The sequence below is a fragment of the Dama dama genome, chromosome X (genome assembly GCF_033118175.1).
Source record: "Dama dama isolate Ldn47 chromosome X, ASM3311817v1, whole genome shotgun sequence".
Lineage (NCBI taxonomy): Eukaryota > Metazoa > Chordata > Mammalia > Artiodactyla > Cervidae > Dama > Dama dama.
In genome coordinates, this window is record NC_083714.1 from 83,965,974 (window position 1) to 84,038,062 (window position 72,089).

The following is a 72,089-nucleotide window of genomic DNA, read 5'->3' on the forward strand; positions in this document are numbered from 1 at the left end:
CACTCAGATACAGCTCAAGTTTGCATTTCTTCCCCTGCTGTGGTGGTTCCAAATCTAGTGCAAGGCTCTGGTGTGGAATGGGCAAGACCGGGGCAATTGTTACATGGGGGCTGGGGATTGTGTCTGCAGGAATTAAAATGCCCTCAGAGACCTGGGTTACTTCTGTGGCAGTCTTCTCCTAGGACCTGTCTGCTCCAGATGAGGTGCCAAGTTCTGGTGTGGAGTGGATGAGGACAGATCACTTGCTTAGCTAGGAAACAGACTGCAATATGATGGTTGTAGTGGCTCCCGAGGTGCTATCTGTGTAACTGCAAATAATGGACACTGCTCCTTTACCTGGACCACAGCCAAGGCCTTTTGTATCCCTAGATCCCAAGACCTTTCTGCTTCAGATCCAGCACCAAGTTCTAGTGTGGAGTGGGTGGGGCTGGAGGACTTAATAGGCTGTGAGATCACCACGGCACACTGGTCACCATGATTCTGGAGGTACCACCACAGGAAGTACTGACAATGGCCTCTGAGGTCTCACATGGGCCACACATCAGGCCCCCAGGCCATCTCTGCCTTGCTAGTCTTTTCCTAGGGCCCAGATGGCACAGATCCAGCACCAAGCTGTGCTGTGGAATAAGTGGGCCAGGGTGTTCACTTGACTTGGATTGGGGAGTGTGGCATCTGGTAATGCAGGCTCTCTCCACTCTGTTTGTTGGTAAGTCAGCACCCATGCAGTCTTCATGAGTGAAGTTTAGGCTTCTCCAGCCCTTTCAACTGTCCCAGCAGCCAAGGAAAATTATCTCTTCTCTGTAGTACCCCAGGACCAAGGCACCAAGTGTGTTTTTCTTTCTTTCTTTTGTTTTTTGCTGCCCTGATTGGGTGAGTTCCTGTGCCCTTTGTTTGAATTTACTGATCTTTTATTCTTCTTTATCTACTCTTCAGTCAAATCTCTGTAGCATTTTACTTTTCAGTAAAATATTTGCATTTTTTTCAACTCTGCAACTTTTACTTAGTACTTTCTTATACTTTCTATCTCTTTGTTGACATTCTTACTGTGCTCATCCATTCTTCTCCTGATTTTAGTAAGCATCTTCATGATCATCACTTTTAACACTTTAATATATTAATTCCTATTTTTATTTAATTAAGGTTTCTTTTTTCCCCTGAGTTATCTTATTCTTTCACTTGGAACATATTTCATTATTCCTTCACTTTCCCTGACTTTCCTTGTTGATTTCTATATACAGGTTCAAACAGCCAACTCTCCCAGTCTTGAATTATTCAAATTGTGTAGTATATAAAACTTATCATTCAACCCTATGCTCCATGGCAAATAGATGGGGGAAAATGTGAATATAGTGACACATTTCATTTTCTTGGACTCTAAGACCACTGCAGATGGTGACCACAGTCGTGAAATTAAAAGATGCTTGATCCTTGGAAGAAAAGCTATGACAAACTTAGACAATGTATTAAAAATCAGAGACATAGCTTTGTCAACAAAGGTTTGTACAGTCAAGGCTATGGTGTTTCCAGTGGTCATATACAGATGTGAGAGTTGGACCATAAACAAGGTTGAGTGCCAAAGATATGATGTTTTTAAACTGTGGTGTTGGAGAAGACTCCTCAGAGTCCCTTGCACAGCAAGGAGATCAAACCAATCAATCCTAAAGGAAATAAACCTGAATATTTATTCATTGGAAGGACTGATTCTGAAGCTGAAATTCCTAAACTTTGGCCAACTGATGTGAAGAGTCAACTATTTTGGAAAGACCTTTGTGCTGGGGGAAAATGAGGGCAAGGGGAGAAAGGGGCAACAGAAGATGTGATGATTGGATGGGATCATGAGTTTGAGCAAACTCTTGGAAACAGTGAAGGACAGGGAAGCCTGGCATGCCTCAGTTCATGGAGTTACAAAGAGTCAGAATCAACTTAGCAGTCGAACAACAAGTTGAAGGTGTGCCAAGACCTTTGGGACAGTCAGTATCCCTAAGTTGGGGATCTCAGTCAGTACAAAATTTATGCTGATTGGAAGCCAGACCCTCATGTGCAGCTTTAAAAGAGTTCAAATACATATTTTCTGTGGAAATGCAAACATAAGCCTCATTGGTCACCAAAGCCAGGTGATCTGGAGGTATCACTTGGGAGGGAGTCACAAGAATTAGTCTGCAGATAATTGTATAAACTCAATTTTAGGAGAATACCTGTGAGTTGTAGTGAGGTTGTAGTGAAATAGGAAGAGGACACAAACATGGCCCCTGACCTACATGCTCTGACAGGTCTTCAGTCAGTCAGTCAGTCAGTCAGTCAGTTCAGTTGCTTAGTCATGTCGAACTCTTTGTGACCCCATGGACTGTAGCACACTAGGGATCCCAGTCCATCGCCAACTCCCGGACATTGGTCAAACTCATGTCCATTGAGTAAGTGATTCCATCCAACTATCTCATCCATTGTTGTCCCCTTCTCCTCCTGTCTTCAATCTTTCCCAACATCAGGGTCTTTTCCAATTAGTCAGTTCCTCCCATCAGGTGGCCAAAGTATTGGAGCTCCAGCATCCGTCCTTCCAATGAATATTCAGGACTGATTTCCCTTGGGATTGACTGGTTTAATCTCCTGGCAGTCAAAGGAACTCTCAAGAGTCTTCTCCAACACCACAATTCAAAAGCATCAATTTTTTGGTGTTCAACTTCCTTTATGGGTCAACTCTCACATCCATACCTGACTACTGGAAAAACCATACCCTTGACTAGACAAACCTCTGTTGGCAAAGTATTGTCTCTGCTTTTTTATATACTATCTAGGTGGGTCATAGCTTTTCTTCCAAGGAGCAAGTGTCTCTTAATTTCATGGCTGCAGCCACCATCTACAGTGATTTTGGAGCACAAGAAAATAAAATCTATCACTGCTTCCATTGTTTCCTCATCTATTTGCAATGAAGGGATGGGACCGGATGCCATGATCCTAGTTGTTTTAATGCTAAGTTTAAGCCAGCTTTTTCACTCTCCTCTTTCACTCTCATCAAGAGGCTCTTTACATGTATGACAAAAACCACTACAATATTGTAAAGTAATTAGCCTCCAGCTAATAACAATAAATGGGGAAAAAAGGGGGAAAAAAAAGAAGAGACTCTTTAGTTCCTCTTCACTTTCTGCCATAAGGGTGGTGTCATCTGCATATCTAAGGTTATTGATTGCAGGCAATCTTGATTCCAGCTTGTGCTTCTTCCAGCCCAGAATTTCGCATGATGTACTCTCCATATAGGTTAAATAAGCAGGGTGACAATATACAGCCTTGACATACTCCTTTCCCAATTTTGAACAGTCTGTTTTTCCATGTCTAGTCCTAACTGTTTCTTCTTGACCTGCATACAGATTTCTCAGGAGGCAGGCAAGGTGGTCTGGTATTCCCAACAATTTAAGAGTTGCCCAAAGTTTGTTGTGATCCACACAGTCAAAGGCTTGACATAGTCAATAAAACATAAGTAGATGTTTTGCTGGAACTCTTTTGCTTTTTCAATGATCCACTGAATGTCAGAAATTTGATCTCTGGTTCCCATGCTTTTTCTAAATCTAGCTTGAACATCTGGAAGTTCACAGTTCATGTACTGTAGAAGCCTGGCTTGGAGAATTTTGAGCATTATTTTGCTAGTATGTGAGAGGAGTGCAATTGTGCCATAGTTTGAAAATTCTTTGACATTACCTTTTTTGGTGATTGGAATGAAAACTGACCCCATCCAGTCCTGTGGCCACAGCTGAGTTATCCAAATTTGTTGGCATATTGAGTGCAGCACTTTAACAACATCTTCTTTTAGGACTTGAAATAACTCAACTGGAATTCCATAACCTCCACTAGCTTTTTTTTCTAGTGATGTTTCTTAACACCCACTTGACTTCGGACTCCAGGATGTCTGGCTCTTGCTGAGTGATCACACCATTGTGGATATCTGGGTCATGAAGGTCTTTTTTGTATGGTTCTTCTGTGTATTCTTGCCACCTCTTCTTAGTATTTTCTGCTTTTGTTAGGTCCATACCATCTCTCCTTTATTGTGCCCATCTTTGCATGAAACGTTCCCTTTGTATATCTAATTCTCTTTAAGAGATCACTAGTCTTCCCCATTCTATTGTTTGCCTCTATTTCTTTGCATTGATCACTGAGGAAGACTTTCTTATCGCTCCTTGCTATTCTTTGGAACTCTGCATTCAAATGGGGATATCTTCCCTTTTCTCCTTTGCCTTTAGCTTCTCTTCTTTTCTCAGCTATTTGTAAGGCCTCCTCAGACAACCATTTTTGCCTTTTTGCATTTCTTTTTCTTGGGGATGGTCTTGATCACTGCCTCCTATACAATGTCACGAACCTCCGTCCATTGTTCTTTAGACACTCTGTCTATCAGATCTAATCCCTTGAATCTATTTGTCACTTTCAAAGTATAATCATAAGATATTCTATTTAGGCCATATCTGAATGGTCTAGTGGTTTTTGCTACTTTCTTCAATGTAAGTCTGAATTTGGCAATATGGAGTTAGTTCATGATCTGAGCCACAGTCAGCTCCCAGTCTTGTTTTTCCTGACTGTATAGAGCTTCTCCATCCTTGGCTGAAAAGAATATAATCAATCTGATTTTGGTATTTACTATCTGGTGATGTCTATGTGTACAGTACTCTCTTGTGTTGTTGGAAGAGGTTTTTTGCTATGACCAGTGTGTTCTCTTGGGAAACTTGACCTGCTTCTTTTTGTACTCTAAGGCCAAACTTGCCTGTTACTTCAGGTATCTCTTGACTTCCTACTTTTGCATTCTAGTGCCCAATAATGAAAAAGACAACTGTTTTTGGTGTTAATTCCAGAATTTCTTGTATACTGTCATAGAACCATTCAGCTTCAGCTTCTTCAGCATTAGTGATTGGGCCATAGACTTGAATTACTCTAATATTGAATGGTTTTCCTTGGCAATGAACAAACATCATTCTGACATTTTTGAGATCACACCCAAGTACTGCATTTTGGACTCTTTTGTTGAATATGAGGGCTACTCTGTTTCTTCTAAGGGATTCTTGCCCACAGTAGTAGGTAGAATAGTCAGCTGAATTAATTTCACCCATTTTGGTCAATTTTAGTTCACTGGAGAAGACTCTTGAGAGTCCCTTGGACTGCAAGGAGATTCAACCACTCCATCCTAAAGGAAATCAGTCCTGAATATTCATTGGAAGGACTGATGTTGAAGCTGAAAGTCCAATACTTTGGCCTCCTGATGCCAAGAGCTGACTCATTTGAAAATACCTTGATGCTGGGAAAGATTTAAGGTGGGAGGAGAAGGGGACAACAGAGGATGAGATGGTTGGATGGCATCACCGACTCAATGGACATGAGTTTGAGTAAACTCCGGGAGTTGGTGATGAACAAGGTGGCCTGGCGTGCTGCAGTCCATGGGGTTGCAAAAAGTGGGACACGACTGACCGACTGAACTGAACTGATCTGAACTGATTCCTAAATTGTTGATGTTCACTCTTGCTATCTCCTGTTTGACCACTTCCAATTTACATTGATTCATGAACCTAACATGCCAGGTTTGTATGCAAAATTGTTCTTTACAACATTAGACTTTACTTCCATAATCAGTCACATCCACAACTGGGCACTGTTTTCACTTTGGCTCTCTCTTCATTCTGTCTGTAGTTATTTCTCCACCCTTCTCCACTAGCACATTAGGCACCTACTGACCTGGGAAGTTCATCTTTCAGTGTCATAACTATTTGCCTTTTCATACTACTCATGGGGTTCTCAAGGCAAGAATACAGTAGTGGTCTTCAGTTACCCCTAAATGTGTACCGACCCTGAATCCTGCTCCTAAAACAGAATCTATAAGATAAGCAAGTAGGCATTTTTATATTGTTTTTTAATTATTTATTTTATATTGAAGGATAATTGCTTTATAAATTTTGTTGTTTTCTGTCAAACCTCAACATGAATCAGCCATAGGTATACATATGTCCCCTCCTTTTAAGCCTCTCTCCCCACCCCACACATCTAGGTTGATACAGAACCCCTGTGTTAGTTTCCTGCACCATACAGCAAATTCCTGTTGGCTATCTATTTTACATATGGTAATGTAAGTTTCCATGTTACTCTTTCCATACATCTCACCCTCTCCTCTCCTCTCACCATTTTCATAAGTCTATTCTCTGTGTCTGTTTCTCCATTGCTGCCCTGTAAGTAAATTCTTCAGTATATTTTTCTAGATTCCATATATATGCATTAGAATACAACATGTATCTTTCTCCTTTGACTTACTTCACTCTGTATAATAGGTTCTAGGTTCACCCACCTCATTAGAACTGACTCAAGTGCTTTCATTTGTATGGCTGAGAAATATTCCTTTGTGTATATGTACCAAAATTTCTTTATCCATTCATCTGTCAGTGGATGTCTAGGTTGATTCCATATTCTAGCTATTGTAAATAGTGCTGCAATGAACATTGAAATACATGTGTCTTTTTCAATTTTGGTTTGCTTATGGTATATACTTAGGAGCATGATTGCTGGTGGTTTTATTTCAAGCTTTTTTAAGGAATGTCCATACCATCTTTCATAGTGGCTGTATCAATTTATATTCCCACCAACATTGCAAGAGCATTCCCTTTTCTCCACACCTTCGCTAGCATTTACTGTTTGTAGACTTTTTGATGATGACCATTTTGACCGGTGTGAGGTGATACTGCATTGTAGTTTTGATTTTCATTTCTCCAGTAAGGAGCGGTGTTGAGCATCTTTTCATGTGTTTGTTAGCCACTGGCTTCTTTGGAGAAATGTCTGTTTAGTCCTTTTTCCCGCTTTTTGATTGGAATGTTTGTTTTTCTGGCATTGAGCTATATGAGCTGATTGTAAATTTCGAAAATTAATCCTTTGTCAGTTGTTTCATTTGCTATTATTTTCTCCAATTCTGAGGGTTGTCTTTTCACCTTGCTTACAGTTTCTTTTGCTGGGCAAAAGCTTTTAAGTTTTATCAGGTCCCACTTGTTTATTTTTGTTTTTATTTATGTTACTCTAGGAGGTGGGTCATAGAGGATCTTGCTTTGATTTATGTCAGAGAGTGTTCTGCCTATGTTTTCCTCTAAGAGTTTCCTACTTTCTGGTCTTACATTTAGGTCTCTAATCCATTTTGAGTTTATCTTTGTATATAATTTTAGGAAGATTTCATTATTTTACACATAGCTGTCTGGTTTTCTCAGCATGATTTATTGAAGAGGCTGTCTTTGCCCCCATTGTATATCCTTGCCTCCTTTGTCAAAAATGAGGTGCATGGGTTTATTTCTGGGCTTTCTATCTTGTTCCATTGGTCTATATTTCTGATTTTGTGCCAGTACCATACTGTCTTGATGACTGTAGCTTTGTAGTATAATATGAAGTCAGGAAAGTGGATTCCACCAGCTCCATTCTTCTTTATCAAGACTGTTTTGGCTATTCAGTTTCTTTTGTGTTTTCATATAAATGGTTAGTATTTTTGTTCTAATTCTGTGAAAAACACCATTGGTAATTTGAAAGGGATCACATTGAATCTGTAGACTGTATTTGGTAGTATAGTCATTTTCACAATATTGATTCTTCCTACCCAGAAACATGGAATATCTCTCCATCTGTTTATGTCATCTGTGATTTCTCTCATTAGTGTCTTATAATTTTCTGTGTACAGTTCTTTTGTCTCCTTAGGTAGGTTTATTCCTAGATATTTAATTATTTTTGTAGCAATGGTGAATGGGATTGATTCCTTAATTCCTCTTTCTGATTTGTCATTGTTAGTATATAGAAATGCAAGTGATTTCTGTGTACTGATTTTGTACCCTGCAACTTTGCTAAACTCACTGATTAGCTCTAGTAATTTTCTGATCCTATCTTTAGGGTTTTCTATATACAGTATCATGTCATCTGCAAACATTGATAGCTTTATTTCTTCTTTTCTAATCTGGATTCCTTTTATTTATTTTTATTTTCTGATTGCTGTAGCTAGGACATCCAAAACTATGTTGAATAATAGTGGTGAAAGTGGACACCCTTGTCTTGTTCCTGATCTTAGGGGTACTTTCCCCCTAACAGTTTATAAGGAATCACAGCCTTAAAAATTCTAGAACAAATAATTGTTTTCAAGTTGTCTATTTCTCTCTCACTGCAATAGGGATTCACATGTCAGAAAAGCCCAAAGATTCCACTTTAATGGTGGAAAAATGAAATTTAATTTGTCCACTAATCCACATATCTGTTGCTTGTAGCACAAACTTTTGTCAGAGATCTGAAAGGAAAGAATATGAAGTGTGTCTATTTTCTCCACAAAGATAGCAGGAGGTGTAGTTTCAAGTGGGTTTCTTTCAAAATCATCTCCTTAGGGTGAGGCTGTCTATGTAATAATTCTGATAATGCTACCATTAACTCCAAGCATATCAGGCAACCCTCTTTGGTTTGTGCCCCTTTTTTTTCACTTTTTTTTTTGAAGTTGCAAAAAAATTTTTTTCACTTATTTTTATTAGTTGGAGGCTAATTACTTTACAATATTTTAGTGGTTTTTGCCATACATTGACATGAATCAACCATGGATTTATATGTGTTCCCCATCCCGATCCCCTCTCCTGCCTCCCTCCCCATCCCATCCTTCTGGGTCTTCCCAGTGCACCAGCCCTGAGCACTTGTCTCATGCATCCAACTTGGGCTGGTGATCTGTTTCACCCTTGATAGTATACTTGTTTCAATGCTATTCTCTCAGAACATCCCACCCTCGCCTTCTCCCACAGAGTCCCAAAGTCTGTTCTGTACATCTGTGTCTCTTTTTCTATTTTGCATATTGGGTTATCATTACCATCTTTTTAAATTCCATATATATGCGTCAGTATACTGTATTGCTCTTTATCTTTCTGGGTTACTTCACTCTGTATAATGGGCTCCAGTTTTGAATGTTTATTAATTAAGCACAAGAAAAAACTGTTCAACTGCTTTATAATTACAGAATTTTCTTCTTTCCTAGAAAACATGTTTTTCTCTTTTAATGATTGTCTTTTCAGTTGTCCCTATTTCCTCTTCCATAGACATTCTACACAAATGAATGTCTGAGGACTATCACTTCCCTTCTTCCCCTGCACACCAAGTGTCCATGCTTTTCAAATTGCTGGAATAAAAAAAAATGAGAATGATGGATTGAGGTTCATAAATGCCAGCATGAGAATCTGAGGATTGCTTGTATTTAAATCCTGCATATTAACACTGAAATAATATTCATAATCCATAAAAATGAAGGTAAGAGGATTGCAAGAAGGAGGACATATATTTTTCACCACTCATTGATGATGTGATAATATTTTATGTTTCCAATGCAACTCTATGAGTTCTACTCACAGAGAAGTTTCTTATAAACACAAATTTGTTCAGAGTGATGTATAACAATGCCTCAGTTCAGTTCAGTTCAGTTCAGTCACTCTGTCATGTGTGACTCTTTGCAACCCTATGAATCATAGCACGCCAGGCCTCCCTGTCCATCACCAACTCCCGGAATTTACTCAAACTCATGTCCATCGATTCTGTGATGCCATCCAGCTATCTCATCTTCTGTTGTTCCCTTCTCCTCCTGCCTCCAACCCCTCCCAGCATCAGGGCCTTTTCCAATGAGTCAACTCTTCGCATGAGGTGGCCAAAGTATTGGAGTTTCAGCTTCAACATCAGTCCTTCCAATGAACACCCAGGACTGATCTCCTTCAGGATGGACTGGTTGGGACTGGCAGTCCAAGGGACTCTCAAGAGTCTTCTTCAACACCACAGTTCAAAAGCATCACTTCTTTGGAGCTCAGCTTTCTTCACAGTCCAACTCTCACATCCATACATGACCACTGGAAAAACCATACCCTTGACTAAAGATGGACCTTTGTTGACAAAGCAATGTCTCTGTTTATTAATATGCTATCTAGGTTGGTCATAACTTTCCTTCCAAGGAGTAAGCGTCTTTTAATTTCATGGCTGCAATCACCATCTGCAGTGATTTTGGAGCCCAAAAAAATAAAGTCTGACACTGTTTCCACAGTCTCCCCATCTATTTCCTGTGAAGTGATGGGACCAGATGCCATGATCTTCATTTTCTGAATGTTGAGCTTTAAGCCAGCTTTTTCACTCTCTTCTTTTACTTTCATCAAGAGGGTTTTTAGTTCCTCTTCACTTTCTGCTGTAAGGGTGGGATCATGTGCATATCTGAGGTTATTGATATTTCTCCCAGCAAGCTTGATTCCAGCTTGTGCTTCCTCCAGCCCACTGTTTCTCATGATGTACTCTGCTTATGAGTTAAATAAGCAGGGTGACAATATAGAGCCTTGATGTACTCCTTTTCCTATTTGGAACCAGTCTGTTGTTCCATGTCCAGTTCTAACTGTTGCTTCCTGGCCTGCATACACGTTTCTCAAGAGGCAGGTCAGGTGGTCTGGTATGCCCATCTCTTTCAGACTTTTCCACAGTTTATTGTGATTCACACAGTCAAAGGCTTTGGCATAGTCAATAAAGCAAAAATAGATGTTTTTCTGGAAATCTCTTGCTTTTTCGATGATCGAGCAGATGTTGACAATTTGATCTCTGGTTCCTCTGCCTTTTCTAAAACCAGCTTGAACATCTGGAAGTTCATGGTTCACGTATTGCTGAAGCCTGGCTTGGAGAATTTTAAGCATTACTTTACTGGCGTGTGAGATGAGTGCACTTGTGTGGTTGTTTGAGTATTCTTTGGGATTGCCTTTATTTGGGATTGGAATGAAAACTGACCTTTTCCAGTCCTGTGGCCACTGTTTAGTTTTACAAATTTGCTGGCATTTTGAGTGCAACACTTTCACAGCATCATCTTTTCAGGATTTGAAATAGGTCAACTGTAATTCCATCACCTCCACTAGCTTTGTTCGTAGAGATGCTTCCTAAGGCCCACTTGACTTTGCATTCCAGGATGTGTGGCTCTAGATGAGTGATCACACCATCGTGGTTATCTGGGTCCTGAAGATCTTTCTTGCACCGTTCTTCTGTGTATTCTTGCCACCTCTTCTTAATATCTTGTGCTTCTATTAGATCCATACCATTTCTGTCCTTTATCAAACCCATCTTTGCATGAAATGTTCCCTTGGTATGTCTAATTTTCTTGAAGAGATCTCTAGTATTTCCCATTCTTTTGTTTTTCTCTATTTCTTTGCACTGATTGCTGAGGAAGGCTTTCTTATCTCTCCTTGTTATTCTTTGGAACTCTGTATTCAAATGAGAATACCTTTCCTTTTCTCCTTTTTCACTTCTCTTGTTTTCACAGCTATTTGTAAGGCCGCCTCAGACAACGATTTTGCTTTTTTGCATTTATTTTCCATGTGGATGGTCTTGATCCCTATCTCCTGTACAATGTCATGAACCTCTGTCCATAGTTCATGAGACCCTCTGTCTGTCAGATATAGTCCCTTAAATCTATTTCTCATTTCCACTGTATAGTCATAAAGGATTTGATTTAAGTCATACCTGAATGGTCTAGTGGTTTTCCCTACTTTCTTCAATTTAAGTCTGAATTTGGCAATAAGGGGTTCATGATCTGAGCCACAGTTAGATCCCAGTTTTGTTTTTGCTGACTATAGAGCTTCTGCATCTTTAGCTGCAAAGAATAGAATCAATCTGATATCAGTGTTGACCATCTGGTGATGTCCATGTGTAAAGTCTTCTCTTGTGTTGTTTGAAGAGGGTGTTTGCTATGACCAGTGCATTCTCTTGGCAAAACTCTATTAACCTTTGCCCTGCTTCATTCTGTACTCCAAGGCCAAATTTCCCTGTTACTCCAGGTGTTTCTTGACTTCCTACTTTTTCATTCCAGTATTCTTTCCTTGAGAACCCCATGAACAGTATGAAAAAGCAAAATGATAGGATACTGAAAGAGGAACTCCCCAGGTCAGTAAGTGCCCCATATGCTACTGGAGATCAGTGGAGAAATAACTGCAGATGGAATGAAGGGAAAGAGCCAAAGCAAAAACAATACCCAGTTGTGGATGTGGCTGGTGATAGAAGCAAGGTCCATTGCTATAAAGAGCAATATTGCATAGGGACCTGGAATGTTAGGTCCATGAATCAAGGCATGTTGGAAGTGGTCTAACAGAAGATGGCAAGAGTGAATGTCGACATTCTAGGAATCAGCGAACTAAAATGGACTGGAATGGGTGAATTTAACTCAGATGACCATTATATCTACTACTGTGGGCAGGAATCCCTTAGAAGAAATTGAGTAGCTACGATGGCCAACAAAGGAGTCCAAATGCAGTACTTGGATTCAGTCTCAAAAATGACAGAATGATCTCTGTTCGTTTCCAAGACAAACCATTCAATATCACAGTAATCCAAGCCTATGCCCCAACCAGTAACACTGAAGAAGCTGAAGTTGAACGGTTTTTGAAGACCTACAAGACCTTTTAGAACTAACACCCAAAAAAAGATGTCCTTTTCATTATAGGGGACTGGAATGCAAAAGTAGAAAGTCAACAAACACCTGGAGTAACAGGCAAATTTGACCTTGAACAGTGGAATGGAGCACGGCAACGGCTAATAGAGTTTTGCCAAGAGAACACACTGGTCATAGCAATGTTTAGGAACGGGCAAGCTAAAAAAAATAAATAAATAATTTTACAGAATGTTCATCTTCTTTTTTTCATCTATACATGGAGTTGATATTACCCACATTCAGTTCAGTTCAGTCGCTCAGTCGTGTCCAACTCTTTGCAATCCCATGAACCACGGCATGCCAGGCCGCCCTGTCCATCACCAACTCCTAGAGTCCACCCAAACCCATGTCCATCGAGTTGGTGATGCCATCCAACCATCTCATTCTCTGTCGTCCCCTTCTCCACCTGCCCTCAATCTTTCCCAGCATCAGGGTCTTTTCAAATGAGTCAGCTTTTTGCATCAGGTGGTCAGAGTACTGGAGTTTCAGCTTCAACATCAGTCCTTCCAATGAACACCCAGGACTGATCTCCTTCAGGATGGACTGGTTGGATCTCTTTGCAGTCCAAGGGCCTCTCAAGAGTCTTCTCCAACACCACAGCTCAAAAGCATCATTTCTTTGGTGCTCACCTTTCTTTATAGTCCAACTCTCACATCCATACACTACCACTGGAAAAACCATAGCCATGACTAGACAGACTTTTGCTAAATAATTAGCTATTTGGGTGTCTTATGTCTAGTTTGGGACAGTATTAGATCAAGCTATGTATTATTTAATATCTTGCAACCTGAAGCCTGACACATCATCCCCACAATCTACAGACTTTTCAAATAATCTTCAGCAAATTATGTAGAAAAGGTCTTGGTTTTGTGTAGCTTAGCCCTAGTCTGTGTTTTCACCATCCAAACCAAGTTTAGTATTCAGTTAAGTTCAGTCACTCAGTCATGTCTGACTCTTTGTGACCCCATGGACTGCAGTATACCAGGCTTCCCTGTCCATCACCAATACCCAGAGCTTGCTCAAACTCAAGTCCATTGAATAGGTGATGCCATGCAACCATCTCATCTTCTGTTGTCCCCTTCTCCTCCTGCTTTCAATCTTTCCCACCATCAGAGTCTTTTCCAATGAGTCAGTTCTTCACATCAGGTGGCCAAAGTTTTGGAGTTTCAGCTTCAGCATCAGTCCTTCCAATGAATATTTAGGACTGATTTCCCCTAGGATTAACTGGTTTGATTTCCTTGCAGTCCAAGGGAATCTCAAGAGTCTTTTCCAATGCCACAGTTCAAAAGTATCAGTTCTTCAGTGCTCAAAATTTTTTATGATCCAACTCTCACATCCATACATGACTATGGAAAAACCATAGCTTTGACTTGATAGGCTTTTCTTGGCAAAGTAATGTCTCTGCTTTTTAATATACTGTCTAAGTTGGTCACAGGTTTTCTTCCAAGGAGCAAGCATCTTTTAATTTCATGGCTTCAGTCACCACCTGCAGTGATTTTGGAACCCCCCAAAATAAAGTCTCTCACTGTTTCCTTATTTCCCCCCTGTATTTGCCATGAAGTGATGGGACGAGATGCCGTGACCTTAGTTTTTTGAAAGTTGAGTTTTAAGCCAACTTTTTCAGTCTCCTCTTTGACTTTCATCAAGAGGCTATTTAGTTCTTCTTCACTTTCTGCCATAAGGTTGGTGTCATCTGCATATTTGAGGTTACTGATATTTCTCCCAGCAATCTTGATTCCAGCTTGTGCTTCTCCAGCCTGGAATTTCGCACCATGTACTCTGCTTATAAGTTAAATAGGCAGGGTGACAATATACAGCCCTGACGTGCTCCTTTCATAATTTGGAACCAGTCCATTCTTCCATGTGATGTTCTAACTGTTGCTTCTTGACCTGCATACAGATTTCTCAGGAGGCAGGTAAGGTGTTCTGGTATTCCCATCTCTAAGAATTTTCCATACTGTTGTGATCCACACAGTCAAAGGCTTTGGCATAGTCAATAAAGCAGTAGTAGATAGTTTAGCATTAGCTTAACAAATAACAACACAAACAGAGGCAATATCCTAAGCATATGTGGTGTATTCAGGACAAATTTTTCCTTAGCACTGTTTATCCCCAGTGAAGTCGCTTCATCTCTCTGAGGTTTCATTTATTTATTTGGATTGGAAACTTCCACAAGTTTATTAGAAAAGCCAGATGAGATGCTGTAGGTGAAAATACCTGAGAGAATGGCAACCCAGAATACAATAGGCATCCAATATATTTTCATTGAATGAACACATTCCCATGCCTTTTCTTCAGTAAGGATTTGTATCCTCAAATTTATTCACATGTTGCTTCAATGCTCACAAACTCTTGCCTGTGTACTCATCCCTTATAAAGACCTGATAAATTTTTGCTGTCATTTACAGGTAATATTCTTCATTTGAAAGAAATTTGCTTTTGCATTGTGTGAAGGATTCATGCATTTATTGTATCATTAACAGCATCACATTTACTAAAGAAAGGTTTAAGATAAAATATGCAATTTTCATTTGTTTAAAACATCTGTAAAATCTTGATCTAAATCTCTCAAGTAAGAAAGTGACTTGAATTTCAAAGAGGAAACAGGCAAATCACATTTTCCCTTCCTCTCCCACATTTCACACTCTGCCTCTATTGTCACACCCCTGTGAGCACAGATATTTCTGTTGTTCCCAAAGTTCAGTTAAAGAAACTGTCTCTCTAGTCCTTTTGGTCTTTGACAAAAACAATGAAACATAGTTAAACAAAGCAATAATCGAGAGTTGTTTTATTTTTAGCCAATCATTGATGAACCACTCTCCCTGCTCATTAGGCGGGAACGAGTCACAGAGCTGCCATGGCGAGATAGTTGGTCACGAAATTCTGAGGCCATGAAGTAATAGAGAATTGGATCCAAAAGGCAGCAGAGACTTGCAAGGCATAGACAAAAAGGATGGAAATACAGTGTGCTTTGGACAATGGGACAACTACTAATGATAGTTTCCTTTACCATGGTATAAAAAATAAAGTTAATATGATAGGGAGTGAAGCAGATGAAGAAGACTGCAGCACACATGTAAACCATCCTCAGTGCTTTCTGCTTTTCACTGATTCCTTGGAAAGCCATAGGTGGTTGTCTCAAGGATATAGTCATTTTCCAGGTACACCATGCAATGATGACTACTGGAATCACAAATCCTGCCAGTTCAGCAGCTGTAATCATCCCAACCAAAGCCACTGCATTCATTTTCTTGTAACCAAGATCAGCAAAGCAGGACTCAGTGTTGTTGGCTAAGTCTGTGCTTCTCATGATGGGAAATGGCAAACAGGCAGTACCCACGATGACCCATATGGCAGCACTGATGCCTACATCATACCTACGCTTCCAGTCTCTGGCCCTGAAGGGCTTGAGGAGAAAGAAGCACCTCTGAAGGCTGATGCATGTCAGGAAACAAATGCTGGCATACATGTTGAGATACTTCAGGTAGAAGCATAGCAGACAAGGGATCCTCTGGAAAGGCCAATGGTGGCTGATGTAATAATAAATCCGGAGGGGTAAGGACAACACGTGGGCAAGGTCAGCCACAGAGAGGTTTATCATGAAAATAATGGCTTTATTTTTCTTGCTGATAAAGCGGCACAGAACCCACAAGGCTGCACTGTTGGCCAGCAGACCAGGGATGAATATGAGGATGTAGGTGGTTGCATAGAGAGAGTAATGAAATGTCAAATGGGGGACACTGCAGTGATTCTCAGCATTGCTGGTACTGTTGTTTCCCATCTTGAATACTTCAGCAAGGTAAGCCGTGAAGTTATAATCCCTGCCCAAAACAGAAAAAAATAGTATTATGGTTAACCACTTTAGCTGACATCCAGATTTTCTTAAATTGAAGTTTAGTGGATTTACAACATACATACATACATACATACATGTTTAGGCATACAACAACGTGATTAGCTACATATTTTTTTTTCAGATTCTTTTCCATTAGAAGTTATTACAAGAGATTGAATATAGTTCCCTGTGCTACACAGTAGGTCGTTGTTGTGTATCTATTTTATATATAGAAGTGTATATCTCTTCATTTCAAATTTCTAATTTATCCCTCCCTCTTTTTCCTTTATGGTAACTGTTTTCTATGTCTGTGAGTTTATTTTGGTTTTGTAAATAAGTTCATTTGTATCATTGCTTTAGATTCTAATGTAAGTGATAACATATGACATTTGTTTTTATCTGTCTGACCTACTTCACTCAGTATGATAATCTCTAGGTCCATCCATGTTGCTACAAATGACATTATTTCATTCTCTTTATCGCTTAGTAATACTCCATTCATATATATATATATATATATATATGTATATATATATGCAATATCTTCATAATCCATTCAGTTGTAGATGGAACGTTAGGTTGCTTCCATGTCTTGACTTTTGTACATAGTGCTGCTATGAACATTGGGATACATGTAGCTTTTTGAATTAGAGTTTTTGCCCTTTCTGGCTACATGCCCAGAAGTGGGGTTGATGGATCATATGATAACTATTTCTCTTATCTTTTTCTTTTAAAGAAGGCTCAATATTGTTCTCCATAGTCACTACCAATTTATATTCCCATCTATGGTGTGGAAAGGTTCCTTTTCTCCACAGTCTCTCCAGTATTTATTATTTGTACACTTTCCTATGATGGTCATTTGATTGGTGTGAGGTGATACTTCATGGAGACAGAGAAGACCCAGAAGAGCCAAAACAATATTGAGATAGAAGAACGGAGTTGGAGGAATCATACTCCCTGACCTTAGACTGTGCTACGAAGTTACAGTAATCAAAATATTATGGTACTGGCACAGAAACAAACATATAGATCAATGGAACAGTATGAAAAGCCCAGAAATAAACCCACATACTTAAGGTCAATTAATCTAATGACAAATGAGGCAAGAATATACAATGGAGAAAAAATAGTCACTTTAATAAGTAGTGCTGGGAAAACTGGGCAGCTACATGTAAAAGAATGAAATTAGAACATTCTCTTACACCATATACAAAAACAAACTCAAAATAGATTAAAGATCTAAATGAAAAGACCAGATGCTATAAAACTCCTAGAGGAAAACATAGGCAGAATACTCTTTGGCATAAGTTACCATTTTTTTTTTTTTTTTTTTGCAATTCATCTGTTAGAGTAAGGAAACAAAAGCAAAAATAAACAAATGGGACCTAATTAAACTTGAAAGCTTTTGTACAGCAAAAGAAAACATAAACAGAACACAAAGACAACCTATGGGAGAGAAATTCTTTGCAAATTATGTGACTGACAAGGCCTTACTTTCCAAAATATATAAAAAGTTTGTACAGCTCAACAAAAAACAAAACAACCCAAGCAAAAAGTGGACAGAAGACCTAAGCAGACATACAAAGAAGACATACAGATGGCCAACAGGCATATGAAAAAAGGCTAAACATCAATAATCATTAAAGAAATGCAAATTAAAAATGAGTTATAACTAAATTTGTTTTTATACCTACAAAGCCATAGGATATTAAAATTAGAAGGGGCCTGTTTATAGGTGCTAAAGGAAGGTATACTATTGTTCCAAGGTCATTCAGTGAACCAGAGAACCACAGAATTGTCCTCAAACTGCCTTACCAGATTGTCTAAGCTGTGTCTTGCACACAAGGAAGTCCTGAAATACTCAGTCTTTTGTTCTAATAGCAGAAAAAAAGAATATGATATTTGAGTTTGTTTCTTTTGTGTCAAGATTTCTTTTGCTTCTGGTTGGTATGAACACTGTTCACTCATTCCCAATTGCAATGGCAGAAATTCAGTCTTATTGTTCTGATCTGCTTGCCTGTCTTTTGTCCACCACCTTTCCCATTGGGTTCTGACTTCCTAACTTGGCACCACAGCACTGGGAAAATAGATTTGCCTCTTTTAGCCTGCAGTACCAAATGGCAATCCACTCTGGTACTATTGCCTGGAAAATCCCATGAACAGGGGAGCCTGGTAGGCTACAGTCCATGGGGTCGCAAAGAGTCGGACACGACTGAGCGACTTCACTTTCACTTTCACCAGTATCCTAGCTGATTTCTGTGGCTTGGGAAAATTACTTCCTTATTATTTTATCACAATAGCTGGTGGGTTTCATGCATTCTCTGTCTCTCTCTCTTTCAGCTTAGGTTTCATTCCAAATTTACAAGAAACTTTTCAGTAATTAAAAAGAAAAAAACTAAGATCATGGCATCCAGTCCCATCACTTCATAGCAAATAGATGGGGAAAATGCAGAAATAGTGACAGATTTTATTTTTTTGGACTCCAAAATCACTGCAGATGATGACTGAAGCCAAAAAATTAAAAGACTCTTGCTCCATAGAAGAAAGGCTATGATCAAACTAGATAGCATATTAAAAAGCATAAACATCACTTTGCTGACAAAGGTCTGTATAGTGAAAACTATTATTTTTCCAGTAGTCATGTACAGATGTGAGAGTTTGACCATAAAGAAGGCTGAGAGCTGAAGAACTGATGCTTTTGAATTGTGCTGCTGGAGAAGACTCTTGAGAGTCCCTTGGACAGCAACGAGATCAAACTAGTCAATCCTAAAGGAAATTAATCCTGAATATTCATTAGAAGGACTGATGCTATAGCTGAAGCCCCAATACTTTGGTCATCTGATGCAAAGAACAAACTCATTGGAAAAGACCTTGATGCTGGGAAAGATTGAAGGCAGGAGGAGAAGGGAACAACAGAGGATAGGATGGTTAGATAACATCACAGACTCAATGGACTTGAATTTGAGCAAACTCCAGGAGATAGTGAAGGAGAGGGAAGTCTGTTGTGCTGCAGTCCATGGAGTCGCAAAGAGGTGGACATGGCTTAATGACTAAACAAGAAATGAATTTAGAAGCTGAACCAGGATAGTTCCCCTTATGTAATAGCGAAGGGGAGAAACCTATTCTCTATCTAAGGGGAATTCTGTACAACATCATCAACCCATTTGTACAACCCAATCTGTACAACCCATGTTGTACATGGGTGCAACATCATCCCATGGCAGATTATCCAAAATCATGGTGAATACTGATTAGGGTATTAGCAAAATAAGTCACTAAAACCTTTTGAAACAATTTAAGGTTTAATTTTCTTATTAAAGTAGTCTTTATAATGGGAAAAACATTTTTTTTTTTTACTTAATCTTATTAAGGTAGAATAAGCAAGGCCCAGAGGGGAGTTTATTAAGGTCACAAATATACCAAATGAAAGATCTAGGACTTCAAATGGGAGGACAAAGTGGTTAATCTTTATACACATCCTTCTGTTCATCATTTGTTTTCCTCCTTAAAGACAAATTTTACAAACATAGCTTCTATCCATAGTGCAGGAATGTTTATTGCCTTTAAAGCTAGAAGTGGAGAAAACAAAGTGCTGACGTTGTTCCTCAAGTGGAGTTTTGTTGTTGGTATGTTTTTATTTTGTTTCAAGTATGTTTACAAAACCAGAGTGACTTCTTTGAGATTCTCCTCATAAATAGCAGAATAACTTCCTATATCATTCTAAGTCTTACTCCAGGAAATAGAGAAATGATAAAAGAAAAGAACCCCAAGAGATTAATTCACAAATAAAAGAGTAAACTTTATCAGCTACCGATACTGTAAATAATACTTTCATCTTCCCTCCTCATATACTCCCTAGTCTACCTTTGATAGATCCTGAAGAGTCATGCAGTCATCTTTTTTATGTAAGTATGACTTAGAACAAAAGTAGAAGGATACTCACAGGTAAAAAGAAAGTAAATAATTACTATGATCTGATCAATAATATATGCCAGATCTGCAATGGAATTTTTCATATACATTATGTAATTTAATTCTCACAACCATCCTAAGATGAAGTTCCATTATTACTCTTATAGTGCAGATGAGCAAACTGAGGTTCAGAGCGATTTAGTAAATTGTCTTGGGTAGCAAATTTAAAAATGGGATTTTTTTATCAAGCCTGATTTGCTCCAAAGTCTGTACTATTTCCATTATAACTATTTGCCTCTCCCTGCTCAGGAGGGACTTTTTAATAACATGATAGCACAATGATTTGTGCTATCCAGAGAGCAAATTATGGCAGAATCTTTCTCATCTCATAGTAGGACCTCAGGATCTTATAACCTTAGGATTGCTCTAGTTATGCCATCAATATATAACTAAATATCTGTCATCACACATATCACAAACCCTTCCTTACCACCCACTTTGACTTCAGTATTGATCTTATTTCTACTATAATCTATTACTTATGCATAGGCTGTGAAAGAACAAGGCAGGCTACATAAGGTGCATTACAGTACTAAGAACTAAAAACAAACACCTACCCATTCACACCTCCACTTCTGCACTTTACAAACATGGATATTTGTTTCTGCTTCATTGGTACAGTAATTTTCACTTATTAAGGAGGCAGATTGTTTTTATACTTCTGTGTTAAATAACGGAGTCCTATTAGTCCAAAACAGCAAGCTAGAGGTCATGATTACAACTTATTTGTTTCTGTGGCTTCTTATGCTTCTGCAATTCAGTTTGTTTCAAGTTTAGAGATTTGTATGGCCTGCTTTGCAAAATGATTTTTCTTCTCCAGACTGAAGGGGAGGTAGAAAGGGTTTTTCCCCTAATATGTTTGGTGACAGTTAAATGTAAAATCCCCATGGTGATAGAAGACTGGGGGAATTTGTGTTGGGTAGGGTGAAAATATAAACTCTCTCAGATAGGGAACCTTTAGCTTCCTGTTAGCAATCTATGACGCTTCTGAAATTTTAGAAAGGAGAACAACTTAAGAAGCCACTAACAAAAATAGGTTGAATGGGAGGGCCAAGGTCAAAACATGTTTCTTCTCTCAGCGTCTGCCTCTGTTTCTATCTCTTTTGTGTCTCTCCCTTTGGCTTTATTATTGACTATTTCTGGTTTGTTTGTGCTCTCTGTGTTACCAATCTCTCTCCCCTTAAATCTAGATATATCTTTGGCTCCTGTCTCAGGAAAGATACAAAATTGGTGACTTACTCTTGAGTCTGAGCTCTCCTTCTCAGTCTGTTCCATGACCAGCCTCCTAGACATTACAGACAGAAACTGGGAATTCATCCAACTCCTATCACTAAATTTCACCCATATCTAAACAGAAACCAGGTGATTATCCCCCCCCCCTTAAAATCTCTCCAGTCTATCTCCAATCCATCTTCATTTCCACTATTGCCTTTCTAATCCTCATAGCAGCCCAATGATTACTGCCATATTACAAATGAGGAAACTGAGATAGAAAGGTTAAATAAATTGTGCCGAAGTCACAATACTCATGTAGTGTAGAGGTGGTATATTAGAATTGGAACCCATGCTTGTCTCCATATTCCCTTACCTTTGCCATGGCAGATGATACTGATGATCCTAGCTGCATGCAGGGCAGTAAAAGAGACACAGACATAAAGAACAGACTTTTGAACTCAGTAGGAGGAGAGGGTGGGATGATTTGAAAGAATAGCATTGAAACATGCATAATCATATGTAAAATAGATGACCAGTGTGAGTTTGATGCTTGAAGCAAGGCACCCAAAGCCAGAGTTCTGGGACGACATAGAGGGATAGGGTGGGGATGGAGGTGGGTGGGGGATTCAGGATGGGGGAGACACGTGTATCAGTTCAGTTTGGTTCAATCACTCAGTCATGTCCAACTCTTTGTGACCCCATGGACTGCAGCACACCAGGCTTCCCTGTCCATCACCAACTCCCAGAGCTTGCTCACACTCATGTCCATTGAGTTGGTGATGCCATCCCACCATCTCATCCTCTGTCATCCCCTTTTCCTCCTGCCTTCAATCTTTCCCAGAATCAGAGTATTTTCCAATGAGTCAGTTCTTCACATCAGGTGACCAAAGTATTGGAGTTTCAGCTTCAGCGTCAGTCTATCCAGTGAATATTCAGGACTGATTTCCTTTAGGATTGACTGGTTTGATCTCCTTGCAGTCCAAGGGACTTTCAACACATAGGACACATAGGACACATGTATACCTATGGCCGATTCATGTTGATATATGGCAAAAACCATCAAAATATTGTAAAGCAATTATCCCCCAATTAAAATAAATTAATTAAAAAACAACATTACAATCACTGAACTTCACTGCAATTTGCATCATGTTAACTTGCACCGCACACTCACAGAGACCTTAAACTTTTCTCCATTTCTCATGGCCCAATCTGGCACCCTCCCTCGTTTTGCTTCCTTCTCTATGCAGATGAGATTCAATGATCAAATTAACTATTCTTACCCAAGAATCCTCAACTTTCTTTGCTTAACATTCTTCTGCTGTACCAGCTTGAAAAAGTTATTGTTAATCCCCCAGTTGTGTCCGCCTGTTTGCAACCCCATGGACTGTAGCCTGCCAGCTCCTTTGTCCATGCAATTCTCCAGGCAAGAATAGTGAAGTGAATTGCCATTTCCTTCTCCAGGGGAACCTTCCTAACCCAGGGACCGAACCCCGGTCTCCCTCATTGCAAGCTGATTCTTTACTGTCTGAGCCACTAGGGAAGCCTGGCATGATCTTAATCCCAGATCAAGTCCACAAACCATTTTCTTTTTTATTATCCAAACTGATGAATGATCCTATTAAAAATACCAGAATCTATTTGAAGTGCTAAAACTAGAAATCATGAATTTCTAGTTTCATCACTTTAAGTAGAAGATTTTTTTTTTGCTCCAGCCTCTTTTTCCACATTAGTTTATTCCAGATTAGTTTATTCTCCTAAGAAATTAATCAAGGTGCACAAAAAGAGAGTGCTGGCTATTTAACACTTTCATAACTTTACTAAAGTTTCTTCTACTCTTCTCCTCTCCCATTCCCACATTTCTCAGCAGAGGGTCTTACCTCTTAAATCACAAGAAAATTGAGGCTATTGGATGAGAAGTAACTCAAACATTGTCCCCTCCTAATACACACAATCTTATCTACAACTGCATCCTTCCCAACACAGCTGTCTTTCCTGTTGTACAAGCTGAATTTTCATGCTCTTAATCCCTTTTAGCTTTCTCAGAATTTTCTTTCATTAATTGTTCCCTTTCACTCCCAGATCATCATGTTGTCCTTCACTCTCAGCTAGATATTTGTCATTAAATCTCTTCAATTCCCACAATAATATTTCTCTTGTCAACGCATCTTATTCTAGCTTTGTGTCATTTTCCTTCTCTTCTTAAATAAACATCTCACAGTATTTTTTGACACTGATTGCTTTCTTTTCCTCACTTTATATCCATCCTTTAATGCACTACGATGTGGCATGGTTATCTTTATAATCTCACTGAAACTGCTTTAGTAAAGGTGACAAGTGGCTATCATGTTGTTAAATCAAGCAGGGCTTTTCTGCTGTGTTAGACAGTCTGACCACTTCCATGTTTTTTTTTTTTTTTCCTTCATTTATTTTTATTACTTCCATGTTTTTGAAATGCTCTCTCCTGTTGGCTTCTAAGCTACAACTCTGTTTTGAGTCTCCTCTTAACTATCAGTCCATTCATACTGAGTTTTCTTTGTTTTCTTTCATCTCTGTACATCCTTTAAATGTTTGTTTTCCCTAGGCCTGCATATTCTCTCCTTATTCAATGTCTTCATGCTAAGTAACATCACCCACTTTCACGACTTCAATTACCACCCATATCCGGATAGCTCTTATGTCTCTGTGTCCAGGGCTGGCCTCTCCTCAGATATTAAATCTGTATGTCCAATTTTCAGCTGAGATTTCCCATTTCAGTGTTTTCTAGGCATCTCTAAATAAAAATTCCCAAAACTAAATTCATCATACTCCCTGACCTTTTACTTATCCACCACCATCTGTCCAATTACAAGAGCCAGGATACTTAAAATAATTCTAGACTGCTCTCTCATTCAATCAACCAAGTTTTCTCTTTCTCCACTCATTCTCTCTCCTCTCTCTCTGAATTATTAAACCATTATTTAATTGATCTACCTGCTTCTAGGACTGCTCTTTTAAAATGTATTCTAAGTCTGCTGGCAAAATGATATATCAAAATGGCAAAGCTGGATGAGCATGCTGTCACAGGGATTGCTTTAACAATGTACTTACTGCACCATATTGAGTGTTTTCATCTAATCTCTTTATTTATAAGTAAACTATGAGCATTTTGAAGGCAAAGGCTATGACTCTCTTTAAATTTCCAAAACCTAGTAGAATTATCAACACATAATCAGTTAGTAAATATTTTAAGTGGGTAAATATTCTGCCTTAGGACAACACATTTGTTGTTCGTTTGTTTATGAATCACTCTACACTGGGCTGTGAGCTTTGTGAAGTCAGAGGTTATGCCTTAAATTTTGTTTTCTCTTTCTCTCTAAACCCAAGGCAAGACTAAACATACAGCACAATTTTAAAAATTGATGTTAACTGGCCCATGCAGGGATTAATCTCCAAAAGTTAATCTCACTGATGTTGCGTAACCACACAGATAACCAACCCAGGCAAAATTATAAGCTGTGAAAATACCATCTCTTCAGAATATACTTGAGCTCCTAGCTGTATTACTGTGAACCACCCAGATAGATATGAGGATCAAATTCTCAGTGCCTCCAATATCATTCTTAAAAAAGTAACTGCCTCTTGGCTTCACCAGTGTCAGTGCTCTATCCAGAGTACATTCTGCCTACATCAAAGGCCAGGAGCTTCATAGAGGGATGCCTCTTTCCTTTAAAAAAAGTTCTGGTAACAGGAGCCAAACTCTAAAGGGAATAATCAGCATAGATTTCTAATCTAATAATCAAGGCAGGAGAATTAGCTACCTTCACTAAACTAACAAGATTCACTTCCAATGTGTGGCTGTAGGAAGATTTCTGATAATGAAGATAGCTATAAAGTTATAACTGAAACTTCATCAAACTCCTGTCTTCCTGGATCCCATCTCAGAAGTCAATATTTTACTCCTCTCTTGAGATCCTATCTCAACTCTCATCTTGTCCTTGTATGGGACAATCTATTCAGAACTTTTCCTTTGTACTTTTGCTGGACTTACAGGCTACACTATAAAAATGTAGTCTCTATGAGGGACGATTGTATCTTACACTTTCATATCTCTCATTTTGCTTAGTAAAGGGTTAAGCATGCAGTAGGAACTCAACTCATACACATTGGTTTATAAAGGTAAGAGTATGGAGAATAAGTACCTATTAGCAGAGTCTTAGTCAGTTTTACTTCTAATGTCTCTCCCATAAGCTACTCTCCCAAGGAATAGTCATAGTTTTTCTCCCTTTGTTACTGAAGAAAATATGGTCAAGGCAAGGATAATAAGGTTGGAATCTAACAAATCTGGATACCTAAAAGTTCCAAAGCCTGTAATCTCAACTTTTTATTTTAAAATCAGTAGGAATTTCATAAGGTTAAGTGAGAATTCTGTCATTAAACACTTGACTTTATGGAAATAACTAAATTTTGTTTTAGAACACAAAGTTAGGTCAGGCCTCTAAATATGAATCAGTGAGTCTGAATCCAAGAACATCATAGGTACTAATAATGTATATGTAAATGCAGCTTCACTTCCCAACCCACTAGCTCAGTGCTGTGCTTTTGCAAAGGCACAGTCAAAGTGAACTTATATTATGATGGCATCAGAATTTGTTCCAGACTCCTAAGTTTCAGTGAAATACTAAGTAAGAGAAGTTTCCACTTGCATCCTGCCACTAGCTAAGTGCTATTACTATTAATATATTACCTTTGACCTTTGAGAGAACCCTGAGTTAACTGTTATTATACCCATTTTTGGGCTTCCCTGCTGGCCCAGACATTAAAAAATCTGCCTGCAGTGCAGGAGACCTGGGCTTGAACCCTGGGTCTGGAAGATTTCCTGGAGAAGGGAATGGCAACCCACTCCAGTATTCTTGCCTGGAGAATTCCATAGACAGAGCAACCTGGATGGGCTACAGTACATGGGATTGCAAAGAGTCAGACACGACAGAGCAACTAACACTTTCATACCCCTTTATGGATCAGAAAGTGAAGACTCAAAAGTATTGCTTCTTCCTCAAAGTCACAGTTATTACAATTTCAGTCATAATGAGGCTCTTCATGAGTAGAGAAAGCTAAAAATGTTCCTTTGTAAGCAATTTGTTGCACACAAATATGTTAAAGTTACATTTATATGGATAAAACCATTCTTCAGAGATGAAGATGCTAATAATCTCAATTGTATTTCTAGCACTTTTATGACTATGTTTTTGTTGTTGTTCAGTCACCAAGTCGTATTTGACTCTGTGATCCCAGGGACTGCACCATGCCAGGCTTCCCTGTCCCTCACCATCTCTGGGAGTTTGCTCAAGTTCATGTCCACTGAATAAGTGATTCCATTGAACCATCTCATCCTCTGTTGTCCTCTTCTCCTTCTGCCTTCAATCTTTCCCAGAATCAGGGTTCTTTCTAATTAGTCAGCTGTTCACATCCAGAGGCCCAAGTATTGGAGCTTCAGCTTCAGCATCAGTCTTTCCAAAGAGTATTCAGGGTTGATTTCTTTTAAGATCCATTGGTTTGGTCTCCTTGCTTTCCAAAGGACTCTCAAGAGACTTCTCCAGCACCATAATTTGAAAGCATCAATTCTTCAGCGCTCTGCCTTCTTTTATTGTCCAGCTCTCACCTCTGAACATGACTACTGGAAAGACCATAGCTTTGACTATATGGACCTTTGTCAGCAGAGTAATGTCTCTACTTTTCAAAACACTGTCTAGGTTTGTCATAGCTTTCCTGCTAAGAAGCAGTCATCTTCTAATTTCATGGCTGCAGTCATCATCCACAATGATTTTAGAGCTCAAGAAGAGATTTTCACTGTTTCCACCTTTTCCTCTTCTGTTTCCCATGAAGTGATGTATGACTGCATATATATGGTAAATGATTCCCACCAGGTGTCTGGGTAGGGTACTATCAAAAACAGGGATCTTTAACAAGTTTTGCTTGTGAACCCAAACCACAATAGATCTATGGATAAAGTACTGGAATGATGGATTTATAAGAGTATTGTATGCTCAGTTGCTCAGTCATCTCCAACTTTTTTCGACCCCATGGACTGTAGCTCTCCATGTTCCTCTGTTCATGTGATCCTCCAGGCAATAATACTGGAGTGGGTTGCCATTTTCTTTCCTAGATCTTTCTGATCCAGGGATTGAACCATGTGTCCTGAGTCTCCTGCATTGGCAGGCAGAGTCTTTACCACTGAGCCACCTGGGAAGCCCTAATAGTAATGAGCCAAATGTAACAAGGCATGTGAGATGGGGAAGACTCAGAAGCTGTAAAATATATTATAAAGAACACTGGATTTGGAGCTATAACACTTGGATTTTAGCAATTATTCAAATACTATCTCTTTATTTTGTTTTGCTAAGCCCCTTCCTTTATGTGAGTTTCATTTCCCTCATTATTAAGATAATAAGAACTGTATGATCTTAACTATCTTCTGCTCTAACTTGCCATGACTTTATGGGCCTGGACTCTCTAAACCCCTGCCTCTAACATACCATCAGCACTGCCACGTCCATCATTAATGCAACTGTCACCATCTCAACCTACTTGCACTTTACAAAGCATTATTACAACTGTAATTGCTATTAATTATTATTTAAAGTTCATATATACATATTACATATTATATATAATATGTAATACAAATTTTAATATATAATTAATATAATATATATTAATTATATATAATATATAATTAATATAATATATATTAATATATAATATAATAATATATATTAATGTGTATATATATAACAAATTAGGTCATTCCCATTCTACAGATCAGGAAAATGAGACTCAAAGAAGTCATCACACTTATCACATTTACCTGAATGCTATACAAGGGGCAGAGTGAAGAGTGTAGAATCTAGGCTTATGGCATCAAGGTAACTACTCAGTTCTACAAAGCTTTAGCTTCTCAGCCCTCTCCCTCTCTTCACCTCTCGTTATTAAGTCAGTAATACCATTAAGTGAACAAATTTGTCAAATATCAAAAATCACATATGTGTCTCTTATTTTCTTTGATAATAGGACTAGCATGTGGGCTTGTTATCTTGGGAGGAAAAGAGAAAATTAGAGAAAGGTTGCTGACAGGGGACCTCCCCACTTTCCAGGGGAGAATATTCACAGGTCATTTGGGAATGTAACTTCCTTTTTTTTTTTTTTTAGCATTTTTCTTCTTATTTGAATCACAAAAGTCTCACATGAACTACCCAAGCCAGTCAGATACCCATACCCACAGTGTCCTTCATTCAATCATTCATAACCACAGCCAAAGAAGAGCAACTGGAATTTAGAGCTCTACCATTTCCAGAGCTCAACTGATTGAACTCAAAATCAACTGTAAATAACCTGGCTTGGTTTCAGAAATATAGAAGTTTGGATATGTTCTGCAAGTCTAGACATGTCCCCTTTAAATTAGAAGTGAAAATTATTTTTATCCTTAAAATGAATTAAAATAAAATTTGAATTGAACTTCCATGCATATATCTTTATTGGATTTTTAATCACATAAGAAGGAGGCCCAATTATTCATCATTTTTGCATTTGGGGGAGTACTTTGGAGATTGAAAGAATCATGTTCTTTGGACAGACCTGGGGTCATATCTTAACTCACTTAATAGCTCTCCAGCCTGAAATGACTCACTTCATATTTAGTGGCTTCAGTTTCCTCATTTATAATATTAGGATCATAGTGCCTGTAACATATATCATTGTAAAGATTAAATAGGAAGCGTATATGATTAAGGAGATCAAACCAGTCAATCCTAAAGGAAATAAACCCTGAATATTCATTGGAAGGACTGATGCTGAAGCTGATCCTTTGACTATCTGATACAAAGAGCCGGCTCATTGGAAAAGACCCTGGTGCTGGGAAAGATTGAGGGCAAGAGGAGAAGGGGCGACAGAACATAAAATGATTAGATGGCATCATCAACTGAATGGACATGAGTTTAAGCAAACTCCAAGAGACAGTGAAAGACAGGGAGGCCTAGTGTGCTGCAGTCCATTCCACAAAGAATCAGACAGGACTGAGTGAACAACAATGACAAAAAGGTAGAAAACATATCTATAATCCTGTCTGGTACACAGTATACATTAAATAAATGTTAGCCCATTTCTACTTTACTTGTACTGAGAGTAACCTCCATGAGCTTTTGGTTGGATCGTGTACTTTTCTGAGTTTAGAAAATCTCCCCAAAAGCATAGGTGTGAGAAATATTGAGTAGGATTAATGCAATAATTCTTAAAGTAGAAGAGTGGAAAACATGTACTACTTGAAAAAAAAATCCTTATTACAGTAAATACATTTGAAAATCAAAATTATTTTCCATATATACAAACTGAAAGTACAGATCTACAAAAATCTTTTGACTGTTTGTCCCACAGTACTTGGAAAATGTCATTGTGATGGGATAAGTTTTTTTAGGAGTCCAGGATCAGGATCTAGTTCCTAACTAGGCAAGTCCACGATAACTTTGCAGTGAAGTTTTTATGTTTTTCAAATGGAACTTTGCATTTAAAAGATTAAGAAATACTGATTAAGTGACACTGTCATTGTGGAAATCAGATTTCAGAATTCTTTCCCTTGTATGTTTGCATTTTATTATTAAAGAAAGGAAATTATTTACAAAACACTTGCCTGTGGTCTAAAAGTTGAAGCTCTCATGATGACATTACTCTGAAAGAAGTATGGTGGCCCTTAGCATAGATTACTGAGTTCCCTTTGAAAGCTAGACTGTATTTCCAGAAGGTTCTAACTGTAGTTAGATTTCCCTACTGTCTCATTATTTACCACTTCATGATATATTCTTCTCAGGCACCAGGAGCCTAGAGTCAAACCACTGTACTAGGAAGAAAGTTAAAGACAATCTATTTCAAGCCCCCACCTTATTATGGACGAGACTACTGAGACTCAGAAAAATAAAGTAACTTGCCCAAAGCCAAAAGTGAATCTTTCACAGAACTTGAGCTAAAATCAAGCTTTCTTTCTGCACTTTAGTCCATATACTTCATCACTCTGTCTGTGATGCATGTGAATCAATACTAGATGAAAATTCAAATGCAAAATATCCTGACCTGAAATATAAGTAGACATTTTTAGACGAGTTTTTAAATAAAGCATAGACTTCCTGCCAGTCATTACCCTGATTGTAGGAACGTTTAGAAAAGGCGGATTCACAAAGACAGCTCTGTCCTCTTTACTTGGGCCATAGACTGTCCTGCTTCTTAGGACATAGATTGACTTACCTCAAACACAACAACTGTGAAAAGTCACCCAAAACCATCCAGAAGTATGTTCACTTATTTGAAGTCTTGTGTTCCACAACTGCCAGGATTTGCACAGTTTGTACAATTTAAATTCAACAATTTTTCCAGTTGACCCAAAAAATATAACTGCTTTTGACTAAAGAAGGAACTCTTTAACAGGAACTGTTGCAAACATAATTACACCAAATGCATGACTTTATTCTCATTCAGGCCACTTTCTACCTCAATATATCAGCATATCACATATTTTTTAACAGTGAATAATTTTACTGTGTTGCAATTGCTAAGGGATAACCTCTTCAAATAATAGAAAGGGCAATGACTCCCACATCCATTTGAAAAACAAAAATAAAAAATATTCCCACTTGCAGGATTCTTAGGACTGAGACCACTCCATCCACAATGCACCACAAAGCTTGTTATCATTATATCCAAAATGATCCTGGTACTAACTGTTGTGGCACAGTTCACCTTGAAGAATTCCTCAACTGGAAGTTTTCTTTTGATTCAGTCATCTTAGCTCAGAGCAAGAAGTGTTTCTAGCACTCAACATAATAAGAATGATAACTGCTGAAAAGATAGGTACCACTTCTGGAGCTCTGCTATCTAGTAAGTCTGAAGTTGGGTCAAAATGCAGCTTTCAAAGGATCAAGAAATGCCTTTGAACAGATTGAAATGATTTTTAACAGAGTTTGTCATGTGGGATATTTTCTTCTTTCCTAACCCACAATCCAACATAGTTATAAATATATTTACAGTATTCTCTGGGAGATACAGGTTTCTGTAAGAAAAAGAGTCCATTATTTAGAAGACATATGTTCTAGTTCCAGCTCTGCCACTAACCAGCTGGGTGATCTCAAATGTCTTCACTTCACAGCCTCTCAGTTTTCCCATCTATATTGTGAGTGATTTGGATCCCTAGGAGTTCCTTCATCTCCAAAATCTATGATCTGACTTTCTTTCTTTCCCTCCTATCTGTGACAGTTAAACTTACCAAAGCAAGGAGCTTATACATAAAAATGTTCCTTCATTAAGCAACTACAGAGCAGAAATCCAAATCCAAATCCTCTTTTTCTGGCTGAATAGGTCAAGCTGTCCCATTAATCTCTTAATGAGTGAATGCACTCTTTTCTTATGACTTCGTGCTGTCTTCCTTGGATGATAAGGAAACAAAGAGCCCTCAGCAAAGAGTGAGCTGCGTCACAGACTCCTTGATCCTGGAATAATGGTGGGGACTAATGGCATTAACCCTAACTTTGTATTCTAATCAGAACCAGAATCACCATTGCTCCTGCTGTAATAAGTCTGAAAGAGGCCAGGGTCCATTTTAAAATTGGACACTGGTCTCATGTCTGCTCTTGTCTTGGATCTTCATGCCCCCCCTCCCCCAACCTTCCCACGTGGAATTTTACCAGTTCCCATATATTAAGCTGTAACTTACCTTGGAGCCTTGCTGGGCTTGTTTCTTTGCAGGGCGTTTGGGGTGAAAAAGTCTAACTCTTGGTGGCTCAGAGCCTACTGATAACTGGCAAATTTGTTGTTGAAAGAGGAAGTTGAGTGCATTTGGTGTCTCACCACAGAAACCTGAAGGTAAGTTCCTTGAGCAGAAGATATTACTCGTTTTATTTGGTTTTTATTTCATTGGTGCAAAGAAATTAAAAAAGCTGAGAGCCAAAGAATGTGCAAAATCAAATAATGACTACCTGTCAGCTTTCCTCACTGTTTCTTACCCTATCTCCTTCCAGCACAACCCACATGCCTATCCATCTCACTATATTCCAGTAAGCTCTATGTTAAGATGGGATTTTGAGGAAAAATCTGAATACAGTTTACCTAAAAACAAGAAAACAGCAACTTTTTCAAACCCGAGAGGTAAAGAGTGAGAAAACCTCAAAAATATGTGTCAGAACTAATAGCAGTAGGACTACATTTGCTTAAGCTATTCCTTCCAATTGGAGTACCCTTCCCTCAGCCTTTCATCTCAAGGCTTTTATAATTTAATGTGCAGTTTATTTTTGTACATTTCTTAGTGTATTGCAAACTGCTTAGGGGCAAAAATCATATCTGACTTATTCTTGTATTTCTAACTAGTCTAGCACAAGGCACTTTCACGAATGATTGTTGAATGAAAAAGTGAAGGAATAAATGAAAAAAATATTCAAATAATGAATAAATAAATGAACCATATATCCTACAGTCTCCCTCCTATGTACCAAGGTTTCAGTTTCTGTAATGTCTATGGGGCCTTTAAAATTATGCAAGTAAAAAAGATCACACACTTGGTGTCTATAGAGTCGTTCTGAAAAACAAGTCTTGCAAAGCAACATAAACCTCTGTGGGCATGTGAGGAAATTACATTTAGAACCCAGGGCCTAGAACTTCAAAGAGACTTCTGGGTAATAATAATAACAAAGGAGAAAAAAAACACTGTGGGTTAGATCAAACACTAGCATTCGGATTTATGGACAGGACTGATTAAAGAAGGAAGTGGATGACAAAATTTTTGTAAAAGGCAACCTGGATCTCCCTGTAAAACTAGAATCATTCAAGAACAAGATGGAGCCATACCCTACAATCACAGATCACCAATATAAATTTCAAGGGCCTAGAGAGATGGAAAAGAGACACTTTTATCACTAGAAACTGAGAACTTGAACTGATTGATGAAAAGGCCATGGCTTGTAAGAACTGGTAAAGAAAGAGGGTACCCATCCTGACTGAGGTATATCAAATGAAACATGCCTGACCTCACAATCCCCTTCTTAACTCTTATTTTATATGTTTATACAGCTCCAATCTGTTGTTAATTTAGTTTGCTGACTTGGCATAACTACTGAAAGGAGAATGTACTGATAGGCCAAGACATGTTTCATTCCATTTGGTAGTTCTAATCTTCAGTATAAATTATTAATATTAAGCTGTCTTTCTGTTACAAATTCATCCCTTCTGAGCTTGGGAAACATGAGCCAGTTCTCCTAAGCTATGATCCTACCCTGGCCAAAGAAAATTTCAGACCCGTTGATCTTTAAAGCCAAACCTTAGGACAAAAGGATAAAAAGAACCCTTTCCTGACAATTAGCTATAGTCACTACCACCTACCTTCATTTCCCAGACAACATCTTAAGATTGCTAAGAAAATGGCTTGCCAGCTTGCTTCATCGCTCTCTTGCACGCAAGTATCTTCTCCTTTTATTTGTTCTAAAAAGGGAAGCAAAAGTAGCTCAGAAGTCAGTGACCCAGTTTTGGCAAAGGATATTTCAACTCAGCTAAAATTTTGAGTGTTAGTTAAAAGGAGCAAAACTATACACAAACAAAAAAAAATTATAATTTAACAATTATCTCCAATTAACTTTTAGAAGAATATCTTCTAGCTATTGAGTATGACTGATAATTTAAGACTTATTATCATCTCAAACCAAGTAGTAAAAATATCCAGTCATAAGAGTCTAAAAAATAATACAGCTGCCCCATTTTGCCCTTAGTTCTTAATTCTTCCCTTCTCTCATATGTACACTTTCAAAGTTTAACTGAGGCATAATATCTTTTCTAGATCTGGGAAAGTATGAGTTGGTGTTTCAAAGGCTCTTAGATCTTCTTTAACCACAGCAGTGTATTAGGTGTGATAGCTATTGTTGAGGATATCATTTGTTACAATACACTGCGCTTTCTAAAAGGGATATTGGGAAGAGCTAGATTTTTCCTAATTGGTTTGATTAAACTCCTAACAGATAGTGATAACTGTGACATGTGTCCTTTTTATAGAGTCTTCTGAAAACCATGAAACTAATTTAGAGTCTGCTGATTGCCAAGTTTGGAGATATTTTTATGGTGTACTTTTCTTTCATGGCTTTAATTTTATGACCTTTTCTATTTTTTCTTTGTTATTTCTACCTACTATTCATTTATATATCTTACTATAGTATGCATCCTTTTAAACCAACTTCACAATAGTGAACAATAGTATAACAAAAGTGAAAAAAAGTAAAAAAAAAATAGGAAAGAGTGAGTTGTGATTTCAATTCCTTTTTCATTAGAACTAGTGAGTATTAATTGCTTTAGATGAACTGTCTTTACGAGTTTCCTATATCTGATTTTGTAAACAGATTATTCCTGCACTTTTCAAAAATAATCATTCAATAGATACTTATGGAGCTACAACAATGATTGATTGGCGATACTTAGTGGGAAGAGAGGGATTCAAAAGCATAAAATATGTTCTCTAGCTTCCAAGAATACATAGTTTAAGTAACAAGTTAATCACTCATAAACAAATTAGAAAACATAAACAGTATGATTTACCATTAAATTAGGTGGAAGTTAAGATGAGTTCAGTACAGGCTAAATCTGGGAAGATTGGCTGGTCTTTGCTCAACAGACAAATTTGGTTTCAGTAGTATTCCCAATGGGTGAAACGTGTCCCACTGGAGACATGCAAGATTATTTTCGGTGGCACAAGGAATGCCTTTTTAAACATTTTCAAGTTATACAGTTTGTTTTTAAGGCTCTAACGTGTAATAAAAATGTACTTCACACATGATTTCATGCATAATACTACTTAAGATGAAACTAAAGTAGGTAGCTAAATTTTAAAAAATTTGATTAAGCAACACACACACAAATGAAAGTATAGAGGGTAAGTCAGTCAGTTCAGTTGCTCAGTCATGTCTGACTCTTTGCGACCCCATGGACTGCAGCACGCCAGGCTTCCTTGTCCTTCTCCATAGAAGGTAAGTAGACATAACAAAAATAATAGAGGGAGATATTTGCATATCTGAAATTTAACAAATATCAGCTTAAAGAGAGAAGGGAAGTCAAAGGACTCCAGGAGAGAGAAGAAATGTTGCCAAGGATGTGAAAGAAGTGTAAGCATACTATTCGTGTGATAGTGAGGACAAAATTTTGACTAATGCAAGGGCATGCTAAGGAACAGAAGGAAAGAAACTTGGAGGGTGAAACCATACAAAGAAGAACTTAAGAGCATAGGAGCCATAGGATAAAAGAAATCATTGAATGCTTTTAAACAGAGCTGAGAGGGGGAGATTAAAAAGTCTTATTTAGTGTGTATACTTTCTATGTACTGGTCATCATTCTAAGCAATTTGCATGCATCATCTTACTTAATTCTCAGAATAATCCTAAGGAGTAGGGGCTAATATTATGTCCTGTCTTAGCCGTAAATAAATTGAAGCACAGAGAAGTTAACTTTCATAATGTCATACAACAAATAAGTGGGAGAGGTAAGATTCAGATCCGAGTATGTTTGACTCCAAAGCCCAACCTCTTTACTACCATTTCCTGAAGGATTATTGAGACAAAGGTGCACAGAATGCATTGGGAAAAAGATGAAACAAGAGGTGGAGAGCCCTAATGGAGGAAATACCAATAATTTAAATTTAAGGTATTAATAATAAGAGCATTGATTAAGGCAGTGACAGTAAGAATGAAGATAAAGAGTAATTTCAAAAGAATCTGTTTTCTTAAAAGAACACAAAACTGTAATCAGTAAAAATGAAAGAGGAAATGAATCTTCACAAGTAGGAATAAATAAGTCTTTGAAGGGGTTTAGTTTTTGCATATTTTTCACAAAAACTTTTTTTGATTCATACACTAAAAAATATTTCTCTCCAATGGGAAGACCTTACTTTGCAACTGGAAGTGGAATTAATTTCCCTGAACCCCAGAGGCTTGTTTTGAAGACAGATATAAGCATAAGGCAACTTTTTGAGACCCTCTCCGAGGAACCTACAATCCTGAAAAGGGAAATGGTTAGTCTCACAGGATGTGAATTTCTAAAGAAATATATTTCAGAAAATTTCCATAAAAAGAAGGTTCCTTCAGCTAACTGGCTTGTTGTATATACATGTTGTGAATTAACATAAATTAGCTTTTCTGAAATTCTTGATTATCTATTTTGGTTTATACAGTCAAAGTTATGAACAATGGGCAAAATGCCAAGGGATGAAGAAAGGTATTTCTTCTCTAGGTTTCTTATTTTGGGCTCCTTGCTATGAGGCTTACTAACTTTATATATTTCACTAGAAAAGTGGTAGAATAGGTGAAGGCTATATTTGTGCCTTACCTTCCTTTTCTGGCCTTTTTGTTCAGCTTTCTCTCCAAAGATATGGTGCCTTTCTAGACTCTCTGGGATCCTGCTGTCACAAAATAATTTGATGTGATTAGGTCTTTAACAGCAAAACAGGAAGTTTTTTAGTATTTTGGACACTGCAAACACATGGGAGTGGATTCTAAGCATCTGAAATTTCAAGCATTGATAAGTGGCAAAGGTTCTTCAAATCAGCAATTAAATTAAATTCCCCAAATTAGCAATTCTCAAGCTTTTTCTCTCAGACCCCTTTACACTCTTAAAAGTCATTTAGAATCCCCAAAAAGTTTTTGCTTATATGGGTTGTATCCATTGTAAGTAATAAACAAAAGCCTAAATTAGAGTTGGGAGTCCAGAAGGTGGAGCTCTCAAGCTCTACAAATATGATAGACCCCAGAAAGACTCCTCTTCTTTCCTAGCAAGTATTCAGTGAATGAAAAGCCACAGACTCTTTGTTTATTATCACCGTCCCAGCTTCCTTTTCCTCTCTATAAAACACTCTCCCTCCCTTTCTGTGTAGGGACTTACACTTGGCTCATCATGTTTATAGACCCCAAATTGCAATTCTCTGTTGATCTTGATAAACCCATGTTTGCTGGAAAAATATATGGCAGTCTATTTGTTTCAACACTATCAATATTTCCCATACTAGACATTAAAAATTGATAGCATAGAAAACAAACTTATGGTTATCAAAGGGGAGATGGTGTGGGGAGGAGCAAATCATGAGTATAGGACTGTGTGCATGCTAAGTCGCTTCAGTCATGTCCAACTCTTTGCAACCCTATGGACTGTAGCCCACCAGGCTGCTCTGTCCATGGGATTCTCCAGGCAAGAATACTGAAGTGGGTTGCCATGCCCTTCTCCAGGGGATCTTCCTGACCCAAGGACTGAACCTGTGTCTCTTGTGTCTCCTGCACTGGCAGGCAGGTTCTTTGCCACTAGCACCACCTGGGAATCCTCTGGGGTATGGGACTAACAGATACAAACTACTATATGTAAAATAGATGAGCAACAGGTTTTTCTGCATAGCACAGAGAAATATATTCAATATCTTGCAATAACCTATAATGGAATATAATCTAAATATAATTGCTTTGTGTAAATTTGAAACCAATGCAATATTGTAAGTCAACTATACTTTAATAAAATTTTTAGTTTATTAATCCACTTAAAATAATGAAAATTGTATGTTAACATAAATAACACATATTTTGTGAGATAGAACTGATTTGCAAAAAAGAATAGTGAGAAGAGTGACAATGTTTTACATTTTTGCAAACTTCCTTAACAGAAGATATCTGGACTCTAATATCTTTATTTTTTCATTCAATCTGTTGTGATATATTGTTTTGGTTGTAATTTAGGAGAAAACATATGATCTCATATGGATGAGATGAAAAAGGGTGAGCATTTTAATAATATTTTTATTTAATTGTACATATTTTTTGTAAGAGGGCTTTCTCAGTGGTTCAGCAGTAATGAACCTGCTTGCCAATGCAGGAGCCTGGTGGGCTAAGGTCCATAGGTTGTAAAGATTAAGACATGACTGAAACAAGTTAACACAAGCACTATTCTTTGTAACAACATCAAAAATAAACTAGTAGTAATCTTTGGGCTCCAAAATCACTGCAGATGGTGATTGCAGCCATGAAATTAAAAGATGCTTACTCCTTGGAAGGAAAGTTATGACCAATCTAGATAGCATATTAAAAAACAGAGACATTACTTTGCCAACAAAGGTCCATCTGGTCAAGGCTATGGTTTTTCCAGTGGTCATGTATGGATGTGAGAGTTGGACTGTGAAGAAAGCTGAGCATGGAAAAATTGATGCTTTTGAACTGTGGTGTTGGAGAAAACTCTTGAGAGTCCCTTGGACTGCAAGGAGATCCAAGCAGTCCATCCTAAAGGAGATCAGTCCTGGGTGTTCATTGGAAGGACTGATGCTGAAGCTGAAACTCCAGTACTTTGGCCACTTCATGCAAATAGTTGACTCATTGGAAAAGACCCTGATGCTGGGAGGGGTTGGGGGCAGGAAGAGAAGAGGATGTCAGAGGATGAGATGGCTGGATGGCATCACCGACTCGATGGGCATGAGTTTGAGCAAACTCCGGGAGTTTGTGATGGACTGGGAGGCCTGGTGTGCTGCGATTCATGGGGTTGCAAAGAGGCGGACACAACTGAGCGACTGAACTGAACAGACTGAATCTTTTACAGGATAATTGAAATGTGAATTCTGAAAGCCCATCAAGGAACTTTCCCTATTCTATTTTAATAAAATTAATTGATATAACTTGTATTTTGAATGGATCATTTACCTGTGCATTATTTGTAACAACTTGCATTGGAACATATTGGTTCACTGAGTTATGCTACTGTTGATATCATTTACTATACAGAATCAAAAATTCATCACATTTGTTACCATCACCACTGGTTTCATCATAAAGTCTGTAAGTAATAGGAAACCATCAAGGATAGCATGATGGGTGCAAGTTGTCCAAATTCCTAATTTACTTGAAAATCAAGTTTTAACATTGGCAACAAACACTTGTCAGTTGTTTTTCCTTGAAATGACAGGTTTATTTTGATCATTTCTAAGAAATGTCTGCCACATACTCAAATTTGAATAACCATAATCTTCTTTCCATCCTTGTTTCAAGTAAAAATTATGTTCTGTGCAAGAGTGTCTAGTTCAGCACAAACCTTAAATAATTTACCAATGTTTTTCTTTGAGACAACCATTACACTTTGATGTGTGGCAGAAGTACATTGTATATACTCCCTATTTTTTTTACACAAAACATTAAAAAGACTTTTATCCATCCAGTAATCCCACCCCTGAGCATATACCCAGAGAAAACCATAACTCAAAAAGACACATACACCCCAATGTTCACTGCAACACTATTTACAGTAGCCAGGACATGGAAGCAACCTAAATACCCAGAAACAGAGGAATGGATAAAGAAGATGTGGTATATATATATATATATACAATAGAATATTATTCGACCATGTAAAGGAATGTGATTGTGTCATTTACAGAGTCATGGATGGATCTAGAGACTGTCATACAAAGTAAAGCAAGTCAGAAAGAGAAAGGTGAATATTGCATGTTAGCTCATATATGTGGAATTGAGAAAAAAAAGGTAGAGATTATCTTATTTGCAAACCAGAAATAGAAACACAGACATAGAGAACAAATGTATGGATACCAAGGGGTAAGGGGAGGTGCAATGAACTGGGAGATTGGGAGTGACACATATACACTACTATGTATAAAATAGATGACTAATGAGAACCTATAGTTTAGCACAGGGAACTCCAATTGGTGCTCTGTGGAGACCTAATTGGGAAAGAAATTTTTTTAAAAATAGGGATATATATACACCTATGGCTGATTCACTTAGCTGTATAGCGGAAGCTGACACAGCAGTGTAAAGCAAATATATATACTCTAATAAAATATTAAAACATTCATACTCATTGGTCAAGATTTAATAAAATTAGTTTTACTGCTGCATTAAGGACATTATTAAGAGAAACTCCTTTTTTTTACACATAAATGTATGGCAATGAAGAATACTTGTATACTTTGATACAACTGCCTTGATTGATATTAAGGCATCAGAAGTTTTACCCTCCGTAGCTTTTGTACCATCAGTGCAAATATCAATACAATGGAAAAGTAAAAAATGTTTTAGTATTGTTATAAAAATAGTTTTGATCTTGAGGGCCCACTAAAAGTCTTAATACCTCAAGGATCCGCAAAGCACACCTTATGAATCCATGTTTCAAATCATGTTTCATAGGTAAACATATAGGGCACTGTTTAAAAATTTAGTCAAAATATCATGATTAAATAACTATGGATATAGTTAAACAATATTTCATGCTGGGAATAATGGTATATTATATTATTCTAACATTAATGTGAAAGTGATATGTTCCCTGTAGATCTTTTTTGGCTGCCTTCACATGTACCTTTGGTATACTCTTTGCTTTCTCCTCTGTCTTTATTTTCCTTTATTCATTTGAATTCAAAATCTTATTCTAGGATATGTTTGCATGGATTAAGCGATAAATAAGACAAGTCCTTGCTCTTAAGTAATTTGAATCCTAATTTAGAAGGTTAGAGATGCCTACACGTGGTGCTAGAATACAATGCAGACTGTGATCAGATTTACTCAACTTCCCTCTTTCAGAGGCAACCACCATATTTAGGTACTTATCTATGCTTTCACAGATACTCTATGCACATACAAGCACACACATATGTTTGCTCTCTTGTTTTTATACTAGAAAGTAGTATACTACATACATTCATCTGCATTTTGATTTTCCACTTAGTAAATTATCTTAGATATAATTGTTTCTCTGTAAAAATAGAGGTACCAATAATTTTTGAAAATTTGACTATTTAATAATTTATTTAATTATTTTCCACTGGTTATTTCATAATCTATAATTTCTCACTATTGAAAATTGTTCTGCAAATAATATCATTTTACCTATGGCATTTCAGCATATGAATTTATAAAGCAACACAATAGAGTGGTTTGGGTTTGATTCCTAGCCCTCCTACATACTAGTTGTGTGACCTTAGGCAACTTTATTAACCTGTATGAACCTATTTCTTCATTTTAAAAAGAGCACAGGTTCATGTATATGAAGAACTGATAGTAGTATCTGACATATAGTAAACATTCAATACATGTAAATCATTGTTTTTAACCTTCATGGGACCAGTGAAGCCACTGAAATTACTTGTAAAAGTTTGTGTGTATGTGAAATTTTCTAGAAGAGAATTCAAAGCCTTCATCAAATTCTGAAAGAAGTATGGAATCCCCCTAAAAATGTAAGTACCACTCCTGATGGTAATAATAATAGCTACTGGGTCAAATAATTTTGACTATCCCCTCTTACAGCACTAGGCTCTATTGAATCATAACTTCTATCTCAATTCCTTCAATGAATAAATGCCTAATATTGATATATAAAATGTTTTACATCCATTATATGTAATCCTCACAATAATACTGCAAGACAGGAGTTTCCATTTTACTCCTGAGGAAACTGACATTCAAAGAAGTCAGTTAATGGGCCCAGGATTAATAGACTGTATTTGAGCTCAGTTTAGTCTTTCTTCAAAGTTTGAAAGGTTAACTATATACTAACCGTTTACCTTCCTCACTTGAATAATTGCATTTTCTTTATGCCAATAACCTACTCTATGCTCATCCCACAAATCAAATCCCTGATATCTGGTTTCCACTACCTCTCCTGTACTAAAATTGATTTATTAAAGGTTGTCAAATGCATCATAATCACACATTTGAGAGGGTAACAGGCAGGAAGGCCAGGGGTCTCCAAATGGAGGAAATAGGCTGCAAGTGCCAGACATTTTTATCTCTTTTAAGCGGCAGGAGGAAACAAACTAGAGATATTTTTTTCCTTCTCTATACAAATTTAAAAGGAGGTTTCTCTTAGAATGTTGTGTTGCCATGACACCTGGTTTCACCCGAAGCTAACTATTCTCAAACCTTGAGTTAACCATACATTTTCTCTTATGGAAATGTTTGTCTTAAGCTATGTTAATGTAGCCCAGACTCTGTCTTCAAGTTGGTTCCACCAAATGGCTCAACCTACTTGACAAACTGGTATGTTATACTCCGATATTGTTCCCCTAATCTATGTAAATGAAACTATTTGAATGGTAATCTGGCCTTCTACAAGATTCAAGTCAATAGTTTTATGGCCTGGGATGAATTATCTGGTGCCAATCTGAATTTTAAGACATTCCTTTCTTTTCACTAGCAGACTGTGAGTGACTATATAACATCCACATGAAGACTAGCAGGGGGGTACTCTTTCTGCCCCCTTCTGATGCCTATGTCAGAAGCTTTCTCTATCTCCTTTATACTTTAATAAAACTTTATTACACAGAAGCTCTGAGCGATCCAGCCTCATCTCTGGCCCCGGATTGAATTCGTCTCCTCCAGAGGCCAAGAATCCTGGCATCTTATCATTCAGCAACAACCTTTCACATTCTGATGGATTTTTCTTCAATACCTTCTTGAACTCTCTGATATTTGATGTGGTTAGCCAGTACAATGACAGCATATACAAGAAATTAGGTCTAAGTGTGGCTGAGAAATCCACGATGGTGTGATCACTCACCTAGAGTCAGACATCCTGGAATGCAAAGTCAAGTGGGCCTTAGGAAGCAGCACTACAAAGAAAGCCAGTGTAGGTGATGAAATTTCAGTTAAATTCCAGATGAAATTTCTGTTGAATTTAAACATATATAGACATATATTAAATATATCTATTTTTTTTTTATACTTATTTATTTTACTTTACAACATTGTATTGGTTTTGCCATACATTGACTTGAATCCGCCACGGGTGTACCTGTGTTCCCCATCCTGAACCCCCCTCCCAACTCCCCCTCCCCCCATCCCATCCTGTATCATGCATCAAACCTGGACTGGCGATTTGTTTCACATGTGATAATTTACGTTTCAATGCCTTTCTCCCGTATCATCCCGCCCTTGCCCTCTCCCACAGAGTCCAAAAGACTGTTCAATATATCTGTATCTCTCTTGCTGTCTCGCATACAGGGTTATTGGTACCGTCTTTCTAAATTCCATATATATGCATTAGTATACTGTATTGCCACTCTGTATAATAGGCTCCAGTTTCACCCACCTCATTAGAACTGATTCAAATGTATTCAAATGAATTCTTTTTAATGGCTGAGTAACATTCCATGGTGTATATGTACCACAGCTTTCTTATCCATTCATCTGCTGATGGGCATCTAGCTTGCATCCATGTCCTGGCTATTATAAACAGTGCTGCAATGAACATTGGGGTACAGGTGTCTCTTTCAATTCTGGTTTCCTCAGTGTGTATGCCCAGCAGCAGGACTGCTGGGTCATATGGCAAGTTTTTTAAGGAATCTCCACACTGTTCTCCATAGTGGCTGTACTAGTTTGCATTCCTACCAACAGTGTAAGAGGGTTCCCTTTTCTCCACACCCTCTTCAGCATTTATTGCTTGTAGACTTTTGGATAGCAGCCATTCTGACTGGCATGTAATGGTACCTCATTGTGGTTTTGACTTGCATTTCTCTGATAATGACACTCATCACATTTATACGGTTTCTCTAAAGTATGACTTCTCTGATGAGTTTTAATGCCTGCACTCTGACTGAAGGCTTTGCCATACTCATTACATTTGTAAGGTTTCTCTCCAGTATGAATTCTCCAATGACTCCTAAGGTATGAATTTCGACTAAAGCACTGGCCACATACATCACACTGATATGGTTTCTCTCCAGTATGAATTCTCCAATGGAGTGTAAAATAATACCTGAAACTGAAGGCTTTGCCACATAAATTACATATATATGGTTTCTCTCCTTTATGAATTGCTTGATATTTACTTAAGTCTGAATGAGCACTAAAAGCTTTTCCGCATGCATCACATTTATATGGTTTCTCTCCAGTATGAATTTTACGATGAATCCCAAGGTGTGCATTTCGAGTAAAGCACCGGCCACATATATCACATTTATATGGTTTCTCTCCAGTATGAATTCTCCTATGAACTATAAGTGTTCCGTTTTGACTAAAGGCTTTTCCACATATATCACATTTATATGGTTTCTCTCCAGTATGAATTCTCCTATGAACTGTAAGTCTTGTGTTTTTAATAAAGGCTTTTCCACATACATGACATTTATATGGTTTCTCTCCTGTATGAACAGCTTGATGTTTAGTTAAGTCTGAATGTGCACTAAAAGCTTTGCCACACTCATTACACATGTAAGGTTTGTGTCCAGTATGAATTCCCCAGTGAACTGTAAAATAAGACCTGTGACTGAAGGCTTTGCCACATAAATTACATTTATATGGTTTCTCTCCTGTATGAACTGCTTGATGGTCAGTAAAGGCTGAATGTGCACTAAGAGCTTTGCTATATTCATAATATTTATATGGTTTATCTTCAGTATGAATTCTCCGATGAACTATAAGTCTTGCATTTTGACTAAAGGCCTTTCCACATACATCACATTTATATGGTTTCTCTCCTCTATGGATCCCTTGATGTCCAGTGAGTTCTGAGTCCTGAACAAAGGTCATGGCACACTCAGTACATTTGTAAGGTTTTCCCCTCTGTGCTTCCTGGTCTTGTGCCAGTATGAAGGGTGCATAACAGCACTCTCACACATATTAGAAATGCTGGTGCAGAAACTAGGAGTTCTCTGAAGTCGTAAATCTGAGGTGGTACTGTTGATACTCCTCACAGCTTGAATACACAAATGTTTTCCCTTCAGGTTGAAGTATCTGCAGTTCATCTTGAAAGCTTGATCCATGCCTATTTTCAACACGCTTATTTCCTGCCGCAATTCTACTGTGCCGATCACTTTCATTAGTGAGATTTTTGTTCTGGGTTATAGTTACAGACATTCCTTTGTAATTTCTTTCATCATCTCTCCCCTGACATTCAAATTCATGCAAATTCTCCTGGATCTCTCTGAGGAAAAAATCTGTTTTCATGACTTTCAGGTCTTCCCAACATCACTGTGTGAAATACTTCTCCTTTATCACTGCTTGCTTTTGTCAGTAATTTCTGGCTTATATGTGTATGAGACATACCCACAAACAGCAGGTTACTGAAGTTCTCCACCATCACGTCCTCGTACAAGGTCCTCTGGGCAGGGTCCAGGCATTCCCACTCCTCAGGAGTGAAATCTATGAACACATCTTTGAAGGTCACCTGTGCCTGAGAAAAAGCCATGCTTGACTCCTGTTCTTTCCTCTTCTTGGCTTCTTCCTCAGGCAAAACGAGTCTTCAGAGGTCCGACGAGTAAGGACGAGGTATGGATTTACGCGGGCTGGAGTGCCGGGTGCTGGGTTTTAATGTCGAGAGTCACTCCCACGACCTTAAACAAAGAACACCGTAGAAAACTGAAACAACGGCTCGCAATAAGACGCTCACCAAGCGAACTCCACCTGGGTGATAGCGGAAAGCTAAATATATCTATTAAATATATATTTTTTCATTTATTTTTATTAGTTGGAGGCTAATTACTTTACAATATTGTAGTGGTTTTTGCCATACATTGACATGAATCAGCCATGGATTTACATATGTTCCCCTTCCTGAACCCTCCTCCCACCTCCCTCCCCATCCCATCCTTCAGGGTCATCCCAGTGCACCAGCCCCGAGCACTTGTCTCATGCATCCAACCTGGGCTGGTGATCTGTTTCACCCTTGATAATATACATGTTTCAATGCTGTTCTCTCGAAACATCCCACCCTCGCCTTCTCCCACAGAGTCCAAAAGCCTGTTCTGTACACAGACGTACAGAACAGACTTTTTTGTATGTTTTTAAAAATAATTTGTAGGAAGACTTCTGGCTTCCTTGGTGGCTTAGTGGTAAAGAATCCATGACAATGCAGGAGATGCACATTTGATCCCTGGATAGGGAAGATGCCCTGGAGAAGAAAATGACAGCCCACTCCAGTATTCTTGCCTGAGCAATCCAATGAATGGAGGACCCTGGTGGGCTACAGTCCATGGGTCAGACATGGGTTGCAAAGACTTGGACATGATTGAGTGACTAAACAATAACAACAACAAAACAAGACAAACTTCTAATTTCAAAATCAATTTACAGATAGAGGAAAGTTGCAGATATAGTACAGAGTTCCTAGATATATTATATCCATTTTCCATTAATGCTGTCATAACTATGATACACTTCTCAAAATAATAGATAACATTGATTCCACATAATTAGCAAAAGACCATACATTATTCAGATTTCACCAGTATTCATACTGATATCCCTTTTCTGTTCTAGGATCCATTCCAGTGAACCATATTGCATTTACTCATTATGTTCTCTTAGTCTCCCATTCTATTTAGCAATTTTCTAGTATTTCTGTTTTTCATGACCTTCAAGGTTTTTATCATATTCTGGTAAAGTACACATGGCATAAAACTTAATATCTTAACCATTTTAAGTATACAGTTCAGTCACTGTATGAGGGGCTTCCCTCATAGTTCAATTGGTAAAGAATTAGCCTACAACGCAGGAGACCTGGGTTTGATCCCTGGGTTGGGAAGAGACTCTGGAGAAGGGAAACGCTACCCACTCCAGTATTCTGGCCTAGAGAATTCTATGGACTGTATAGTCCATGGGGTTGGAAAGAGTGGGATACAATTGAGTGACTTTCACTTTCACTTTAACTTTACAGTCACTGAAATAAATGCCTTCCTACTGCCTACTAATGATACCATCAGTACCATCCATCTTCAGAATTTTTCATCTTGTACAGCTGAAATGCTATAAATATTAAGCAATAACTCCCCATTCTTCCCTCCTTCAGTCCCTGAAAACCCTTCTAATTTCTGTCTCTATTAATTTCACTACTCTAGATAATTATATAAATGAATCAGAGTATGCCTCCTTTTGTGACAAGCTTATTTCACTTCACATAATGTCCTTAACGTTCATTCATGTTGTAGCATGTGTAAGAATTTCCTTCTTTTTTTAAGCTAAGTAACACCCCATTGTGCTTATATTACCACACCTTATTTAGCTATTTATTTGTTTATGAACACTTGGGTTGCTTCCACTTTTTGGCTACTGTAAGTGATGCAGCAGTGAACATGAATGTACAAATATCTCTTCAAGTCCCTGCTTTCAATTCATTTGGTTATATAACCAGCAATGAAATTGTTGGGACCCATGGTAACTATTTCTAATTTCTTGAGAAATCATTATACAGTTTTACAAAATGGCTGCACCATTTAAAGTCCAATTACGGGAGCACAAGAATTCCAGTATCTTCACATTTTTGTCAGCACTTACTATTTTCTGTTTGTTTTGATAGCAGCCTTCTTAATGGTTGTGAGATGGCATCTCCTTGTCGTTTTGATTTGCATCTTCCTAATGATTTGTGAGGGGCTTCAGTATACAAAATCTAGTAAAAGAAGATATTCATGACCCAGATAACCACTGTGGTGTGATCAATCACCTAGAGCCAGACATCCTGGAATGCAAAGTCAAACAGGCCTTAGGAAGCATCACTATGAACGAAGCTAGTGGAGGTGATGGAATTCCAGTTGAGTTACTTCAATCCTAAAAGAAGATGATGTGAAAGTGCTGAACTCAATACGCTAGCAAATTTGGAAACTTCAGCAGTGGCCACAGAACTGGAAAAGGTCAGTTTTCATTCAAATCCCAAAGAAAGGCAATACCAAAGAATATTCAAACTACCACACAATTGTACTCATCTCACACGCTAGCAAAGTAATGCTCAAAATTGTTCAAGACAGGCTTCGATAGTATGTGAACCATGAAGTTCCAGTTGTTCAAGATGGATTTAGAAAAGGCAAAGGAACCAGAGATCAAATTGCCAACATCCATTGGATCATAGAAAAAGCAAGAGAGTTCCAGAAAAATATATACTTCTGCTTTATTGACTACACCAAAGCCTTTGACTGTGTGGATCACAACAAACTGGAAAATTCTTCAAGAGATGGGAAAAGCAGACCACCTTACCTGCCTCCTAAGAAACTTGTATGCAGGTCAAGAAGCAGCAGTTATAACTGGACATGATACAACAGACTGGTACTAAATTGAGAAAGGAATAAGTCAAGCCTGTATATTGTCACCCTGCTTATTTAACATATATGCAGAGTACATCATGTGAAATGCTGAGCTGGATGAAGCACAAGCTGGAATCAAGATTGCTGGGAGAAGTATCAGTAACCTCAGATGTGCAGATGACACCATCCTTATAGAAGAAAGCAAAGAAGAACTAAAAAGCCTCTAGGTGAAAGAGGAGAGTGAAAAAGTTGGCTTAAAACTCAACATTCAAAAAACTAAGATCATAGCATCCAGTCCCATCACTTTATGGCAAATAGAAGGGGAAACAATGGAAACAGTGACAGACTATTTTCTTGGGCTCCCAAATCACTGCAGTTTGTGACTTTAGTCATGAAATTGAAAGACACTTGCTTCTTGGAAGAAAAGCTATGACCAACCTAGACAGCATGTTAAAAAGCAGAGACTTTACTTTGCAGACAATGGTCCATCTAGTCAAAGATGTTTTTTCCAGCAGTCATGTATAGATGTGAGAGTTGGACCATAAAGAAAGCTGAGCTCGAAGAATTGATGCTTCTGAGCTCTTGCATTGGAGAAGACGCTTGAGAGTCCCTTGGACAGCAAGGAGATCAAACCAGTCAATCCTAAAGGAAATCAGTCCTAAATATTCACTGGAAGGACTGATGCTGAAGCTGAAGCTCCTGTACTTTGGCCACCTGATGCAAAGAACCGACTCATTGGAAAAGACCCTGATGCTGAGAAAGATGAAGGCAGGAGGAGACAGGGATGACAGAGGATAAGATGGTTGGGTGTCATCACCGACTCGATGAACATAAGTTTGAGCAAGCTCCAGGTGTTGGTGATGGACAGGGAAGCCTAGTGTGCTGCAGTCCATGGGGTTGCAAAGAGTCGGACATGACTGAGCGACTGAACTGAACTGAACTGAATTGTTAGTGGTAATGAACGTCTCTTCATGTACTTATTTGATCCTTTGCATAGACTTCCCAGGTGTCACTAATGGTAAAGAACCCATCTGACAATGCAGGAGACTTAAGAGATGCAGGTTCAATCTGTGGATCAGCAAGATCTCCCAGAAGAGGGCGTGACAATCCATGTCAGTATTCTTGGCTGGACAATCCTGTGGACAGACGAGCCTGGCAGGCTACAGTCCATAAGGTTGCAAAGAGTTGGACATGACTGAAGCAACTTAGCATGTATGCATATGTTACTTGGAAAAAATTTATTAAAATGTTTTACAATTTTTTAAAAAGTGTGTTGTTTTATTTTTGCAGTTGAGTAGGAGTTAATTATATATTCTGGATGTTAATCCCTTATCAGATATATGATTTTCAAATATTTTCCCATCCTGTGAATTGCCTTTTTAGTTTATACATTGTGTGCTTTGAAACACGGAAGGTTCAGATTTTTATTTAGTCTATTTTTACCTTTGTTGTCTGTGATTTTTGTGTCATATTTAAGTAATAATTGGCATTTCTAATATCAAGAATATTTTAAGCTATGTTTTACTCTAGAAGCTTTATACTTCAATCCTTGCATTTATATTTGTGAACCACGTAGAGTTAATTTCTGTGTGTAAACCAAGGAGGGAAGATTTTTATCATATACATGTGGATATCCAGTTGTTCTGGTATTATTTGTTGAAAAAAATCATTATTCTTAATTTCTGGGTTCTAAATTCTATCCCATTGATCTATGTGCTCATACTTATATTAATACCACATAGGTTTGATTTCTGTATCTTTGTAGTTAGTTTGAAATTGAGAAGTATGAGTTTTTCAATTTCCAGTTCCAGTTTTGTTCTTTTCCCCACTTGATTGTTGTGTCTGTTCTTAATTTTGATGAAATACAGCTTATCTATTTAAAAAATTATGCCTTTGCTTTTGATGTCTTACATAAAAAGTTATTATAAAATCAATGTCAGGAAGCTTGTTCCTAACATTTTCTTCTTAGAGCTTTAAAGATTTAGGTCTTATTTTTATTTTGTTCTTTGATTCACTTTGAGAAAAATTTTGTAAGGTAAAAAGGTCCAAATTCATTGTCTTGTATATGGATGCTCAATTTTCCCAAAGCAAATTGTTGAATTATCTATCCTCATTAAATGGTCTTGACTCCCTTGTCAAAAACTCATTTGAGGGACTTCCCTGGTGGTGCAGTGCTTAAGAATCTACCTTACAATGCAGAGCATGTGAGTTTCATCCCTCGTTTTGGAACTAAGATCTCACATGCCACAGAGCAAGTAAGCCTTTGTACTGTAACTACAGAAGCACTCACACTCTAGAATCTGTGGGCTGCATCAAAAGATCCCAAATGCCCCAACTAAGACCCAGCACAGCTAAATACATATTTTTAAATTATTTGCCAATACATATGGGGGTTTATTTGTGAGCTCTGTATTCTACTCGATTTGCCCGAATGTTTGTCTTTATGCTAATAAATACTGTTAATTGTTATGGATTTTTAGTAAGATTGGTTATCAGCAAGTGTGAGATCTCCTACTTAAAAAAAAAAAAAAAATTCGAGTATGCACTCAGAATGTTGGGTCCCTCGAGGTTGAGAAGATAACAAGGAGGAAGGCCAAGGATCCCCAAGTGGCAGGAGGAAATAAACTGCAAGTGACAGATTTTTTTTTTCCTTCTCTACACAGAATTAAAAGAGACTTCTTTCAGTTCAGTTCAGTCGCTCAGTTGTGTCCGACTCTTTGCAACCCCATGAATCGCAGCACGGCAGGCCTCCCTGTCCATCACCAACACCCGGAGTCTACTCAAACTCATGTCCATTGAGTTGGTGATGCTATCCAACCATCTCATCCTCTGTTGTCCCCTTCTCCTCCTGCCCCCAACCCCTCCCAGCATCAGGGTCTTTTCCAATAAGTCAACTCTTCACATGAGGTGGCCAAAGTACTGGAGTTTCAGCTTCAGCATCAGTCCTTCCAATGAACACCCAGGACTGATCTCCTTTAGGATGGACTGCTTGGATCTCCTTGCAGTCCAAGGGACTCTCAAGAGTCTTCTCCAACACCACAGTTCAAAAGCATCAATTTTTCTGCGCTCAGCTTTCTTCACAGTCCAACTCTCACATCCATACATGACCACTGGAAAAACCATAGCCTTGACTAGATGGACCTTTGTTGGCAAAATAATGTCTCTGCTTTTTAATATGCCATCTAGGTTGGTCATAAATTTCCTTCCAAGGAGTAAGCGTCCTTTAATTTCATGGCTGCAATCACCATCTGCAGTGATTTTGGAGCCCAAAAAAATAAAGTCTGACACTGTTTCCACTGTCTCCCCATCTATTTCCCATGAGGTGATGGGACCAGATGCTATGATCTTAGTTTTCTGAATAGTTAAGCTTTAAGCCAACTTTTTCACTCTCCTCTCACTTTCATCAAGAGGCTTTTTAGTTCCTCTTCACTTTCTGCCATAAGGGTGGTGTCATCTGCATATCTGAGGTTATTGATATTTCTCCCGGCAATCTTGATTCCAGCTTGTGCTTCTTCCAGCCCAGTGTTATTCTGTGTTAAGGACACCTGGTTCTGCCTTGAGCCAACCAATACGTTTTTCTTATGGAAATGTTTTTCTTAAGCTATGTTAATGAAACTGTGTATTTGCATCGGAATCTGCCTTTCTTCAAAATGGTTCCTCAAAAGGCTAACTTTTTTCTTTTCTCAAACTTTGGACTGATAATGGCTTAACAAACCCATATTCCTGTCAATTATTTTATGGCCGGGGGATAAACCTCACGCTATCCTATCTCAAAAGTGCATATTGTGGGAGAGGTGCCTGGTGAACCTTCCTCAGCCTTGAGGTGTCTCTCTTATCTGATTATTGGTAAAGAATTCGCCTGCGATGCAGGAGACCCAGGTCTGATTGCTGGGTCAAGAAGATCCACTGGTATAGGGAAAGGCTGCCCACTCCAGTATTCTAGCCTGGAGAATTCCATGGACTGTATAGTCCATGGGATCGCAAAGAGTCTGACACGACTGAGTAACTTTCACTTTCTCTTCAACAGACATAAAACACCTTGCTAAAAATTAGCAAGGGGGCACTCTTTCTGTCTCTTTCTGATGTCTATGTCAAAGAGTTCGACACGACTGAGCGACTGAACTGAACTGATGTCTATGTCAGAAGTTTTCCCTATCACTATTATACTTTAATGAAATTTTGCTACACAAAATCTCCAAGTAGTCAAACCTCGTCTCTGACTCCAGATGGAAATCCTCTCCTCCGGAGGTCACAAATCCCAGTATAATACACGGCTCACAACAGCAACTTTTCAAGGTCCCACATGAATTTTAGAATGACTTTTCCTATTTATGGAAAATATTTTTAGGATTTTGATAGTGATTGTAATAAATTTGTAGACCACATTGGGTAGTATTGACATCTCAACAATATAAAGTCTCTCAACCACTGAACATTAGAATGTCTTTCCATTTAGTTGTTAGTGTTTTCCTAAATTTTAAAGCAAGATTTGGTGGCTTCCAGGGCTTCCCAGGTGGTACTAGTGGTAAAGAATCTGCCTGCCAATGCAGGAGACATGAGAGATGTGGGTTCAGTCCCTGGGTCAGGAAGATCCTCTGGAAAAGGCATGCAACCCACTCCAGTATTCTTGCCCAGAAAATCTCCAGGGACAGAGGAGCCTGGCTGGCTGCAGTCCATAGGGTAGCAAAGTGTCAGACATGACTGAAGTGAGTTAAAACACACAGTGGCTTCCAGTATACAAGTTTTTAATCCCAATAATTAAACTCACTTCTAAGTATTTTATTCTTTTTGGTGATATTGTGAATTGAATTGTTTTAAAATTTTCCTTTCATAGTGTTCATTGTTAGTGTCTAGAAATGCAACTAATTTTACTGTTTGACTTTATACTATGCAACTTTACTGAAATCATTTATTAGTTCTAAAAGTTCATGTATGTGTGTTTGTGTGTGTGTGCATGTGTGAAATCTTTCAGTGTTCTACATATAAAATTTATTTTCTGTGAGTAGAGATAACTGTTTATTTTTTCAAATCTGAATGTCTTTTATTTCTTTTTCTTGACTAATTGCTCTGGTTAAGAGTTTGAGTACTGTATTAAGTAGTGGAAGCAGGCATCCTTGTCTTATTACCAAACTGAGAGGAAAGTTGCCAGTATTTCACCATTGAGTATAATTTAAGTTGTGGACTTTGTGCATATGGACTTTATTATACTGAAGTAGTTTCCTTCTATTCCTAGTTTGTTGAATTTCTATCAAGAAAGAGTGTCATGCTTGCATGGGTGCATGTATCATATCAAATTGTTGATCTCCAGATAAAGGCCCAGGAATGGGATTGCTGGATCATAAATGGTAGTTCTAGTATCAGTTTTTTAAGGAACCTCCATACGGTTCTCCATAGGGACTGTACCAATTTACATTACCGCCAACAGTTTAGGAGGATTCCCTTTTCCCCACACCCTCTCCAGAATTTATTGTTTGTAGATATTTTTTTGATAATGACCATTCTAACCAATGTGAGGTGATACCACATTGTAGTTTTGATTTGCATTTCTCTAACAGTTAGTGATGTTGACCATGTTTTCATGTACTGTTAAGCCATCTTTATGTCTTCTTTGGAGAAATGCTTATTTAGAGCTTTTGCAATGTTCATAGCAATACTGTTTACAATAGCCAGGAAAAGAAAGCAACCTATATGTTTATCAACAGAGGGATGGATAAAGAAGATGTGGTCAATATATATAATGGAATATTACTCAACCTTAAAAAAGCAAAAATAATGATGTGATTTGCATCAACATGGATAGACATAGAGATTGTCACACTGTGTGAAATAAGTCAGATGGAGAAAGACAAATATCATATGATATTGGTTATATGTGGAATCTTAAAAAGACTACAAATAAGCTTATCTACAAAACAAAAATTCAGTTACAGATATAGTAAATAAACTTATGGTTACTGGAGGGGTAAGTGGGGAGTGAATAAATTGGAAAATTGGGATTGACACATACCTACTATTATATACAAAATAGAAAACTAATAATGACATACTGTATACAGCAGGGAACTCTATATTCTGCAGTGGCCTATGTGAGAAAAAATTCTAAAATGGAAAAGAATCTTAAAAAGATTATATATAGATATCAGGTTTACTTTGCTGTACACCTGAAACTAACGTGCTCCTCTTTGTCACTCAATCGTGTTCAACTTTTTGTGACCCCATGTACTGTAGCCTGCCAGGCATCTCTGTTCATGGAATTCTCCAGGCAAGAATACTGGAGTGGGTTTCCATGCCCTCCTCCAGGGGATCTTCGCAACCCAGGGATCAAACCCAGGTCTCCAGCATTGCAGGTGGATTCTTCACTGTCTGAGGCACCAAGGAAGCCCAGCCACCAGGGAAGCCCCCCTGAAACTAATACAACATTGTAAATCAACTATACTCCAATTTCATTGTTGAGCTCTAGCAGTTTTCTGGTAGCATGATTAAAATTTTCTATGTACAGGGTCACATCATATGCAAACATTGACAATTTTACCCCTTTCTTTCCTATTTGGATCTCTTTTATTTCTTTTTTTCCTCTGATTGCCATGACTGGCACTTCCAAAATTATGCTGAATACTAATGGCAAGAGTGGTAGGTTTGTTTCTCATCTTAGAGGAAATGTTTTTTCACCATTGAGAATAATGTTGGATATGATTTTGTCTTATGGCTTTCATTATGTTGAGGTAGGTTCCCTTTAATCCTGTTTTTTGGAGAGTGTTTATCATAAATGTATGTTGAATTTTGTCAAAAGCTTTTTCTGCATCTATTTAGATGATCATGTTTTTTATTCTTCAACTTGTTGATGTGGTATATCACACTGATAGATTTGCAGATACTGAAAAATCCTTGCATCATGGGGCTAAATCCCCCTAATAATGTGTGTATGATCCTTTTAATGTGTTGTTGGATTTGGTTTGCTAGGATTTTGTTAAAGATTTCTGTGTCTATGTTCATCAGTGATATTGGCCTGTAATTTTCTTTTTAAAATTTATTTCTTAATTGAAGGATAATACTTCACAGGACTTTGTTGATTTCTGTCTTGATATCTTTGTCTGGTTTTGGAATAAGTGTTATGATGGCTTTCCTCTGCAATTTGCACACTCTTGGAAAAGTTTCAGAAGGGCATGTGTTGACTCTTCTCTGAATGTTTGATAGATTTTGCCTGTGGAGTCATCTGCTCCTGGACTTTTTCTTTGTTGGAAGATTTTTTTTAATTAATTAATTAATTTTAACTGGAGGCTAATTACTTTACAATACTGTAGTGGTTTTTGCCATACGTTGACATGCATCAGCCATGGGTGTACATGTGTCTCCCATCATGAACCCCCGTCCCACCTCCCTCCCCATCCCATCCCTCAGGGTTGTCCCAGTGCACCGGCCCTGAGTGCCCTGTCTCGTGCAGAATTTTAATCACAGTTTCAATTTCAGTACTTGTGATTGGTTTGTTCATATTTTCTATCTTTTCCAAGTTCAGTCTTGTAAGGTTGTACCTTTCTAAGAATTTGTTGATTTTTTCCCTAGGCTGTCCATTTTATTGGTGTGTAGTTGCTCATAGTAGTCTCTTATTATCTTTGTATTTCTGTGGTGATCCTAGTAAATTCTTTTTCATGTCTCATTATATTGATTGGAGAACTCTCTGTTTTTTTCTTGATGAGTCTGGCTAAATGTTAATAAATTTTGTATATCATCTCAAAGAACCAGCATTTAGTTTCATTGATCTTTGTTATTGATTCTTTTGTCTCTATTTCAATGACTTCTGTTCTGATCTTTATGATTTCCTTCCTTCTACTGTTTGTTTTTACCTATTTTTTTCTAGTTGATTTAGGTGTAAGTTTATGTTATTTATTTGAGATTTTTCTTGTTCTTAAGGTGATTGTATTCTTATAAATATCCCTCTTAGAATTGCTTTTTCTATGTCCCATGGCTTTTGGATCATTGTGTTTCACTGTAATTTGTTTCTATATATATATTTTTTTTCTTTTTTTCTTGTAATTGATATATATATATATATATATATATATATTCTTTTTTCTTGTAATTGATATCTAGTCTTATAGTATTGTGATCAGAGAAGATGCTTGATGCAATTTCAATTTTCTTAAATTTACTGAGGTTTGATTTGTGACCCAAGATGTGGTTTATCCTGGAGAATCTTCCATGTGCACTTGAGAAGAAGGTGTATTGTTTTGCATTAGATGGAATGTCCTGGAGGTATCAATGAGATCCATCTCATCTAATGTATCATTTAAGACTAATTTTCTGTTTTGATGATCTGTCCATTGGTGTGAGTAGGGTGTTAAAGTCTCCTACTATTATTGTGTTACTGTCAATTTCTCCTTTTATGTCTGTTACTGTTTGTCATATGTATTGAGATGCTCCTATGTTGGGTGCATAGATATTTGCAATTCTATGTCTTCCTCTTGAATTGATCCCTTGATCATTATGTAGTATCCTTCCTTATCTCTTTCAATCTTCTTTATTTTAAGGTATTGTGTCTGATATTAGGATTGCTACTACAACTTTCTATTGCTTCCCATTTGCATGGAACTTATTTTTCTATCCTCTCACTTTCAGTCTATATGTGTCTTGAGGTCTGAAGTCTATTTCTTGTAGATAGCATATATATGGGTCTTGTTTTTGTAACCATTCAGCCAGTCTGTGTCTTTTGGTTGGAGCATTTAATCCATTTACATTTAAAATAATTATTGATATATATGTTCCTATTGCCATTTTCTTAATTTGGGGGAGTTGATTTTGTAGATCTTTTTTCTTCTCTTGTATTTCTTGACTATATAATTCCCTTTAACATTTGTTGTAAATCTGATTTGATGGTACTGAATTCTCTTAACTTTTGCTTGTTTGAAAAGCTTTTAATTTCTCCATCAATTTTGAATGAGATCCTTCCTGGGTACAGTAATCTTGGTTGTAGATGTTTCCCTTCCATTACTTTAAATATATCCTGCCATTCCCTTCTGGCCTGCAGAGTTTCTGCTGGAAGATAAGCTGTTAAGTGTATGGGGTTTCCCTTGTATGTTACTTGTTGCTTCTCCCTTGCTACTTTTAATATTCTTTCTTTGTGTTTAGTCTTTGTTAGTTTGATTTGTATGTTTTTTGGTGTGTTTCTCCTTGGATTTATCCTGTATGGGACTCTTTGTGCCTTTTGTACTTGATTGACTTTCCTTTTCCATGTTGAGGAAATTTTCAACTATAATCACTTCAAAAATTTTCTCATACCCTTTCTTTTTCTATTCTTCTTCTGGGACCCCTATAATTCGAATATGGGTACATTTGATATTGTCTCATAGGTCTCCAAGACCATCCTCTGCTCATTTCATTCTTTTTACTTTAATCTGCTCTTCATATGTTGTTTCTACCATTTTATCTTCCAGCTCACTGATTTGTTCTTCTGCTTCAGATATTCTGCTATTGATTTCTTCCAGAGTATTTTTTTTTATTTCAGTAATTGTGTTGTTTGTGTCAGTATGTTTATTCTTTAATTCTTCTAGGTCTTTGTTAATTGATTCTTGCATTTTCTCCATTTTGTTTTCAAGGTTTTTGATCATCTTTACTATATCCTGAATTATTTTTCAGGTAGTTTGCTAATTTCCTCTTCATTTATTTCCACTTTTGTGTTTCTAGTTTGTTCCTTTATTTGTGCAGTATTTTTCTGCCTTTTCTTTCTTTCTTTCTTTTTTTTTTAACATTGTTGTGTTTGAGGTCTCCTTTCCCAGGCTTCAAGGAAAGTTGAATTCTTTCCTTGAAGAAGGTTGAATTCTTTTTTCCTTTTGGTTTCTGTCCTCCTAAGATTGGCCCATGGTTTGTGTAAGCTTCCTATAGGATGAGATTAGTGCTGAGTTTTTGTTTGTCTGTCTGTTTGTTTGTCTGTTATTCCTCTGATGGGCAAGGCTGAGTGTGGTGGTGTTCCTGTATGCTGATGATTTGGTTTGTATTTTTGTTTTGTTTGTTGTTTAAATAAGCTGTCTTGCACAGGGTGCTACTGGTGGTTGGGTGATGCAGGGTCTTGTATTCAAGTGGTTTCCTTTGTGTGAGTTCTCACTATTTTATACTCCCTAGGGTTAGTTCTCTGGTGGTCTATGATCTTGGAGTCAGTACTCCTATTCCAAAGGCTCAGAGCTTGATCTCAGGTTCACAGAGAGAGACGAGGCAGCAGTGCCCTGTCTAGTTATAAGGAAGGTCTAAGGCCACCCCTAGACTTCCCTTGTGTCTCAGATGGTTAAGAATCTGCCTGTGTGAAACATGCTCCTGTAGGGACACTCCACGTTTGCAGCTGATGGCAGGCAAGATATGCTGGCAGGCTTCCTCTTGGAAGATTTTTTATTACAGTTTTGATTTCCATGCTTGTGATGTGTCTGTCAAGATTTTCTATTTCTTCTTAATTCAATTTTGGAAGGTTATATTTTTCTAAGACTGTGTTCATTTCTTTAAAGTTGTCAATTTTATTGGCATATAGTTGCTGATAGTAGTCTCTTATGATCCTTTGTATTTCTATGTTGTCTATTGTGATGTCTCCATTTTCATTTCTGATTTTATTTATTTGATTCTTCTCCTTTTTTTCCTTGATGAGTCTGGCTAATGGTTTGTCTATTTTGTCTTCTCAAAGAACCAGCATTTAATTTTGTCACTTTTTGCTATAGTCTCCTTCATTTTTTCTTCATTTATTTCTGCTCAGTTTTCTATGATTTCTTTCCTTCTACTGACTTTGGAGTTCTTCATTTCTTCTTTTCCTTGTAGCTTTAGTTGTAAATTTAGGTCATTTATTTGATGTTTCTCTTATTTCTTGAGGTAAGCTTTTATTGCTATGAACCCTTCTCTTAGCACTGCTTTTACTGAAACCCATAGGTTTTGGGTTGTCATGTTTTCTTTTTTTTTTCTATGCATATTATTTCCTTTTTTATTTCTTCCATAATCAGTTGGTTATTCACAAGCGAGTTGTTTAGCCTGCATATGTTTGTATTTTTAATAGTTATTTTTCCTGTATTGACATCTAATCTTACTGCATTGTGATCAGAAAAGATGCTTGAAATGATTTCAATTTTTTTTTTAATTTACCAAGGCTAGATTTATAGCTCAGGACGGGATCTATCCTGCAGAATGTTCCGTGTGCATTTGAGAAAAAAGGTGAAATTCATTGTTTTGGGGTGAAATGCCTTATAGATATCAGTTAGATATAACTGGTCCATTGTATCATTTAAAGTTTGTGTTTCCTTGCTAATTTTCTGTTTGATTGATCTATCCATAGGTGTGAGTGTAGTATTAAAGTCTCCCATTATCATTGTGTTACTATTAGTTACACCTTTCATACTTGTTAGCATTTGCCTTATGTTTTGAGGTGCTCCTATGTTGGGTACATATATATTTATAATTGTTATATCTTCTTCACAGATTGATCCTTTGATTATTATGTAGTGTCCTTCTTTGTCTCTTTTCAGGGTTTTTATTTCAAAATCTATTTTACCTGATATGAGTATTGCTACTCCTGCTTTCCTTTGGTCTCCATTTCAACGAAACCTCTTTTTCCATCCCTTCACTTTCAGTCTGTATGTGTCCCTTGGTTTGAGGTGGATCTCTTGTAGAAAGCATATATAGGGGTCTTGTTTTTGTATCCATTTGGCCAGTCTTTTGTTTGGGGCATTTGACCCATTTACATTTAAGGTAATTAAGAAGTATGAACAAATTACTATTTACTTTTTGGTTTTGGGTTCAATTTTGTAAACTTTTTCTGTGTCCTGTTTAGAGAAGACCCTTTAATATTTGTTGAAGAACTGGTTTGGTGGTGCTGAATTCTCTCAGCTTTTGCTTGTCTGTAAAGCTTTTGATTACTCCTTCATATCTGAATGAGATCCTTGCTGGGTAGAATAGTCTTGGTGGTGGGTTTTTATCTTTCATCATTTTAATTATGTCCTGCCATTGCCTTCTGTCCTGAAGAGTTTCTATTGAAAGATCAGCTGTTATCCTTATGGGGATCCCCTTGTGTGTTATTTGTTGTTTTTCCCTTGCTGCTTTTAATATTTGCTCTTTGTGTTTGAACTTTGTTTGATTAATATCTGTCTTGGGGTGTTTTCCCTTGGGTTTATCTTGTTTGGGGCTCTCTAGGTTTCTTGGACTTGGGTGGCTATTTCCTTCCCCATTTTAGGGACGTTTTCAACTATTATCTACTCAAGTATTTTCTCATGCCCTTTCCTTTTGCCTTCTTCTTCTTGGACACCTATGATTCGAATGTTGCAGCATTTAATATTGTCCTAGAGGTCTCTGAGGTTGTCCTGATTTATTATAACTATTTTTTTACGTTTTTTCCTCTGTGCTTCATTTATTTCCACCATTCTACCTTCCAATTCACTTATCCTCTCTTCGACCTCAGTCATTCTACTGTTGGTTCCCTCCAGGGTGATTTTGATCTCAGTTGTTGCATTATTCACTATTGACTGACTCTTCTTTATTTCTTGTAGTTCCTTGTTAAACATTTCTTGCATCTTCTCAATCCTTGTCTCTAGTCTATTTACCTGTAACTCCATTTTGTTTTCAAGATTCTTGGATCATGCTTACTATCATTATTCTGAATTCTTTTTCTGGTAGGCTCCCTATCTCCCCTCTTGTTTGGTTTGATGGGCATTTATCATGTTCCTTTACCTGCTGAATATTTCTCTGCCTTTTCATTTTGTTTAGATTACTATGTTTGTGGTGCCCTTTCTGTAGGTTGGAAGTTCATGGTTTCCTTTTATTGTGGAGCCTGCTCCTTGTGGGTGGAGTTGGAATAGTGGCTTGTTAAGGTTTCTTGGTTGGGGCAGCTTGCATCTGTGTTCTGGTGGGTGGAGCTGGATTTCTTCTCTGTGGAGTGCAATGAATTGTCCAGTAGTGAGTTTTGGGGTGTTTATGGGTTTGGCATGACTTTGGGCCGCCTGTCTTTTAATGCTTAGGTTTGTGTTCCTGTTTTGCTGGAGAATTAGTGGGGTATGTCTTGCATTGGACCTTGATGGCACTTGGTTTCAGTGTAGGAGACTTTTGGGTGAGCTCTTGTTTATAAATGCTCCCTGGAATTAGGAGTTCTCTGATGTTCTCAAGTTGTGGAGTTAAACCTCCTGCCTCTGGCTTTCAGTCCTTCTCTTACAGTAGCCTCAAGACTTCTCCATCCATACAGCATAGATGATAAAACATCTAGGTTAATGGTGAAACAGTTCTCCACAGCGAGGAACACCCAGAGGGATTCACTGAGTTACAAAGAGAAGAGAAGTGGGAGGAGGGAGATAGAGGTGACCAGGAGGAGAAGAAGGGGGGGATCAAAAAGGGAGAGAGCAATCTAGCTAGTAATCAGTTCCCTAAGTGTTCTCCACAGCCCAGAATACCCAGAGAGATTCACAGAGTTAAGTAGAGAAGAGAAGAGATAGATATGACCTGGGAAGAAAAGGGAGAAAGCAATCAAGCCAGTAATCAAATCCCTAAGTGAATATGGATACTGAAGATTAGATTTGTAATGGTAAAAAATTAGTAACAAATATCAGAAAGCAAAGATTAAAAATCTAGGATAGAAGTTAGACTCTCAAAATTACAATATAAAAACACAAAACAAAATCAATCACAAAAATTTTTTTTAAATATATATACTTTTATTTTCAAATAGTAGGTTATAAAATGAAAATTAAAGGAGTAACAAAGAGCTTATGTTTTTAAAAAAATAGAAAGTGATAATAGTAATAATATATCTAGGAATTTCTCTGGAGCTGTTGTGGGCAGTGTGGGGTCAGTTCAGTGTCATATAGGTCCTTATTCCAGCTTGTACTTGTTGTCAAGTTCTATAGATCCCTTTCCAATGCACAGTCAGTGTAAACTATAAGATTTTAATCTGTTGTACCTGTCACTTCCAGAGTGGTTCCCTCTTCTTTATTTTGGCTTCCTCTGTTTGCAAGTCTCTTCAGTGTCTCGTATCCGCACTGACACAGGGGGCAAAGGTGGCCACTCATTTAGGCTCACTTGTTCACTTGTGTTGTGGAGAGGGAGGGACACTGCAAACAAATACTGTTGGTATGTCTGGGGAGTGCTCGTAGTGTATGGACCACACTGGGTTTGCCATAGCCCAAGGTGGTGTGTGCTTCCTGGGTCTACACTGCTCAGGCTCCATGGTGCTCCTCCAGGGCACTGTCCCAAGTGGACCCTGTGTTTCATGTACTTTCCAGTTTAAGTGGTTCAGGTTCTTGGGTACTCCACAAGGGCACAGACCCAGATGAGCTGTGCATTTTGTGCCCTTCCCAGGTCCAAGCAGCTAGGTGACCTGGTGCTTGGAGAGCACACTGTCTCAGGTGGGCTGTGTGTCTATGTGGGACTGTGTGCTCAATCCCTCAGTTTCCTGGGTGCACCGTGAGAGTACCACCTCAGGTGCACAGTGTGTCTACTCTAGGTAGCTGGAATGTTGAGTTTTAAGTCAGCTTTTTTTTTTTTTTTCCATTTATTTTTATTAGTTGGAGGCTAATTACTTTACAATATTGTAGTGGTTTTTGTCATACATTGACATGAATCAACCATGGATTTACATGTATTCCCCATCCCGATCCCCCCTCCCACCTCCCTCTCTACCCGATCCCTCTGGGTCTTCCCAGTGCACCAGGCCTGAGTACTTGTCTCATGCATCCAACCTGGGCTGGTGATCTGTTTCACTACAGATAATATACATGTTTCGATGCTGTTCTCTCGAAACATCCCACCCTCGCCTTCTCTCACAGAGTTCAAAAGTCTGTTCTGTACATCTGTGTCTCTTTTTCTGTTTTGCATATAGCGTTATCATTACCACCTTTCTAAATTCCATATATATGTGTTAGTATACTGTAATGGTCTTTATCTTTCTGGCTTACTTCACTCGGTATAATGGGCTCCAGTTTCATCCATCTCATTAGAACTGATTCAAATGAATTCTTTTTAATGGCTGAGTAATATTCCATGGTGTATATGTACCACAGCTTCCTTATCCATTCATCTGCTGATGGACATCTAGGTTGCTTCCATGTCCTGGCTATTATAAACAGTGCTGCGATGAACACTGGGGTGCACATGTCTCTTTCAGATCTGGTTTCATCGGTGTGTATGCCCAGGAGTGGTATTGCTGAGTCATATGGCAGTTCTATTTCCAGTTTTTAAAGAAATCTCCACACTGTTCTCCATAGCGGCTGTACTAGTTTTTAAGCCAGCTTTTTCACTCTCTTCTTTTACCCTCATCAAGAAGTTCTTTAGTTCCTCTTCAATTTCTGCCATTAAAGTGGTACCATCTACATATCTGAGGTTGTTGATATATCTCCTGGTAATCTTGATTCCAGCTTATGCTTCATCCAGCCCAGCATTTCTCCTGATGTACTGTGTATATAAGACAAACAAGCAGGGTGACAATATACAGCCTTGTGGTATTATTTTTCCAATTTGTAACCAGTCTGTTTTTCCATGTTTGGTTCTAACTGTTACTTCTTGACCTGCATTCAGGTTTCTCAGGAGACAGGTAAGGTGGTCTAATATTCCCATATCTTGAAGAATTTTTCACAGTTTGTTTAAATGCACACAATCAAATGCTTTAGCATAGTTAATGAAGCAAAAGTAGATGTTTATCTGGAATCTTGTGCTTTTTCTATGATCCAAAGGATGTTGGCATTTGATATCTGGTCCTCTCCCTTTTCCAAATCCAACTATTACATTTGAAATTTCTCAGTTAATGTACTATTTAAGCCTAACTTGAAAAATTTTGAGCATTACCTTTCTACTATGTGAAATGAGTGCAATTGTACTGTAGGTTGAAAATTCTTTGACATTGCCTTTTTTCAGGATTTGAATGAAAGCTGACCTTTTCCAGTCCTGTAGCCACTGCTGAATTCCCCAGCTGACATACTGAGTTTAGCACTTTAACAGTATTCTTTTAGGATTTAAAATAGCTCAGCTGAAATTCCATCACCTCCAGTAGCTTTGTTCATAGTAATTCTTCCTAAGGCCCACGAGACTTCACTCCAGGATGTCTGACTCTAGGCGAGTGATCACATTATGGTGGTTATCTGTGTCATTAAGATATTTTTGTATAGTTCTTCTGTGTTTTCTTGCCAGCTCTTCCTAATCTCTTCTGCCTCTGTTAGGCCCTTACCATTTCTGTCTCTTATCATGTCCATTCTTGCATGAAATGTTCCCTTGGTATCTCCAATTTTCTTGAAGAGATTTCCAGTTTTCCCATTCTATTATTTTCCTCTATTTGTTTGCACTGTTTAAGAAGACTTTCTTATCTCTGAGTGCTGTTCTCAGGAATTCTGCATTCAGTTGGGTATGTCTTTCCTTTTCTTCTTTGCCTTTCACTTCTCTTCTTTCCTCAACTATTTTTAAAGTCTCTTCTGACAACCACTTGGTCTACTAGCATTCCTTTTTCTTTGGGATGGTTTGGTCCCTGCCTCCTCCATACAATGTTACAAATCTCCTTCCATAGTTCTTCAGGCACTCTGTCTACCATATCTAATCCAATGAATCTATTCATCACCTCCACTGTGTAAGCAATCATAAGGAATTTGATTTACATCATACCTGATTTGTGTAGTGGATTTCCCTACTTTCTTCAATATAAGCCTGAATTTTACAATAAGGAGCTGATGGTCTGAGCCACAGTCTGCTCCAGGTTTTGGTTTTGCTAACTTTATAGAGCTTCTCCATCTTTGGCTGCAAAAAATATGATCAATCTGATTTCAGTATTGACCATATGGTACTCAACATGTGTAGAGTTATGTAGAGTTGTCTCTTGTGTTTTTGGAAGAGAATTTGCTATGAATAGTGTGTTTTCTCTTGACAAAACTCTGTTAGACTTTGCCCTGAATCAATTTGTACTCCAAGACCAAACCTGCCTGATATTCCAGATATCTCTTGACTTCCTTTTTTTTTTTTCGGTCCCAATCCCCTATGTTGCAAATGATATCTTTTTTGGTGTTAATTCTAGAAACTCTTGTATGTCTTCATAGAAACATTCCACTTCAACTTTTTTTGCATTAGTGGTTGGAGTATAGTCTGGATTGCTGTGATGCTGAATGGTTTGCCTTGGAAATGAACAGAGACCATTCTATTGTTTTTGAGATTGCACCAAAGTAGTGCATTTCAGACTCTTTCATTGACTATGAGGGATACTACATTTCTTCTAATGCATTCTTGCTCACAGTGTAGGTATTCAGTCATGTCTGACTCTTTCCAACCCTTTGGACTGTAGCTTGCCAGGCTCATCTGTCCATGGGATTTTTTCAGACAAGAATACTGGAGTGAGTTGCCATTTCCTTCTCCAGCGCTTGCCCACAGTAGTAGATATAATGGTCATCTGAATTAAATTTGCCCATTCCTGTCCTTTTTAAGTTCAGATTCCTAACATGTCGATGTTCACTCTTACCATCTCCTGATAAACAATATTCAATTTACCTTAATTTACCTAGCATTACCTAACATTTCAGGTACCTATGAAATATTGTTCTTTAGAGCATTAAGCTTTACTTTCACCACAAGACACATCCACAACTGAGTGTTGTTTCCACTTTAGCCCAGAAACTTCCATTTTTCTGGAGCTATTAATAATTGCTGTTCACTCTTCCCTAGTACAGCATTCTTGCCTGGAGAATCCCATGAACAGAGGGGCCTGGCAGGCTATAGTCCATAGGGCCGCAAAGAGTTGAACATGACTGAAGCGACCTAGCACTTATGCATGCTTCCCCAGTAACATATTGGACAGCTTCTGACCTGGGATACTCATCTCTGTTGTCATAACTTTTTGCCTTTTCATCTTGTTCATGGAGTTCTCATGGCATGAATGTTGGAGTGGTTTGCCATTCCCTCCTCCAGTGGACCACATTTTGTCAGAATTCTTCACTATGACCCACACATCTTGTGTGACCCTGAAAGGCATGGCTTGTAGCTTCACTGAGTTATGGAAGTTCCTTCACCATGACAAGGCTGTGATCCATGAAGGGGATTTTTTTGTATATTTTGTATCAATACTTTTCCTCATTTCCTCCCTTACTTCCTCTCTTTGTGTTTAGTTGATTTTTTACATGACTTATTTTGATTCTGTTCTCATTTACTTTGGATATATTCTATAAAAATATTCTTTGTAGTTACCACAGGGATTTCATATACCAACTAAAAGTTTTTAAAATCTTTAACTAATACCAACTTAACTTCAATTTCAGACAAGATATTATTTACATTTTATTCTGTATTATGTGATTGATGTCCCATATTTCATCTTTATATGTTGTATATCCATTAACCTAGATATAAAATCATTTTATGTTTTTCTTTTTACATCTTATAAAAGAATAAACAGCAGAGTTAGAAACCAAAATCACAATAATACTGTTTTTATATTTGTCCCTGTATTTACCTTTAATGAAAAAATAATAATTATTATATGGTTTCAGTTATTACATAGCACCATTTCAAACTGAATGCATTACTTTAGCATTTATTGTGGAATAGGTCTATTGCTAATAAACTTAACTCTGGCTTATCTGAAAATGTTTTAATATTTTTTAATATTCAAAAGATGATTTTTCTGGACATACAATTCTCAGTTTATTGATATTTCCTTTCATGACTTTAAATATATCATCTCACAGTCTTCTGCCCTGAAAGAGTTCTGCTGAGATTTCTGCTAATTATCATATTAAGGATCCCTGTTATGTTATGGGTTATTTTTCTCTTGGTGATTTAACATTTCTCTTTGTATTTGCTTTCAAAAGTTGGATTTTAAAGTCTCTCATTTTGAGAATCTTTGAGTTTATTCTAATTGGAATAATTTAAATTTTTTGTGTTTGTAGGTGAATATCTTTCCTCAAATTTGGAAAGTTTTCAGCCATTATTTGTTCAAATGTATGCTCTGCTTCTATCAATCCTCTTCTAGAACTTCTACATTGCATTTTTTTTACTTTTATAATAAAAGTTAGTTTTTCCAGACTTATTGAGTTATAATTAACATATGACATTGTGTAACTTTAAGCTGTACAGTGTGTTGATTTGACACTGTTTATATAATGCAAAATGATAATCACCATAGCCTTAGTTTATACCTCCATCATGTTACAAAATTAGCTTTTCTTTTCTGCAGTATTAACATTTAAGTCTTACTCTGTAACAACTTTCAAATATATAACACAGTATTTTTAACATAATTACTATACTTTATATTAGATCCCCAGAAACTGGAAGTTTGCACTTTGACCAACATTTATTTATTTCCTTTACCACCCAGTCCTTAATAACCACCACTTAATTCTTTCTTTCTATGATTTGACTCTAATACACCTCACATATAAGTGATTATAGTATTTATCTTTCTATGGATGGTATATTTCACTTAGCATAATGCATAAAATGTTCATCCATGTTGTTGCAAGTAACAGAATTTCATTCTTTCTAGTGTCTGAACATATAATGCATAAGTGTAGATAAATAGAGCTATAGATCACATTGTCATCTGTTGATGAACATTTAGGTTCTCTCTAAATTTTTACTATTTTGAACAATGCTGCAAGGAACATGAGAATGCAAATATATCTTCAAAATATATCTTCAAATCATTTTTATTCCCTTAGATCATAGATCCAGAAGTAGGATTGTTGGGTCATATGGTAACTCTACCTTTAAAGTTTTGAGGAAACTTGACACTGTTTTCCATATTGATAGTACCAATTGACATTTCCACCAAAAGTGTATAGGGCTCCTTTTCCTTTACATAATTTCTAATACTTGCTATCACTTATTTTCTATTTTTTGTTTGTTTTTGAGTATCTCTTTTTTTGTTTGTTTCTAATGGGAAAGCATTTTATCTTGAATATAGCTGCTTTGTTTGTTTTTTGATGATACTCATTCTAACAAATGTGAGGTGATACCTCCTTGTGATTTTGATTGTCATTTTCCTGATGATGAGTGATGCTGAGCACCTTTTCATCTAATCATTGGCCATTTATTTGTATGTCTTCTTTAAAAAAAAGTTTATTAATGTTTTCTGTCCATTTTAAAAATGAATTTTCGGTTTTTGTTACTAAGTAGTATGAGTTCTTTGTATACTCCTTATCAAATATGTTTTGTAAATACTTTCTCAAATGACATACCATGCCTTTTCATTTTGTTTACTGTTTCTTTTGCTATGTGCACGCTTTTTTTAGTTCCAGTTTCATCCCAACTTCCTCTGGCTTACAACATTTCCCCTGAGAAGTACACTGATAGCATTATGTATGTATATATGTATGTATACACACACACACATTTTTAGATCCCTTTCCCATATAGGTCATTCAGTTCAGTTCAGTCGCTCGGTCGTGTCAGACTCTTTGCATCCCCATTAATCGCAGCATGCCAGGCCTCCCTGTCCATCACCAACTCCCAGATTTCACTCAAACTCATGTCCATCGAGTCAGTGATGCCATCCAGCCATCTCATCCTCTGTCATCCCCTTCTCCTCCTGCCCCCAATAATCCCTCCCAGCATCAGGGTCTTTTCCAATGAGTCAACTCTTCGCATGAAGTGGCCAAATATAGGTCATTGCAGAGTTTCAAATAGAGTTCCCTATGCTATACAAAGGTCTTTATTAGTTATCTATTTTATATATCTCGTCTGCTAGTGTCCGACTCTTTGCAACTCTATGGATGGCAACCGCCCCCCGCCCCCCAGGTTCCTGTGTACATGAGATTCTCCAGGCAAGAATACTGCAGTGGGCTTCCATTTCCTCCTCCAGTTGATCTTCCACACCAAAGCATTGAACCTGCATCTCTTATGTCTCCTGCATTGGCAGGAGGATTCTTTACCACTTATGCCACCTGGCAAGCCATTTTATATATAGTAGTGTGTATATCTCAACCACAGATGATTTTAGATGGCTTTGTTATATTATATCTTAAAGAAGGTGATTTTGGGTTGAAATTTTGGAGTAATATATTACCTTCCTGAACTTAGAAGTCCAAGTGTCTCCCGAGATTTGAATAGTTTTCAGACGTTATTACTTTAAATAACTTTCTGCTCCTTTCTCTCCTTTCTGGAACTCCAATAATGCATAGATTTCTCATGATGGTATCCCATGATTCATATAGGCTTTCTTTAATCTTTTTTTTTTCTCCTTTTGCACCTTTGATCAAATGACCTTTCTTCCTTTTTTTTTTTTTTTTGCTTGTGCAGGTCTTCTCTTTGAGCTGTATTAAAGTTTTCACCTACAGGATTTTGGGAAGTTTTAATGGGTCTATTCCTTCACTGAATTAATTTTGTTCACATTTTGTTTCTCTAATTGCATTTAGTGATCTATTTGTGTTTATTTGAGATTAACTGAGGCTTACAAGGTTAAGAGGACTATAGTTCATTCTTTGTCAGATTGTTCAGAGATTTCCATTTCTTTAGCATCAGTCATTGGAATTTTTAATCTTTTTTTTTTTAGTTTTCTTTGATGGTAACATATTTCCTTCATTAATCATGATCCTTGTGGTCTTATGTCAATATCTGTGCATTTGAGGAAATAAGGACCTCTTCCGGTCTTTATGACTATCTTCAAAAGGCAAAATCCTTCACCAGTCAACCTGCTCAGAGATTCAAAGTGGACTACATGGTGGTGTATGTAGGCTTGCTCCTCAATTACTCAGGCTTAAAAGTCTACTCTTTGGCTCAGCAAGTAGGCAGGCCTAGTGCTTGGACACGTGGGGATAAGCCTGGTGCCCGTTCCTTCAGGAGTAGTCCTGGCGCACTGGGTTGGGCTTGTCAATTGAATCTCTGATGACGTTCTTGGACCTGGATCTTGGATTCACAGGGGTTGACCATGTACTAGGGACCACTGGGATGTGATTAGGGTCTGGGTCTACAGGGGCTAGCCTGGTACAGTAATGGGAGCTTAATTTTGTGAGATCTGGCCTGTGCATTAATGTCACGGAAGTTGGTCTCATGCTTTTGATTCTTGGCCTCAGGTCACAGCAGTTGGTTGGTAACCTGAGGCCTCAGAGCTAAACCTGGATATTGGGTCTCTGGGAGGCCAGTTTGGCACTGGGGTAGACTGGCACCCTGGGAGTCTAAGAAATGGTCTTGAGGCTGGGACCACAGGGGATGGCCTAGTGCCAAGGTGAGCTGAAAACTTAAGTTCAAGGGAACTGATCTGAAGTCTACACCTGTGGGGTCTGGACCAAAAAGAGCTCTCTCTCTACGGAGGCTGCTATAAGCTTAGTGCCATAAGAGCATCTTGGAACCTCATGACCCAGCCAGAACTAAGCTGCACTGTAAGCCTGGGTGCACAGGACCCATTGGGAGTCTAGTCCCAAGGGTTTACACAGTACCTTTAAGAGTCAGAAACCATAGTTCACAGGTGCCTATTAGAAGGCTGTTGTAGTTCAGACATTAAATTCTGTCTGAATCTTTTGGAACCCCATAGACTGTAGCCCACCAGGTTCCTCTGTCCATGAGATTTCCCAAGCAAGAATACTGGAGTGGGACAGGTCATGGTGGAGAATTCTGACAAAATGTGGTCCACTGGAGAAGGGAATGGCAAACCACTTCAGTATTCTTGCCTTGAGAATCCCATGAACAGTATGAAAAGGCAGAAAGATAAGACACTGAAAGATGAACTCCCAAGGTTGGTAGGTGCCCAAAATGCTACTGGAAATCAGTGGAGAAATAACCCTAGAAGGAATGAAGAGATGGAGCCAAAGCAAAAACAACACCGAGTTTTGGATGTGACTCTTGATAGAAGCAAGGTCCATTGCTATAAAGAGCAATATTGCATAGGAACCTGGAATGTTAGGTCCATAAATCAAGGCAGATTGGAAGTGATCAAACAGGAGATGGCAAGAGTGAATGTTGACATTTTAGGAATCAGCGAACTAAAATGGACTGGAATGGCTGAGTTTAACTCAGATGACAATTATATCTACTACTGTGGGCAAGAATCCCTTATAAGAAATGGAGTAGCCATCATAGTCAACAAAAGAGTCCTAAATGCAGTACTTGGATGCAATCTCAAAAATGACAGAATGGCCTCTGTTCATTTCCAAGGCAAGCCAATCAATATCATGGTAATCCAAGTCTGTGCCCTGACCAGTAATGCTGAAGGAGCTGAAGTTGAATGGTTCTGTGAAGACCTACAAGACCTTTTAGAACTAACACCCAAAAAAGACATCCTTTTCATTATAGGGGACTGGAATGCAAAAGTAGAAAGTCAAAAAAACATCTGGAGTAACAAGCAAATTTGGCGTTGGAGTACAGAATGAAGCAGGGCAAAGGCTAATAGAGTTTTGCTAAGAGAACACAGTGGTCAAAGCAAACACACTCTTCCAACAACACAAGAGAAGACTACACATGGACATCACCAGATAACCAACACCAAAATCAGATTGATTATATTCTTTGCAGCCAAAGATGGAGAAGCTCTCTACATTCAGCAAAAACAAGACTGGGAGCTGACTGTGGCTCAGATCATGAACTCCTTATTGCCAAATTCAGACTTAAATTGAGGAAAGTATGGAAAACCACTAGACCATTCAGATATCACCTAAATCAAATGCCTTATGATTACA

The 72,089-nt window shown here is 37.8% G+C and overlaps 2 protein-coding genes across 5 annotated transcripts; both read right to left on the reverse strand.

Annotated features, from left to right (window-relative positions):
• Positions 1–14,589: 14,589 nt before the first annotated feature.
• On the reverse strand, positions 14,590–33,967 carry LOC133051811 (putative P2Y purinoceptor 10). Of its 4 annotated transcripts, XM_061136446.1 has the most exons (3): positions 33,867–33,967; positions 32,209–32,365; positions 14,590–16,275 (listed from the first exon to the last, which is right to left on the reverse strand). In XM_061136446.1, the coding sequence occupies exon 3, from the start codon at positions 16,233–16,235 to the stop codon at positions 15,249–15,251; it is 987 nt and encodes a 328-aa protein (XP_060992429.1). In that variant the 5' UTR covers positions 16,236–16,275; positions 32,209–32,365; positions 33,867–33,967; the 3' UTR covers positions 14,590–15,248. The 4 variants fall into 4 exon arrangements, with proteins under 4 accessions (XP_060992429.1, XP_060992430.1, XP_060992428.1 ...); XM_061136447.1 differs by lacking the exon at positions 32,209–32,365 and having other exon boundaries at positions 33,867–33,946; XM_061136445.1 differs by lacking the exons at positions 32,209–32,365; positions 33,867–33,967 and adding an exon at positions 30,747–30,888.
• Positions 33,968–36,010: 2,043 nt separating this feature from the next.
• On the reverse strand, positions 36,011–45,022 carry LOC133052738 (zinc finger protein 665-like). Its single transcript, XM_061137604.1, has 3 exons — positions 44,037–45,022; positions 36,846–36,948; positions 36,011–36,130 (listed from the first exon to the last, which is right to left on the reverse strand). The coding sequence occupies exons 1-3, from the start codon at positions 45,020–45,022 to the stop codon at positions 36,011–36,013; spliced, it is 1,209 nt and encodes a 402-aa protein (XP_060993587.1).
• Between the last annotated feature and the right edge of the window lie 27,067 nt (positions 45,023–72,089).

What these genes read in the sequence shown, in the direction of transcription:
- LOC133051811 (XM_061136445.1), bottom strand. Translation starts at nt 30,784, where the DNA reads ATGGTTTTGGGTGACTTTTCACAGTTGTTGTGTTTGAG. An exon ending in TCACAGTTGTTGTGTTTGAG is followed by an intron (nt 16,276 to 30,746) that starts GTAAGTCAATCT and finishes TGTTTTGGGCAG; the next exon opens with GGATTATAACTTCACGGCTT.
- LOC133052738 (XM_061137604.1), bottom strand. Translation starts at nt 45,022, where the DNA reads ATGACCTTTGTTCAGGACTCAGAACTCACTGGACATCAAGGGATCCAT. An exon ending in AGTCATACTTTAGAGAAACC is followed by an intron (nt 36,949 to 44,036) that starts GTATAAATGTGA and finishes TTGCTGTTAAAG; the next exon opens with ACCTAATCACATCAAATTAT. An exon ending in AAAAAGGCCAGAAAAGGAAG is followed by an intron (nt 36,131 to 36,845) that starts GTAAGGCACAAA and finishes TTCCTCCATTAG; the next exon opens with GGCTCTCCACCTCTTGTTTC.